A 63,630-nucleotide genomic window follows, 5' to 3' on the forward strand; every position below is an offset into this window, starting at 1 on the left:
AAATGATGCTGTGGGTCAGCTGGGATAATTAATGAGTGTTGTCTGGTGCTTGTCATGGAAGGTGACACGTTCCGGGGATTTACATACATATTTCCAAAGCTGTTCCAGGAAAAAAAAGAAAAGAACATTGGGTCCAGGAGAGAGTTCCTAGTATCCATACCTTAAAAATGTGATACTAAGCAAGCAAACTGAAAACCAGGTACTTCTTACCTCAAGCGTTTCTGCTCGCTGGGGACAGAGCGAGAGCTGCAAATGCAGAATGAGTCAACACTTAAGGAAATATGATAATAACAGTAATAGCAATAATAATAGTAGTAAAAATAGCAATAAGAAGAATATAGTAGTAGTGTACTTTTTAAGGGTTAGGGCAAAATATTTTAATCAGACATTCTCTAAGCAAATCTGAAATGTCCTGTTGAGTGATCCATCCTAATGAGGCTCCACATGGGTTTCCAAATCAGCTCCTGCCTTGGTTTCCCAGGAAGGCCAGTGAATTAAAGGCCTGTGAGGAGAGCAGGAGCATCCTGCTGCCTGGACAGCTTCACTGCCAGTGTAACCTGGGCAATTGTGCTAGAGCCTGGCCTCCCGAGCCTGGCAGAAGCCTCCTATTTGCCTCAAATCCTGAAATGTTAATTTTCATCTCTGATTAAGCTGAAGACCAGTCAAGGCTCCTTTTATTAAGTCAGGCAGACTCCTACCTGCTTCCCGAGGGCTAAATTTGGCTGGGAAAGCCATTGTAATATTGTGTAATTAATTTGCCAGTCAAATAATTTCTGCAGGGCTCTAATTTACTTATCTGTCTGCAGCACTAATGAATCTCCCAGCTCAGTACTTTAATCATGTTTTCTGCCTTTTTATCTCCTTTTTTAACTCAAACTTTCCTAATTGTTTACTATGGGCTCATCTGTAACCTGTATTTCGGGGATGCTTTTGTTCTCACAACAAAGCCCAGCCAAGCATGTGGACTCTGTAGTCCTCCTTCATGACTGGGAGCTGCTGAAAGCCTTCCTTGCTCTCTTCCTCAGTTTCAACAAACAAGAGAGCTGAGTCAATAAACATCGAAGATGTAAAAATCCAGGAGAAAAAGCCATTTGTATTTGGAGGAGTTAAGGTGGTAACCTCATTCCAGCTCAGTGTAACCTACGTGCAGACCTTCCTAAAGGTCATTCTGAGCACTGTGTTCCCTGATTAGTGGCAGTAGGGAAATCTGTTTCAAAGAACGTGGATACCTGAGGACACCATTCAATGGTGGCCATGGTGGTGGTGGGTTGATGGTTGGACTCCATGATCTGAAAGCTCTTTTCCAACCTTAACAATTCTTTGATTCCTTGAAATGTACCACTGACAGGATTTTTAGTTGTTTAACTTTGCAAATGACATATCTGTAGTATTTTTTTGCTTTTCTAATGCATTACCTAAAATGCTTCACTAAGTGGCACATTTCTGTAGTGTTATGTACCGAAGTGTCCTTCCAACACACTAACTCTGGTATTTGTCACTTTGCAGTTTTCCTAATCTCTAATGGCAATTCTGCACCCCCTCATTTGGATACTCAAACAAATGGATGATATGGCCACATGACAGAGGAAAAATAAGTTTATGTATTTAAGTATAAATGGCTGGTGCCACTGCCATGGGCTCAGGTGTGACACGGAGCTGTCAGACACACCTGGGAGCCCAGACCCGCAGCTCTGTTGTTGCTCCAGGGTAGGATCCACCACATGAACCCTCTTCATTTGTTTCACACCACTGGGCTTTGCTGCTGGATTCTACTGAATGAGAGCATTGGTTTTAAGAAGGAATTTTGAGTGTAAACATTTAATCCTGGGAATAAGTGCCGTGGTAGGAAACGGTACTAGAAGGAAACACAGTCTTGCCCATCTGTCTCTTCAGAACCCTGCTGTGATCCCTGTTCCCATGCAGTCCAGGGACTTCGAAACAGAGCTCTTGTCAGGCTCTACCAGCCTGGAGAAGAGCTGCTGTGGAAAACAGCGAGTGAGTTTACGCGTGTATCTGACGAGAATTGACGAAAAACGCAGAAACTTGAGTAGATCAAAGAAAAGCCGTCCCCAGGGCCAGGGGAGGCCTCCCTGAAAGGCGTGAGGTTCCCGAGGTACCAGGAATGAGTTAATCCCACCAAGGAATGCGGAGGAGCTGCCAGATAACAGAGTGACATTGTTTTTCCCTGATGTCAGCACAGAAACCCAAACACAAAGAGGTGAATGTAGTCCTTGGAGGCAGCTGAATGTGGAGCTTGTGCCGGCATCCAGCAGCATTGAAACAAGATGACAAAGTGTTTCCTGGAAGCAGGGGCCGGCTCCGGCCATCTGGGCCGGCAGCGGCCGTGGTGGGGAGGATCAGGGATGTGCCACGGTGGGAAGGATCAGGGATGTGCCACGGTGGGAAGGATCAGGGATGTGCGTGTGCTGGGAGCAGGACAGGGCCCCATCCTGCTCCCTCCTGTTCACAAACACGCAGCTTTGGTTGGGCTGGGGCTTCCAGCCCGTAATTCATAGCCATCCATGGGCATTTTATTTTCCTTTAAGGCATCTTATTTTCTCCCGTAGCATCCTCATGCTGGGTCTTGCCTGAATAACTCAATTTATCCTGTGTTTGGTAGGTGATGGTCTAGAGGATATTCAGACCAGGCTGGAAGAGAAGCCTTGTTTCACTCTAATATAGGCAGCACTTGTATTGCTTCCACAGGGACAGTAATTAAATGCTTGCTGATAGGCTTTGGATGTGGAGCTGCACTTCTCAGCAGCTGGAATGTGCTCTGCCTCCATCCACCTCCCAAATGGGAAGTTTCACAATTGGGTGACTGTCCATCACAGCTGAGAAATCCATAACAGCATAGTAATATCTGTATTATTAATTTTTGGCTATTCTGAAGTCTACAGGAAGGTAAACAAAAGGAGAAAAACCCGAAGAGAACGCTTTAAATTGCTTTGTGTTTTTATTGCAGGGTTGGAATTAACCTTCCCAGCACCCTTGGCTTGGCCTGGTGAGGAGCCATGGCTACTCTGCACCTTGGGTTACACACAAACCAGAGTTTAGGTGTTGATTAGGAAAATCAGATCCAGTAACTCGCAGAAAGCAGCTTCTTAAAATTTAGTTGGAAGAAAGTCAAGCTGTAAGTGCTGTTTTCTGACAGGATGGAAAAACCTGAGTGGCCAAGGTTATGGATGTCGAAATGGGAATGGCTGGGTGGGGAAAGGTCCTGTGGGATCGGTATGGCGTCTTGTGGGAGTGGAAATTAAATATGTTCTGCTAGTATCCACTGTTCTTCCCTGTGAGGGTGGGGAGGCCCTGGCACAAGAGCAGCTGTGGCTGCCCCTGGATCCCTGGAGGTGTCCCAGGCCGGGTCAGACGGGGCTCGGAGCAGCCTGGGGCAGTGGGAGGTGTCCCTGCCCGTGGCAGGGGTGGGATGGGATGGGCTTTAGGGTTTCGAGCCATTGGCAGGCTCTGTGACGCTGTGGGACAGCTCAGCCGCACACCGAGGGCGCCCAGCGCTGCCACGGGGACGGCGCTTGGGTTCTGAAAACAGCGGCACCGGGCAGCTCCTGTAAAGCCAATGGACGCTGCTGGTTTTGCTGGGAATACAGCACGGAAAGAATGTGCCTGGGCTCCTCTCCGTCAGTATCAGGGCTCCAAACCTGCCGGGTCCTGACCCCGGCTGCGGACCCCCGGGGGGGATCAGCACCGCGGGCTGCCCCAGGCCCCGAGGCTCTCCCTGCTGGTCCCCGCACACGGACGGGGCGGTGCCGCCCCGGGATCCGTGCCCGCGTCCCGCTGCCGGCCGGGGATCCGTGCCCGTGTCCCGCCGGCGGCCGAGCGCGGTGCTGCCCCGGGGATCCGTGCCCGTGTCCCGCCGGCGGCCGAGCGCGGTGCCGGCAGAGGGAGTTGTGTGGGGACGGGACGGGGCAGGCCCCGGGACAGGCCGCGGCCCGCCCTCCATTTGCGGCGACCGGCGCGAGCCGTCTACAGCCGGGGATGTAGCTCAGTGGTAGAGCGCGCGCTTCGCATGTGTGAGGTCCCGGGTTCAATCCCCGGCATCTCCAGGCGGTTACTTTTTTTCTTTATTATTATTTACTTTCTTTTTTTTTTTCCCGTCTGCCCGCGCGGCCGCTGGTTCCGCCGGACCAGGCCAACACCGCGCCGCCGGCACGACCCGGGCCGGCAGGCCCGGCAGGCCCGGCGCCGCTTCCTCCCGCCCGGGAACCCCGCGGGGAAAATCAAAGCACTGTGGCCTCAAAACGCAACGGCTCCTCCGCCGCCAAAAAGCAGCTGCATTGGCCGGGAATCGAACCCGGGCCTCCCGCGTGGCAGGCGAGAATTCTACCACTGAACCACCAATGCGGGCTTGGGAGCCGTTTCCCGCCCCTGGCTGAAGCACCTCAGCCCAGGTCACCGAACCCACCGCGTCCGTTCTGCTTCTCAGCCCCACGCAGCACTTTTGAGCCATCGTTTCCAGGGAAAAAAAGGTTTTTTAAAAGTTAGCAATGCCTGTTATACATTATTCCTCTAGAGGATTAAAAAATCCTGGAAAAGTGTATAATGCACCCATCACACACCTCACAGAGTCTGGCCTGTTGGTTTTGGTCTTGTTCATCTCTCACAGATGCAAGATTTCACTAATCATTATTTCAGTAATCATTTTTAAAACTTTTTTTTCTCAGCGTATTCTTTGAAAACTTCTTTCTTTTCTAAGCATTCTGTTTGTATCAGGGATAAACAAATATCATTCCTTGAATAAGCAAGGAGTGATTTAATGGAAGAACTTCAGGAGATTACAGGTGAAGGCTTTCAAGATTCCATACACCTAAAGCTATGGTTGGAGCCTATCCTAAAGATCTTCTCCAACCTAAATGGTTCTATGATAATTCTTTACATTTAAAATCTTTCAGACCAAGTCACAAATGTGTATTTTTGTTCCTTTTCCGTCCTGGAAGGACTTTGCCAGGGAGGCCAACGTTTAAGGGCTCAGCTCAGAGGCTCAGCTGATCCACAAAGGAATCATCAGAATATGCTCACAATGGTCTCTGTGATTTGCCAGGTGATGACATTTCAGCACACTGTGCCTGTGTGTGGTGATGTCAATAGTGAGTCCTTGCTTGTGCTGTGATGTAGCCATGCCATGTCCCAAAATAAATGATGCACACTCCTGATGCTCAGTTTGTCTTGGACATGCTCCCAGGAAGAGCCACACATGAGCCAGAGTCCAAGGAAAAGCTGCAACAAGCGCTTCATGTCAAGGGAACATCAATTTAGGTACAAAACTTATGTACAAAAGTGCTTGAGAACAGCGCCAGGGCAGGAGGAACAGCTACCACCACCCACCTCTGCAAAGGTAGGAAGCAGGTGTTTTCTGGTTCAGCCAACAGCACTCTGGCACTGCAGGTCACGTTCCAGTGTCCTGTGTTTGGATGTGCATGAACTCCACAATTTAACAACCCAGCACAGCTCCCTTTCCTTCTCAGCTTCCGATGGCAGAAGGTGACATAATAAAAACTGTAAGTAATAATTATTATTTAGGCTGTTGGTTATGGTTGGATTAGTCAGCCTAGAAAAACTGTTTTCTCAGACAAGCCCAGGACCGAAAACCCCCACGCACTTAGGCAAAAGATATTCATATTGAGAAGCCCCTAATTCTCCATTTTACTGTGTCTGGAAGTTAGTCATGAGGAGGTTTCCCCCTACTTTTGTTCTCTCATCTCCTCTCATTCCTGCTGAGCTGAGGCTCTGCCAGGTAGGGGACATCTGGCAACATCTGTGCACAGCCACACGGGACCCAGAAGTGTGTCCTCAGAGAGAGTCACGGAATCAAAGAATCATGGGCTGGCTGAGGTTGGAAAAGCCCTCTGAGGTCACTGAGTCCAATGGGTAACTCAGCCAAGGGCACCTCTGAACCCTGTCCCCAGGTGCCCTGCTGCTCTCTGGGCAGGTCAGGGCAGAGCAGAACACGCTGCTTGCGCCACTCCTTGGAGAATTATTGCACAGAGGGTCACCACTGTGATGGACTCTGCACTACTCGCTCCCAGAGCAGAAATGAAACCCATCCTTGCACTCGTAGTTAATAACTCAGAGAACAGTTTCTCATGTCCATTAGACTGTGTTTTGCATCTGCTCAGAACATCTGGGGGTGTTGGCTGATGTCTTGCAGGGAACTTTGTCAACCAGGAGGAGTTTGGCAACTCACAGGCCTCCCTAGGGCCCAAATGTCACTCCAGAACATGGCCTGGGAGCCCTTTCCCAAGCAGTGCGACCCAGGCTCCCACTTGGCTTCCCTCAGAACTGACTGTGAGTAGGAGGGTGCTGAACGGGGAAGAAATCGAGTCCTGCAATGTTAGAAATGGTGGTCCAGAGCCTTGGAACTGGCGAAAATCTCCCAGGATCAGTTCCGCTGAGTGAGAATCAGAATCCTACTCCAGCAAAACAAGGAGTCCTAAGGGGTTCCTCATCTTAGCCATCACAATGGCTGGGAGAACGTTCCCTGCCAACCTTCAGTGCAGATGGGTTTGTTCTGTGTGCCCCCAAGGGACGTGGCACTGTTGCAGCAAGTCCAGGAGAGGTTACAAAGTTGGTAAGGGGACTGGAGCACCTCTCCTATGAGCCTGAGACAGTGGGGCCTGTTCAGCCTGGAGAGGAGAAGGCTCTGGGGAGACCTCACAGACCTTCCAGTATCTGAAGGGGCGTACAGAGAAGCCAGAGAGGGACTCTTCATCAGGAGTGGTAGCAAGAGGGCAAGGGGGAATAGCTTCACACTGACAGAGGGGAAATCTAGGTTGGATATGTGGAAGAAATCCTTCCCTGGGAGGGCGGGCAGGCCCCGGCACAGGGTGCCCAGAGCAGCTGTGGCTGTCCCTGGATCCCTGGCAGTGTCCAAGGCCAGGCTGGACAGGGCTTGGAGCAGCCTGGGACAGTGGGAGGTGTCCCTGCTTCTGGCTGAGGCTTGACAGAGCAGAGCCCAGGAGCTTCAGGTGTTTCTGCTGACTCTGCTGTGACCCTCTGAGGAGGAGAATGCTGCTCAGGGCCACCTGCAGCCTCTCTCCCCAACTTCAGCTGGCACACTGTGATAGCAACAAGGTAGGGTTGATAGGCTGCAGTAAATCCGCTCAAATCAAGCTTCAAAATGCAGGTGTGGCTTACCCAGGGTGTGGCCAGTGGGTATCATTCCTTCCCTCCTGCCTGCTGGCATGGACACGCGTTCCCATGTCACGTGGTGGGATTGTGGCTGTGCAGTCACCCCATATAAAATGGGTGCTGCCTCAATCTTTGTCCTGGCACATAAAAATGGGAACGTGTGATGGGACAGCTGTACCTGATCAGAGCCGCTGGCTCTGATCCACGTCCCATGTGGAGCTGTATTAAATCATGCACGTCCTACATGGAGCAGCTCAGGGAGCTGGGAAGGGGCTCAGCCTGGGGAAAAGGAGGCTCAGGGGGCACCTTGTGGCTCTGCACAAGTCCCTGACAGGAGGGGGCAGCCGGGGGGGTCGGGCTCTGCTCCCAGGGAACAGGGACAGGAGGAGAGGGAACGGCCTCAGGCTGGGCCAGGGGAGGGGCAGGTCGAAATTTTTAGAAATTCAGAAAGAATTTCTTCCCAGAAGAGTGGTCAGGCATTGGAAGGAGCTGCCCAGGGAGGTTTGGAGTCCCCACCCCACAGGGTGTCCAAGGAATTCCTGGATGTGGCACTCAGTGCTCTGGGCTGGGACAAGGTGGGGATTGGTCAGAGGGTGGACTTGATGGTCTTGGAGACTTTGTCCAACCTCAGTGATCCTGTGATTCTGTCAATGGAGATCTTAGAAATAAAGCCTAAGGAGTAACTCAGAGCACCCAGCAAGACAGCAAACTTCTGTGTAAGAACCAACTGGTGTTTCACTAACACGTATGTAACACTTTGTATCACCAGGGAGGTCCAGTCAAGACTTCCAAAGCACTGAAGAAAACAAGAGGCCTTTCAAAATGGCTTCTCAAAGCTTCTCCACAAAGGCTTCCCAAGCATGTTCCTGTCTCTTCTTCCAGAGTGCAGAGAAATTGCTCCATCCCCGGCGAGTTCTCCACTGAGTGGAGCACACGCACATCAACTCGATTTTAACAGGTCACGGAATAAGCCGGGCATTTAAAAATATCCACCTGCCCAAAAGGACAAATGAATCCGTATTGTGGAGCCTTCAGCAAAGATGGTTGGAACAAAACAAACAAAACAATCGTGGTAATCTCTTAGGGAAGACTTATAATGTAGAACAACTTGTCAGTGTGGGTTAAAGTTTTAAGGCCTAGCAATTTTGACAGCATCCCTTTGAGCACAGCGAGCGCGCGGGGACGAGCAGGACAGCAAAAGGTCACTTGGTCACACATATCTGCTGCCTCTCTGAAGTTTAGCTCAAGACCCACTAGGCACGTCCCAATTAATTATTTAAATCTTCAGGGAGAAATACTTCTGTAGATGAAAAGGCATAATCTGAAATTCCGGGGAAGGTACAGCATGGCTGGCATGGTCAAAATGGTGCTGAGGGAAGATGGGGTGAGATATCCCCACCAGGGCCTTCAGACACGGAGAGAAGCCACTCACATCCAGGAATGTTGATTGTTCCAGGTATCAGCAAAGTAGAAACTCTGGGATCTTCCCATATCCTTTTTTTTTGTTCAATGGAACAGTTCTGGATCACAAAAGGTCACTGGAACCAAATTGACAATGATATATGTGGCTATTTAAAATAACTTTTCCCAGCACAATTATTGATGATGTTGCTGGCAATCTGTAAGTTTCTTATAAATGCACAGACACCCAGAAAATTATCATTCCAGGTACTGTCTAAAGTGTCCCAAAAGAAAGCCATCAGGCAGGCGATGCCAGGGAAATGGGCATCGGAAGCAAAGAGGACACTCCAATCCTGGATTTATTCATTACGGATACTGGGAATTTCAAATTCATTGTATATGTCTTTGAACAGGTTTTCCAAGCTTTTCCTAATCAATTCAATGGAGAAAATACCTGGATAAACAGCAGACGTGCATTCACCAGGGCTGGTTTTCATCTGTCAGTGTCTGAGAGAAAAAAATAATACAGCACAAATTCCAAAGAGCCTTTTGCCTTGCATCTGCTGAATACAGTCTCTCACTCCAGCACACGTAGAGGAAATAAATTTAATTTTTTTTTTCATCTTTCCTGCCACAGCAAAGCTTCTTAAACACTGAAAGAGAAAATAACTACTCTTGACTAGTCCAAGCAGTCTCGCTTTCTAAGAGATACTGTCCTTCTTTTCTTTACCAACGAAATTCATGTTGTCCGTCAGGCCTAGCTCGGCTGTTTGCCCCAGGAAAGCACGGACACTCCACATCGCTTCCTCCCATTCCCTCCTGTGCTGCCATTGCAGGGAGAGGCCAATTAATTATGGTGTTTGTTCTGCTACAAATAACATGACCCGTGACCTTACGCTTTTAAAACTGCAATTTTTGCCTTTGTTTCTGCTGCTCAGCCCTGATGTGGGATCTCGATGAGACAGCGAACAATCAGACATGATTAGGAGGATAGCACATCGTAATACAAAAATGAGCCACTTTCTCAGACACATGAACACAGCCATGGATTTATCTGCTGCAGTGCAGGGGAAATACCTGAACACCAGCAACACATCCTGGTCCCGTGGTAAACGGAGCATCCCATGGGAAGCCACAGGGTTGTACTTGGAGTGATACCTGACACCCACAGCCCGAGCTGGGACCCATTTAAATGTCTAATCACAGCCACAACTAAGCACTTGGATTTTCACACCAGAGGACTTACCATGGATCCTGCTAGAAAAATCCCAGCAGAGAAATTCTGCATCTGTTTCTGTCCCTTTGTCTCAGCTCTCCTGCAACTGTCACCACCCTTGCTGCTCACAAAGACATTTTCCTGAAGACAGATTAGGAGAAAACATATTTGTGAACGTATGAACAGATTTTCTTCTTATGATACATAACTTTGGCATGCAGTCAGGAAATGATGATAATCTTTTTCCCCATCTTCCCTTGCTAATGAAGAGAAACTGCCTCTGGGGTTGAGGACAAAAGGTGAACTCTCCCTGCACACAATTTACACCTGCTGAGCACATGATTTCGGCCATCTAAAATTCCTGTCTTGGCAGGTGTCCCGGGGACCAAGACACACGCACGGAGACTTTGGAGGTAATATTTTCATCCAGGCATTAAATAAAAAACAGACTTGAAAGGGATGAATTTTGCAATACTTTCAGGCATCTCATTTTTTTGCTTAACCTTGTAAAACTCTTTTACTCTTCAAACTTATGAAGCCCAGTCTTAAACAATCAGTAACTAAGATAAAAAGACAGTGGTAGTTGAGTTGAACGGAAGCCTAAAGGAGGGAAGAGAACTGCCCATCCCTGTTTATTGGTAGCTGCACCATGCAGGTGTGGAGAACCTCTCCTGGAAAGTGAGATTGCTTGGGAAATGTGATCCTTATGAAGTTTTCACTTTCTCTTTATGAGGAGAGTAGTACAATGTTCTCATTTTCTACCCCCTTCAAGACTTCGCAGGTTGGAAAAAGCTGATGAGACACAGCAGTGCTGGCGTGCAGAAAATGTTCACTTGGAAACTGGATATAGATCCATTTTGCACTCATAAACTGTCGTGTATTCATCAAAATGTATCATACATTAATACTGACAGTGCAGCTACATCTGGGTAGACAACGACCTTGAGGGGTGGGAGGACAGGGAACTCTCCAATTTCTAACAACTATTTGTTAGAGATGGATGAAATGACAACATCTAGTGCCATGTTAGAACACATACATGGGGTAGGCATTCACATCCAGAACTTGTGTGTTGGGTCATGCTGAAATTATTCACCACAAACTGCATTTAAATCCCATTTTTTCCCTATCCCAATTATTCGTCTTCCGTTCTCACCCTCTCCAAAAACACACACCCTAAAACCATATCCTTAGAAAATGAATAATTTTCTGTTCTTTTTCCTTTTATTTTCACTTCTTTCCCTTCAGTTGACGGCTTCAAAGCCAGAGTATCTACTAATTCCAGCTGCCACTCGAGATCTTACCACCTTTTAAGGGCACCAATATGCCTGGGATAAACACTGCTCCCATCACCAGTGACTGAATATCACTGACTTTGCAGAACTAATGAAATCCAATCCTTGCAGTTGTTTACTGACTTGAAATGACACCCAGACAGCTGAAGACCACGATCAGCTGCGCGGGCGGTGGAGCCGGGCTCCACGCGTGGGCCGGAGGCCTCCGGTACCGCCTCCGGTACCGCCACCGGCGCAGCCCCGGGGAGGGGCCGCCATGGGCGGCGACCCCCATCACGCAAGCCCGGGGATGAGGAGGCCGCACTGGGCCCTTCCCCGCGGGTCCAGGCCGCACCGGCGGGGCTCCCGCGGCCTTCGGCGGGGCAGCCGCGGTCCCGGGCGGAGGGCAGGGCGGGGAGGTGCGGGCGGTGTTCGAGGCGGAGCTCGGGGGAGCCTGGCTGGCTGCTGCAGGCGGAGGGCGGGCAGGGAGAGAGCCGCCCTCCCCTCTTCTCCTCCCGCCGGCCGGCGAGCAGCCCGCAGAGGGACGCGGGCTCCCGCAGTAAGTGCCTTTCGGGGTTTCTGTCTGCACGGGGGGTTCGGAGCCGCGGCGGCGGCGCGGGCGGGATGGAGGGAGCGGGGCCGGCCCGGACACGCGGGTGGAGCCGCGCGTTAAAGCCTGGGGTCGCCTACTGTTATAAATGTATATCAAACGCATCCTGGCTGCCTCTCCTCCACATCCTACCCTGTTGCCCAGAGAAGCTGCCCCGTCCCTGGGAGTGTTCCAGGCCAAGCTGGATGGGGCTTGGAGCAACCCGGTCCAGTGGAACGCGTCCCTGCCCATGGCAGAGGTGGGACTGGAGCATCTTTAAGGTCTCTTCCCACCCAAACCATTCTGGGATTTTATCATTCCATGTGTAAGGCTCAAGAACAGCACGGGTAGATGGGATATTGGGAAGAAATCCTTCCCTGCGAGAGTGGTGAGGCCCTGGCACAGGGTACCCGGATCCCTGGCAGTGCCCAAGGCCAGGCTGGACATTGGGGCTTGGAGCAGCCTGGGACAGTGGGAGGTGTCCCTGCCATGGCAGGGGTGGGATTGGGATGGGCTTTAAGGTCCCTTCCAACCCAAACCATTCCATGATTCTATGGTTTTATACAGCAGCTTTCACTACCAAGTGCTCCCAGCCTCCTCCCCCTGCTTTATTTAAGCTTTTCGATGGAGAAAAAAAAAAAGATCAAAGAAAAGGTGGCAGTTTTATGGAAGTGGTGCAGAGCCCCTGGCAGCTGTCCTGTGTGCGGGTTGTCCCTGTGCTCCCTGAGAATGTCCCACAAGGAGCGGTCCAGCCCCAGTGTCTCTCTGTCCAGGACAGCTGCTTGTGTGCCTGTAGGTATCTATATATAATAAATAAGGAGGTTGCAGAGCTTGTGAACTATATTTTTTATCTGCAATGGAGCCAATAGAAACAGTATCTCCCATTATTAAAAAAAAGAAAAGAATTATTGGTAAAAAATAGCATAGCTGTAGTTACACTGAACTTTGTAAAATGAAAGTAAGTTATAACTTCTACTGAATGTACTCGTGGGACCATTGCTTGGTGTCCTCAACTTCTCTGAATTCTTTCCTCTGTTAAGCAATCAGTAAACGTTTGTAAGCCTAATTCTACAGGAAAAGATGTAAATGTGTGTATGGAGACCTTTGGTTTAAAACCAGCCAGATTGATGCCCTGCTTGACTTCCTCTAGTGTTTACTGTGAACAGGTAGTACAGGTGTGCTGGAAGCAGCTCCTTTCACCTGCTGCTGGGAAGCAGGGGCTCTCCTCTGCTCCAAAGGAGTTGCATTCTCTTCTCTTCTCTTCTCTTCTCTTCTCTTCTCTTCTCTTCTCTTCTCTTCTCTTCTCTTCTCTTCTCTTCTCTTCTCTTCTCTTCTCTTCTCTTCTCTTCTCTTCTCCCTTCTACCCTTTTCTTTTCCTTACTTATTCATGTTACATTCAGGAATTTTCCATGATAAGCAGTGACTGATTAGCCAGTAAAGACTTGGTCAGATATTTCAGGATCTTTCAGTGTTAATATGTAAAGCAAAGTCCAGTATTGCCCCTTCAATAGCAGTAACCAGAATATTATTCATTTTAACATTAGGCAATTATCAGTTTACTTAGTCTGAAGTTGGATGGAAGTTTTGAGTAGGCACAAGTGTGCATGAAAAATGATTCACACCCCTTGTATCTAATTTGTAGCATTACTTTGGTTGTATGTATATGGACTTACATTTTGTTTTGCTTAATTATGTGTGTGCACAGGAGCACAGTAATAATAACAGTTTTGCGAACTAGACCTTGCTGCATAATATAATATAATATTTTCTCTAGAGATCCATTTCCACCTGCTGACTGTCCCTGACAGGAATTTAGGAAGCTGGCGGGATGTGGTCAGTGCAGAGGCCATTCATGCAGAGCAGTTTTCCAGAGGACAGCTCCTACAGGTTCCTTGCTGCTGCCTGCTTTGTTTCCACACAGGTCTCTGCAAGCTTTAGCAAATATTTAGAAGAAATGTGCATTTTCTGCTGTCAGTTTGCAGTTGTGACTTTCACCTTCCACTCATAGTTGATGGTTTCAAAACAGGGCTTGGCATTTCCAAGTAGCTCAGTTAAGCAACATCTTCCTTGTACCCTGGTGCTTTTTTATGTGCTGGCACACAAAAGTTTGGGACCTGGGGAGTTGTTTTCCCTTTTTATGGGCTATGTGTCTTCAACCACAGCTCTGACAGTCTGGTTGTATAGCTTAACTAAGCTACTGTACGTTCTTGGCCTCCTGGTTGTAGCTGGAACCTGTGGTTTTCCAGGGATTAGCTGTGTCATCGTGGGTGTGCTCCTGCAGCCGATGGGAGCGCAGAACGTGAGCACGAGGGTGCTGATCCCTGTCCCTGCCGCCCACCTGGGACCCGCTGGGCGCTGTCTCGCTGGGCGCGCTCGGGAGAGTGGGAGAGGTGGCCAGGGTGGGAAACGGGAACAGGCTGGGCTCTGCTCCCAGGGAACAGGGGCAGAACGAGGGGAAACAGCCTTGAGCTGTGCCAGGGGAGGGTCAGGTTGGACATCAGCAGGAATTTCCTCATGGAAAGGGTGCTCAGGCCGTGGAAGGGGCTGTCCAGGGAGGTTTGGAGTGCTCACCCCTGGAGGTGCCTAAGGAATTCCTGGACGTGGCACTCAGTGCTCTGGGCTGGGGACAAGGTGGGGATGGGGCACAGCTTGGACTCCATGGGCTTGGAGGGTTTTTCCAACCTCAGTGTTTCTGGGGTTCTGTGAAATAAAAATTAAAGGCTAGGAAAAGCAAGCTGAAGCAAGTGGGACAGAAGTGGAAGATTACCCTTTAAGGAAGGAAGGATTCCTGCACTGCCACTGCTCCATGGGTGTTTGTGGCTCAGACTGGAGCCACTTGGGGTAAACACAGCAGAGCACAGAGACCACAGAGCTGTTTGCAGCAGCTGTTGGGCTCTAGGGCTCCACTAATTAGCTCTTGGTGATGTGGATGCAGCCTATTTCTTCCAAAAAGCTTCACTTTAGGAAACAGCTTTTATTACGTAACGAACAGACAGTTTGTAATCAGACCTCTTCCACAACATCACAGTATTGATTTTGGAAGCATTCCATATCCCTGAATGGTTCTTTCTGAGTCAGGTTCCCAAGTGAACTTGTAGCTCTCTCTCCAAGGGGTTTCCAGGTGAACTTGCCCCAAATCACAACCAGATCCTGTGGATGGAGTCCAAAGCCTTGGACTGGGTTGTTTTTATTTGCTTTGCAAAGCTTCTCAAACCAAGCGTGTATTCTGATTTCAGAGTGATTCTGAACGCAGGCCCCTCCTCCAGGATTAGATTTGCATGTGCTATCAGGTCTCAATCTGTATCCCAGGATATAAAACTAGGCTACTTCCTTGCCACACCTAAGTATTCACCTAATTTGTAGCTATTTTTTTGAGCAGGTTCCTGTTTGTGTGTGCAGGTATATGTCCAGTCTTGCAAAAAGCAAAACACCTTGTTTTCTGATCCCTGCCCCTTGAGTGTTTGACTAGGGAGGGGAAGGAAAACCAGGGATAAAATGCCAGCATTAGGATCAAGCTGAACAGGTAGACTGTCTATTCAAATATCTGCATTAAAAATTAGGGGAATGAAGAATATCAAAACAATGGGCAACAGCTATAAATTAACTGTATCTAACAAGAACATTTCTTTCTAATGACAGTAACTGGCTTACAGTTTTTGTATTGTGTGTGTGGTTTGTGGCCCATATTAACCCCCACCAACAGTGAAAGCGAGAATGATTATTGGAACTGTTTAAGTTAAAACAACATTGGCACAAGAACACAGAAGTATGGAAATCGTCCTGCACACATTAGTCAGTGATCAGGCTGGAGACCAGGCTTCCCACTCCTTCCAGTAGGACAGGAGGGAATTGAAATACTTTCATCTGGGTAAATATATTGTGATGTTTGTATGGTAGGAAAGCTCAAAATACCTATTGTTGTTGGTGTTTCTTTGTATTTTCCTGTTAGTCCTTAGGTACAGACCTTGGGATTACAGCCATCCCTGTCTGTAGTGTTGCTTCATTCCCAGAAACACGCTACTGTCTCTGGCAAGACTATTGCTATTGAAACCCCAAACAGGATTTACACATCGGACTTTTTCCCCTCATCATCTGTAAGATTTTTTTTGTTTGTGGGAGGGTAATGAAACAGAAGGAAAAGAAGTGGTTAGGCTAAAATGCAGACACTCGAAAGAGGAGCCAAAAAGTTTGTTCCTTGTAGGACAGAGTTTACAGCAGTTGCTCTGTCATCTAATGCCGGGTGGGAATATCTTGGTGTCTGAGTACAGAAGGCAGATGAAGTAGTTGGAAGCAGCGGGACCAAGAGGAGGAATGAGGATAGGATACCTATTTTCTGCTTTGTTTCTCCTTTATTTTTGTGCCTGACAAGTGCTACAACCACTTTTGGGCATGAGAGCCGAGCTGGTTGCCTGTACTGGAGCGTGGGAAGGACTTTCCCCATATGGTAAAGTGCTGCTTGGCTTCCACTTACCGGCACAGGGTGGCCTGGGGGGATTGGGAGTTTAAATTCTGTCTGCAGGACCTTACAGATCTGTGGGGTGGCGCTGGCTGAGGGGACCCGTGACTGTGAGCTGCCTGGATGTCGCAGGTGATGTTCCTGTGCTTGGTTGGAGAGGTGGTCTTGGATGATGACTTTAATTGCAGTGTCCTAACTTGTGTTTGAGAACCCAGAGTGGCCATGGGAGGCTCTAGGAGAGGATCTGGAGGATGGACGTGTCTGTGCTGTGTCAGCCGTGTTGGGACCCTCTGGAACCCTTCTTTGGGGTGTGTTGTTCCTCACCAGAGATCTGCCTTGCAGGGGAAGCATCTCCAGTTTGGGCTGGTTTAAGCTTTAATCAGTTCCTTTTCAGCTACTTCAGTTATTCTGGCCTGACATCCTGTGTAACATTAACCACTCCCGGCTGCTCAAAGGCAATCGAGAGACAGCTGGTAGACGACCTGGTTAAGAGAGTCCTAATGGGGCTATTTTCTGGTTACATCCCCTTTTTCTTGTTAGTTGGCCACTTCCTGCATTGACACACCCTGAAAATGCCAGTAACAGAACAGTACAGCTTTAAAGGCTGAAAGTACCCTCAGTCAGAACTTAACTGTGGCCTTGCTGCTGCTGCTGTCACCGTGGCCACCTTCTAAGTAGCCCTGCCAGAGGGATGAGAGCTGGATTAGAGGGAGCTGAGCGTAGGAATGCAGCTGTTTGGAGAGGCAGGAGCAGTGCAGGACTCTCAGCTCAGCCCGGAGGGACATCAGTCTGCACCTCTCATCATCCCAGACTTACCTGAGGAGCTTTGGGAAGGAAGGAATTAGACAATGCTCCTGCGCCAATGGCAAGTTATGCAAACTGTAGTGGAGATGATTATAAGTTTTCTATTTTTAAGCCTTGCATTGAATGACTCACTTTATTAGATGTGTTCGTTTGCGATGGAATGCGAAGCACCCGGATTCCATGGTAATGGCCTCGTAAAGCACACAGATATGCAACATAACAGATTGGGTTTCTCCTCCCAATTTACCGGGTTCTGCGTCTCAGCCGTGTCTGATGGCAGCGCGGGGCGGCTCACGCTGCTGCGGCGCAGCTCTGCAGCCTCGATCCATCTGTCCCCACACTTCTGCTGGAATACTCATCCTGCTTTGCTCTCTAGCTCATGGCTCTGGGGCTCAATTCCCCCCCATTCCCCTTCCTTCATTCCTTTCATTCTTTCCCCCAACTCTGGCCATGGGTTGCTCAGATCCAGCCCCATATCTTTGTAATTATAAAGTACCTGCGTAGAGAAATGCTGGCGATTGTGGCACTTCCCCTTCGGTCACCTGCTTCCTCGGGTGGGAGTGGGTTGCACAACTCCAAAGAACATCCAGACAATAGTCTGGCAGCTGGCTGGGCTGGGCATTACGGGAAGTAAAGGAGGCAAGTCACTCCAGGAGCTGTGTCAGCCTCATGGGGACTGCGGGTGGCAGAGGTTTGTCGTGTGCAACGCGCTGTTCAGAAGCATCCACTGAGGACGGGTGTTGACATCCCTTCTTTAAAAAACCAGGGTGTAAGTGGTGCTGTGTAGGTTTTTGGGTTTGAAACATGGGGTTGAAAGTGAAGCAGTGTAAGCAGTGCATTAATTGCTGAAGTGGAGCCCAGGGTGGACACAGCAGGCCCAGGGTCTGATACCTGGGGAGGGTCACCTGGGGACTTCGCTGAGGCAGGGAGCTGGCCACCAGCCTGGGTCTGGAGTGGGAGACTCCTCTGGGAGTGACTATTACACGTTGCTGCAGTCCACGTGAGTGTGACTGAGCTGCTGGTTGAGGAAGGCACCAAGGAGGGAGCAGTTCCTACTGTGACTAGGGTTTGTATTAACTTTTGGAAACTGAAAGCAGGAACTTGCGCTGATAAATCTTTTACGTAGTTTCCATTTTGTGTAGACTACTCTCCCCGCCCCTTTGTGTCCTTTCAAGTTTAAAGCCTGTTTCTTCTTATCATGAATCCTTTAATAGCAGTTTGAGCTAATGTCCCTCTGAATCTTTACCAGTGCTCAGCTGTTCCCTGGGGTTATTGAACTTCTTGGACAGATCACTCTATGCAATAGCTACTCCTCGTGACATGCTCCTGGCTCTTCCCATGCCAGTCCAGGGCTCCTGCTCCTGCCACAGTTTGTTCTAGAGCCTGGCAGGGACCTCAGCCCACCCTTCTGGTGAGGCCGTGGGTCCAAAGGTGCCATTTATGGCTTCTGTTGAAACCAAGGGTAAGGCTTAATGTGCAGGTTTACTGTGTCAGATGGCACTGACAGCACTAAAACACTCTGAGCCGCTTTTAAAGGTGACTCAGAATATTTGTGTGATGGAAAGATGACATATTTCTGACTGCAGTGCTTCTCATGCTGGTTGCTATTATAATTTTCATTAAAATAAAATTCCGCTTCTGTCACAAGCTATTGATCTCAGCTTGGAAGAGAGGCAGGTTTCAGTTACCTGCTCACGGAAGAGGAGGGGTTTGTAAGCGTGGGCTCTTCCCTGGTACAGCCTTCGTGGGACGCACATGGGCTGCATTGCATCCCCTTTCACCCGCACTCGGGTGTATCCCGCTCGGAGCCGCAGCAGCCGGCTGGGGCAGATCTGGGGCAAAAACCCGCGGCTGTCTGCTCGGAGCCTCTGAGTTCTCTCCGGCTTTGGGGCCACCGAGGCAGCGTTCAAATCGTCCTCCGGTCCAGAGGTGACCTCGTGTGCCGTTTCCTGCGTGCCGTGCCGCTCCTGTGGGGCAGAAGCCGGGATGTGCCGTGCCCTGGCAGAGCCCGGGGCAGCCTGGCACGGCGGTGCTCGGGCTCTGCCCGCCTGCAGCCCCTGCCGTGCCCGCAGCTCACCCAGCCTCACCCAAAGACATCTTCTCACACATCACAAACGGGGGCTCGCGGTTCCCGGGATGCAACTGGGCTGTTCCAGGTGTGAAAGCACCGTCTGCCGGGCTGGAATGCCTGTCTGGCTTTGTGCTGGAGTGGCTTATGCTAAGCCCTGTTTTCCTTTCTCTCCTGAATAAGCTTCTCTTAGGGATGGTGAGCAAGATTGATGTGGCAATTTGAGCAGCTGGTCTCCTGGGAGAGTTCCTTTCTCGGGAGAATTGCCTGTAATCGGCTCTCAGCTCCGAGGAGAGCTAATGCCACACACCCCGGGGCTGGCAAGGAGCGGGGAGCCCTGCGCCCAGAAATCCTCCTGTACAGGGGCACCAAGCCCCTTCCTGGGTGTTAGAGATGCTACCTGCATGAGGAAAGTGAGAAAGCTGTTCCCTGTGGCACATCTAATGTCCCTTCAGCGTGGCTGGAACAGCTGTACCCACAGTGAGACAGGGTCAGCTCCTGCTGGGAGCGATCCTGACCCTATTCCCTGTGTGCCTGCACCTTTGTGCCCACCGCAGTCATGCCTGGCGCTCACCACTGCTGTCCCTGACTTACTGTGAACAGGAATTAATGAGCTGCTGAAGTCTGGCTGTTCTTTATTTATCTACATAGAGGAATATTTATGGCCTGAACTGGTAGAGGAGCTTATAGGGCTCCCAGCAGCTCTGTGTGACAGGAGAGTGCATCCAGGTGGGGTCAGGCCCTGCTCCCAGGGAACAAGGGACAGGACAGGAGGGAATGGCCTCAAGCGGATGCAGTAATGGTTTTGTAATCCCAAACTAAAGACATAAATGACAAATAGCTACATTATTTCTTCAGTTTTTAAAATGCAGGGGAGTGTTGGATTTGGGGACTTTTTTTTTACAAGTATTGATAAAATTCATGTTTAAAAGGCCTCCTAGAACTTACAGTCTTAAGATCATGATTTTCTTCCTTGAAAAACAAAAATAAATTACTTTCAGAGCTGTCTGGGAAACCATTTTTAAAGCAAGCTGGTGTAGGTGACAATCATTGAGCTTCTTAGTGGTTTGTGTGCCTTGTGCTCGAATTCCATGAAAAGGAATGGTGTAACTCTGGCAGGTGTGTCCCTGGTGTCCAAAAGGAAGCCTCAGGAGAGGTCTAAGCCAGGGGACAAGAAGCAGGGATGAGTGTTGGCTGTGCTTACAGGAACCCTGGCTCCAAACAGGAATGGACAGGGATTGTGCTTCAGCCATCACCCTTCTTCCTGAGCTCATACAGCAAGGAAAGGGCACACTTCCCTTTGTTTTCCTGCAAGGCAGCATCTCTGCAGACGTGTGAGATGGCTCCTTGGAAGATGCTAGTTTAGTCCTTTTCAGCTCCCTGGATTGTTGTGTTTCAGCACAGGCCCTTGGAGGGTTTCAGGCTCTCGAAGCGACTCCTTTGCTGCTGCGCGAGGGGTGTGAAACTACTCTGGTACTGCCACCAACCTCTCCTCAGAGAGCAGAGCTGTCATTCCTGACTCCTGGAAGCGTTGGGTAGAGGGGTGTGTGTGTCCCACAGTGCTGGCTGGTGCGTGTGCAGTACTCCTGTCTCCGTCCGTATCGCGTGGCTGCAGGCAGGATGGGAGCGATGCTCATTGTCTGAGCTCCTCCAGTGCAGCAGGAATGTTCCAGCTCTCTTTTACTTCCTGTGCTGTCCTGGATTCCATCTTGTGGTACAACTTTGTGACTATCCCTAGCCTTCCTCCCTGTTTTCACGGAGGTGCTGTAGCCTTTGAGGCCAGGCCTCCACAGTAGCTTTCCTCCCAGGAGCTTTCCTTGCTGGGGTTTTGTCTGTCACCTTTCCCTTTCCCTCCTCTCTGTCACGGCACAAAGGAAAGACGAAGTTGATCTTTTTGCGACCATAGTAAGAAGTAAATGGAAAATGTAATACAAGAAAGACTGTCATGGTGGGAATCTCCTAGAGCATAAATGCCCCTCTTTGGAAAAACTCGTGGGAAGCTGCAAGTCTTGGCCTTCTGTACACGATCCCTTACATAAAGTTTGTACACACAACAGCTCTGCATCGAATGCCTGTGCCAGAAATGTGTGGGGAATTTCCGCCATGCTGAGGGTGCTGCAGGCAAAGTGCTCAGGGAATGAGGTCAAGGTTTGGATTGGGAGGGACTTTAAAAACTCATCTTGTTCCATGGACAGGGACACCTTCCACTTTCCCAGGTTGCTCCAAGCCCTGTCCAACCTGGCCTGGGACACTTCCAGGGATCCAGGGGCAGCTACAGCTGCTCTGGGCACCCTGCGCCAGGGCCTGCCCACCCTCACAGGGAGGAATTTCTTCCTTTGAGGCATTCCAGCCTGGGAACACGTCTCTGTGTACGGCATGTGCAGGTACACGAGCAGTTGAGTGAAGTGCCCTGGTTGTGTGTTTGTGTCCTGACAAATGTCAGGGGAGACTGCCAGGGCCATTCCTGCCCAGCCTGGGATGGGGAGCTGCCCTGGCTCCCTGCTCCTGGCCCCGGGGCTGCTCCCCATGCATGGGAAGTCCACTGGTGCTCCAGTCTTGGCATAGGGCTGCACACATTGTCTGCCTCTGCTTTAAGCTTTATTGGTGCTAAATCAGTTGTCTGGAGGCTGCTGGGGAACGTGTGGCCTGGACAGGGGTGTCCCCGTGTGCGGAGGGCCCGGAGCGCTGGTGGGATCCCCAGGCGGGATGGATGCTGTCCCTAACGCGGCTCGAGCCCCCACGGGCTGGGAAGATGGACTGGGCTGTGCCTGCTTAAGATTCAGGTCAGTCCCATGCAAATTGGTCATTCAGGATCCGAACACTGGGTCTATTAAGAATTTGCCTGACCCACATAGGGCTGGTTTCAAGCCCTCAGGAGCTGGGTGATAAAGTGCCACCCTGCTTTCGAGCCGCTTAATCCCATCCCTGTCTGTGCTGCTGCTTCTCGCTGAGGGCCCTGCTCCTGCCTGCACGGCGTCGCTCCGCTACCATCCCAGGGTAGGGCAGGCTGGACAATTCCTGCCTGGAAGGCAGGAGGGAGTGCTGTTAAGCTGCTGGGATTGTAGCAGTAGTTTGATGGGACGGGTGGGGAGCTGAAGGAGACGTTGAGGAGCAGATCTGATGTGGTGTTGGGATAAGGATTTGGTGGCCCTGTGACTGGGGACAGGCTGCTCCTGGTCTGCCTTTGCCATGGGGTTGGCAGTACCTGTCACGTACTCAAGGGTCGCTGTGGAGGGTGTGTATCTACTCAGATCTACATACTCTTTCCTCCTTCAGCTTTCTCAGCAAACACCAGAGCACTCCGGCTTGCTCTGTCTAGACTTTGTTTAGAAGTTATTAATATTGCAGTGAAAGTCTCTAATTAAGACATTGCTACCCTAAATTTCAACTTGTCACAACATTGTCATTAGTTTATTCAAATGGTCTATTCTGTGTGTACCAGATCCTGACATGGTAAAACTGCCAATTAATTTTTATCTCCTTTTCTTCCAGTAAAAAATGGCATTTCAGAAGGCAGTGAAAGGAACTGCTCTCATTGGAGGAGGTGCCATAGCAACAGTTTTTGGCCTCTCTCAATTTTCTCAGTATAGAAACAAACACGTAAGTATTAATTATGATTTCTGATAAAATAGGAAACTTAAAATCTGTCAGAGCATATGTCAGGCTTGTACAAATAGTTTTTAAAAATGACCTTTGGGTGCCACTGTGGGCTTTACTTAGTTGTAGGAGGAATGGAAGGACCTGATTGAAGTAAAAGCACTGTCTGGACAGTATTTTCAAGCTTAGAAGCTGGAAGTGAAACCACCAGTGCTACCTCTGAACATCTCAGCTTCAAAACAGTCCTGGTGCCAGCTCCTGTTGGGTTCCTAGGGCTGGGGACAGGATCAGTGCCAAGGAGGTCGTTGGGCAGGCTCCTGTTGCCTCTGGTGGGCACAGCCCAGCCCCGGTGAGCCGGGCTCACTCCAGGCAGTGCTCCAGGTGAGGGTGCATGGACAGAGGCAGTTCCCCCAGCAGCCAAGGGCGATGTTGGATAGAGAAGGAGGTGCAGCACATCCCAGCCTCAGTTTGTGTGTTGGATCCTGCTGCTGGAGAAAACAGATTTCCCTGGCATATCTGCTCCTCCCAGCAGGGTTGGAGTGGCTGTGCTCTTGAACTCCCTTCTCGATCATTGCACCAGGGACTTGTTTGGGTTGGAAAATTCTTCCAAGACTCCAAGTCCAACCATTCCCCCACACTAAGGCCACCATGATCCATGTCCCCAAGTGCCACATCCACAACGGCTTTTAAATCCCTTTTCTGGCCGTTTCTGTGGGGAGGAGGAGGAGGAGCAGCTGGGAATGAGATGAGTCATTTCTGGGGAGCCAAGCTGGGAAGTGGGTAAGCCAGGATTCTTATGGCTTCAGATACTGTTGCAGAAAATAAACCCCAGCATTTCAAGTGAGCTCCCCATCGGGCTGTCTGCCTTGCTCCAAGCTGATAATGCTCTCTCCAGAGTCTTTATCCCAGGGTTTCACAGCCTGGCTTCATACTGTCAAAAATGGCAGCTGCAACTTTTAGGACTGTTAAATAAGAGGAGCTGGAAGGGAAGAGTCACCTGGAGAGCTCACTTGTTGCATATTGTCTGCAGTATTCCAGAATTTAGGGAGTTCCCATTTTTCTGGGGATGGATGGCCGCTATGAACTTCCAGAGACAGATCAAACCCCAGGATTTTACAGAGTGTGGTCATGGTGTCAGAACGACACAACCACTTGTTCTTTTATCCCAACTAATTTTTCTGTTCACACACATTTTGAATCACATTTATGCAGCTGAAATTGAATCATTGAATCACAGAACAGTATGGATTGGAAGGACCCTTAAAGCTCATATCATTCCACCCCTGCCCTATCCCTGGAAGTGTCCCAGGCCAGGCTGGCAGGGCTTGGAGCAGCCTGGGAAGTGGAAGGTGTGGAACATGACAGGGGGTGGAAGAGGATGATCTTTAAGGTCCCTTCCAACCCAAACCAGTCTGGCATTCTGTGATGTGGCCTCGAACACCCAGACACCTGCATGGCCCAGGTGGGGCAGTGAGCCTTTGCTGGCCATTTCACCAGCACTTTCTGCGCTAGTGGGGACAGAAAATTGGAGATACCAGATCCTCCTGCTTCCTGACTGAATTGCTGCATTCTGGTTTTTTGGGCCTTTCTTTAATGCATCAACCTAAGCAGGCTGGTGCCAGGTGTGAGATGGGGTGTTATGTTTGGATATGCCAGGTTGAACTGGAGACCACTGCTGGCTTTTCTTCCCCCTCTGCCCTCGTGATCACTAAGGGGAAAGGCCATGCTTTGGTTTGGAGTTGAAGATTCTGCTGTCCTTTCCCAATCCTGCTCTTCCTGGTGTAAGTGCGTTGCTGGTCAGTAGAAATGGCTCAGCAAGGTGGATCCAACAGTGTGATAATATGATAATGCAGGGTCTGCTTTGGGGAGTTTTAATTACTGTATTTTTTTGTTAAATGAATAAGGATGATGAATTTGACTCTGCAAACCTACCTGGAGATTTACAGTAGCAAATTAATGAGAGCACTGGCTTATGGATTACTAGATCGCTTTATAACTTGATGATTAAATTCGAACTGCCAAACTAAATTCCTCTCACTAAGAGCGTAATCAAAACCATTCAGGGAACTCTTGCCTGAGAAATTGTAGATATAAACAGCAATTGCTTATTTCAGTAAACACACTTGTTCACTGCCAAACTAATCACGTTACTGCAGATGGAATCCCTGTGTGCAGCTTTTCTTCACTCCCCCATTTAATTGACAGCAAGATGCATCATATCTATATCAATTCCTGGTACTAATCACTCTGCTTATATTCCAGGGCTAATCTCCACACTCTGGCTATACCAGGGGCTGGATGCTGGGGACTCTGCTCTGGGCTCTGCTAGGAGCCATTTGTTGTAGATAATGGGTTTAAGAACAAACCGAAACATGGAGTCAAACCCACCTGATGCCAGTATTTCATGAACTCCAAATCTGGCTTTTCTGGTGTTCTGTTATTCTCCTGAAGTTAAGTAGTATGCTATGAAAATTGTCTGGAAGTGCAGTGCAAAGTGAATTGGGAGGTGGGGATTTTCCTTCTCTAGAGCTTATGGAAGCTGAGCACGTGTGGCTGAGCTTGATCACCCAAAACACGTGCAAGACAGAGCCACGGGTGTTTTTAGTGTTCCCAATTTCCTTGTGACTGCTGTCTGGGAGCGGCAGGGTGGTGCTTTGGGAAGCTGGCAGCAGCTGCTGTGTGCTGTGGCTGGGATGACCCTGCAGTGCTGAAGCAGCAGCTCCACGAGGGGAAGCAGGAGCCGCTGACCCTGGCCCTGCAGCCCCGGCTGCTGCAGCCCTGTCGGTGCTGGGTGTTCCAGGGAAAGTCTCGGATGTGCTGCATTCCCATCCCCTTCTGGGAGGGAGAGCTGGGAGCCATGGTTGGAGCACTGGCAGAGCGATGTGTCACAGCCACCGTGGAGCAAGTGGGGACAGAAACAGCTCGATCCTCTCACTGTCTCCCTTCTTGGGTCCATCACTCCCTGGAAAAACGTGTTCTGGAACTGCATCAGTGTTCCATTCTTTATAGAGGTTGTGGCTGTCCCATCCCTGGCAGTGTCCCAGGCCAGGTGTGGTGTGGCTTGGAGCACCCTGGGATAGTGGAAGGTGTCCTTGCCCGTGGCAGGGGGTGGAATGAGGTGGCCTTTAAGGTCCTTTCCAACCCAAACCATTCTGGGATTCTATGACACGTTTCTATTATACTTCAGGGATATAAAAGCTTTATAGCTTTAGTGGTAGAGGTGAGAGGGCCAGTGAGAGAGCAGAGCAAGAGGCAGGAGGATGTGGGAATGGACAGAATTCCATGGCCAGAAGAATAACATGGAATTTCTTTGAAGTGCCCAAACTTTGTCCCTCCTCCAGTGATCTTTGCCAGCAGCCACACGTTAATGTGTAAACACGAGGCTCATCAGGATTCACCTCTCTGCTTCCCAGCTCTGTGTGTGCCTCGGGAGCTGTGGGCTCTGTTTGAGGGCTGCTCTGCCTGTAAACACCAGGTAATGAGCAGACCTTTGTTGCAGCGTTTGCAGCCGGGGCTGAGCTGGGCACAGTTGGGCGAGTGCTCAGTGCAGCTCCTGGGTGCCCCACATGGGCTGGGGAGATAGAGCTGATCCCACAGGGATCACCACACTTGGGAAAACCAGTGGTCGTGCTAGGATTTGTTCCAAATCTTAATTTTTCTTGTCCCCAGTCCCTCTCCAGCTCTCCTGGGGCCCCTTCAGGCCCTGCCAGGGGCTCGGAGCTCTCCCTGTGTCCTTCCCTTCTCCAGGGGAACCTTCCCAGCTCTCCCAGCCTGGCTCCAGAGCAGAGGGGCTCCAGCCCTGGAGCAGCTCTGGGGTCTCCTCTGGGCTCGTTAGATCCTCACTGTGAAGTGAAGGACTCTGTCTCCAGCCCGACTTTCCCCATGGATTGAATTGTACCACACATGCAGAGAGTGTTGCTGCTGTCCTAAGTGGTTTTCATGAGCTGCTTGCATTAGAGTCAATATCATCCCTGATTGCAGAGTGGACCTGGTCAGTGGTTACCTTTGGAACGTGCACTTCCTTGAGTCATGGCTGCTAGTTACTAGATTTTATTTTCAGCTCTACAGTAGTGAGAGGGACCCAGAACTGATGCATTTAAATCATGATACTGCTGAGGAATGAGCAAATAATTCTGAACAAAAATATTTAGGCTGCATGCACCATATAATCTGAACTGAGGCTTTTTGTGCTTGGCTGGAAAGGAGTTTCTGTGGTTTGTCACTTGAATTTTTATTAGTTTGCTCTTTCCTGTCTGGGAGATCTGGACAGAAGCTATTCTGCATAGTTAAGTCTGCCATTTGGCCTGGAGACTGGGCCATGCTCAGACCTTAAATTAGGTCCTAAATTAGGGTTAAACAGGTTTTTCTGGTGTTCAAAGTGTTTATAATTTTCAAGAAAGTCTGGAAATGTTTAGAATTCAGCTTAAGTTGATGTTAACAGCAGAGAGCCTTCAGAGACTGCTCAAACCCTTCACACTTAAACCATGGTCCCTGGTAGGTGACTGAGCATTAGCCCTTCTCTCCACAGTCACTGCACAGACAGCAGCACGGGCTCTGGGAATATCAGCCCAAAGAGATTCCCAGGGCTGTTCCAGGAAGGTGTGAACTTGCCTGGAAACTGCCACATCATTAGGCTTTGTCACTTTCAAGTTGTATTTTAACGTGCTGTAGGACGTTATAACAAATAAACTGCATTGCTTAGAAGTGTCTCAAAAAGGATGTGAAATTAGAGTTTCCTTGGTGTTTCAGTGCCCTACATTTGACAATCACATCACTCCTGAACTTCATCAAACCTGAGCTTGGGTTAATGCCACTGTATGAGATGTAAAATGTACACTCAGCTCTGTGTCCTTTGCTGTGGTTGGTTTTTGTAGAGAGTCAAGAGCCCAACTGTGGCTGTTTATTAAAATGCTTCCTTTATAATGTTTATTAAAGTAACAACAGCATCCTGTAACATTTGAGTGTTCCTAGGAGTAATTAATACAGGTAGTAGCACTTGAGTGCAGCATTACATTGAGGTGGGCAAGGTGAAGTAAGCGTGTAGTAACACTTCATGGTTTTAGTAGTTTGCTCCTCAGTGTTTAATACAATATTATTATTAAATATGGCTGGGAATATGTGAGTTTACCTTTCTGGTTCTAGAAAAGGCTGTGTTTTGGGGGGTGTCTGTCCCCCATATGTGTGTGTATGCAAAACAAAGCCAGGGCCTCACGGGCTGCGTTCAACCTTTGCAGGGTGCCTTGGTGCAGGTTCAAGCTGCAGAAGGTGCTCCAGTAAGGAAGGACCATCTCCCCACAAGAGAGCAGCAGATTCTGGCTCTGCAAACCAGCGGTGAATTCGATGTCCTTGTCATCGGCGGGGGAGCCACGGGCTGTGGCTGCGCTCTGGATGCGGCCACCAGAGGTAAAGGCCTGGAGGTTCAGCTGCAGGCTCCCTCTTGGGTCACCTGGCTTGTAAGAAACTTCTCAGGCTGGCTTTTCAGGAGTACTCGAAGGTAGAGGAGGGGTTGTCCTGATTAGGAAACCTCTGCTCTCAGAAGGCAAAAGGACCCTGAAGAAGGTCACTCAGCAGGTCCGTGCTCCCGTTGCCTCCCTTTGGGGGATTGGCCAGAGTAGAGAGCCCTGAAGTTCTCAGGTTCTTTAACCTGGACACGTGCCTCAGAAACAGAGGCAAAACTGACCCCAGGAGTGTTTTGCAGGTGGAGCTGGAAAACACCTGTCTAGGAGGTGTGGTAATATGAAATGGATCGAGCAGTAAGGTCTGACCGTAGGGAGATGAGTCCAAACTCCAGCCTGGTTGTTACATTTAATAACACGGGACAAAGAACAACTTGGGATCTCTTCACTTCTGCCTCTGCTGGGCTTTGGCAGAAAGTGCAGTTGTAAAGCAGGCAGAAATTATCACAGTTTATCTCTGTTTATCCTTTTCTTGGAGATACTGGTTATATCAGTAGGTTTCTGAGGTGTGAAATATTCACGGGCATTTGGTTAATGAGTTGTGTCTCAATGCTGTTCATTCATGGAACTTGCTCTTTTATCGTGTTTGCTTCACTTAACAACAAATTTTGCTTTTCGTGTGTTTGATAAATCTTCACCAAATTATTTCTGATTGTGTCCATTAATCTTCAGTCACATTCGACAAAAATAAATTGCTCTGATCTTTGTAAGTTACCAGTAATAATTAGGTTTTTTTGAGGACATAAAAGTTTTGGGAGACCAAGAGATGTTAAAATCTCTGTGCTGGCACTGCTGAGGCCCCTCGAGTGCTGTGTCCAGTTCTGGGTCCCTCATGACAAGGACACTGAAGGGCCGGAGTGTGGTTGGACTCAGTGATCCTGGGGGGTCTTTTCCACCCAAGGGATTCAGTGGTTAAGGCTGATTAGACTCTTTCCTGTGTGTGTCAGAATTCCAAGTGTGCCCCACGCTCTCTGGCTCTGCCCTGGTTTTGGGCACCTCTGAAGCAAACTCCAAGTAAGCAGAGCTGCCAGTTGTCTCCCTCTCTGGAATGCCACTTAAATTGTTAGTGCAAGAGGTTTAGAGCTCTCTGCTGCAAAGGGTTAAAAGTGTCCATGAAGCCCCTCTGTTCCTGCCATGCATCCAAGCTCTCATTTGCTTGCGGGAGCGTGGCCCCCGTAATGTGCCGTAATGCCTTGCCATTGTGAAATATCCAGCTTTTAATGTGCTTCTGTTTAAGTTCTGCTTTGGCTTTTCCCTCAGGAAGAAGGCTAAAATTTTTCATTACAATATAGACAGTGCGCTACACTTTGAATACAAATTTATCCATGTACAGAGTAATTTTTCTTGTGATTGTCTCTACCCTAGAGAAGTGTCTTTAATGAATTACATACAAATTGTGTAATTTAAGAAGTTAATTTGGTTTTCTGGTAACACAGGACTAAAAACAGCCCTTCTAGAAAGAGATGATTTCTCATCGGGGACCAGCAGCAGGAGCACTAAATTGATCCATGGTGGAGTGAGGTACCTCCAGAAGGCCATCATGAAGTTGGATTTCGAGCAGGTAATTGTTTGTGCTGGTTGTTAAGCAAAAATTGCTGGTAGACACTTCACTGTCCCAGTTAGACCTGAGTCTCCTTTTGAGCTTTTCAGTGTTGTATTGCACAGCCACTGTGCATGGGAAGTGTCTTCTCTGGGGGAGCTCTCCAGGCTCGGGAAGGCAGTGCTTTGGTGGGCAGTGCCAGTGCCATGCCAAGTAGGCTGTGGGTTTTGGGAAAGGCAGGCAGAGACAGGGCTGATCTGAGAATAAAAAGAGCTTAAAATAAAATGAGATGGGTAAGGTCATGAACTGGGGGGAGTGAGTGGCTGTCCTGCTCTGGAACGGGGAGAGAAAAGATCGTAAATGAGTGATTTAATTTGGAATGGGGGAAAAATATTGTAAATGAGCGACTTATTTTGGAATAGGGAAAAGAAGATGGTAAATGAGTGATTTATTTTGGCATGGAGCAAGAAAATACAGTAAATGAGTGATAGTGTATAAATGCTTTTGTGTGTTCTTGTGTGGGTGGAAGCCTGAGGTCCCTGTTTTGAGGAATCACATTGTCCTCCCATTGGAACCTCTCAAAGTGTGTTTCAGTGGTTGTAACGCTGCTGCAGAAAAGGTGACTTTTCAGGGGGAAATATCCAAGCCCTGCAGTTACCCACCTATAGAAACCCACCTTTTTTGCCAAAGAACAACTCCACATTGATGAACATTGATTGGTTTGGAGAAGAACCCTTCCACATTTGCAGCTTGGAGTTAGGGTGGGATTGAACTGTGGGAATTGGCATGGAAGCTGTGCTGTGGGATGAGTCCTAGCCCTCCTGAAGTGCCTCCTGCCCCTCGTTAGGGCAACGTGCTTGTTGTGCTTTACATTCAAATGAAAAATTACACAATTGAGCTGCCAAGGCACCAAGATGAAACTATTGAAACTTAATTTTATTGGGGATCCTTTTTCTTAACCTCTGAGTTTTTCAGCAGATCACAGTGTGTTTTTGAAATCCCAGTATCAATGGTGTGAGGTGTTGATACTTGAATAAAGTCTCTTGTTGAGCATTTCCACTGGCACCAAGGGCGGGTGGTGTGGGACTGACCATGGCTGGTGTTCTGCAGTACAGGAGGGTGAGGGAGGCTCTGGAGGAGGGTGGATGGTGTGGGACTGACCATGGCTGGTGTTCTGCAGTACAGGAGGGTGAGGGAGGCTCTGGAGGAGGGTGGATGGTGTGGGACTGACCATGGCTGGTGTTCTGCAGTACAGGATGGTGAAGGAGGCTCTGGAGGAGCGTGCACACCTGCTGCAGAGCGCGCCCCACCTCTCGGCCCCACTGCCCATCATGCTCCCCATCTACAAGTAAGCTCTGCTGTGCTTTCTCTCCTTTCACTTGGCTTCTCACAAGCAAGTCCTGGCCTGGGAGAGATTTCTTAAAGCTGTCCCAGGCTCTGTCCTCTGGCAGTGGGGGGAAGCTGCTGGGCTGCAGAAGCACAAAGTTCTCTTGTGCCTCAGCCAGCAGTCGCTGCTTTGGGGGGCACACCCTGGGGTGCAGCTCTTCAATGCCCTCCCAGCACCCAAACTGGAAAGAGCTCTCATTCCCAGGATGTATTTGCTATTCTTTCAGTGCACCCTTGTCCTCAACACACGCCCTCCCAGTGTTCCCAGCAAGGTGCTGTTCTGTCCATACGAGCACAGGGCAGTTGGGTACGGGCAGAACAGGTTCCTCCTCCTCTGAGGAAGGCACTCAGTGCTTTGGGTTAGGTTTTCAGTCTGTAAGAGCAATTACTCACTGGAACAAGCTGCTTAGAGCAGGGAGGTTTTGCAGAAGGAACTTAATTTTATTGTGACCATTCCTGTCTTTATTATTCCTGTCTTAGTGGGAGGGGCTTGTGAGGGCTGGAGCTTGTGTAGGTCAGTGGTTGCCTGCGTTTATCATGGTCCTGTTTGTGCAGGAGGCCTTAGACAGTGCCTTGGGAGAGTGCTCTCAGCTTGCACACGCAGCTTCAGTAGCTCACACAGAGACACAAAAGCCCTGTTTAGATCCTGATTCTAGAGCAAATAAAGCCTTGAATCTGCTTGACTCACTGCAGGGAGTAGCTCAGCTGAAAACAGTAGCAAACAACACCTAAGTCTGGAGTATTTACATTGTCTTGTTACCATGAGCTTGTGTGCTGTCCAAGGTAAAACTGCTGTAAGAACATTCTGTGTTCCTCACCGTGTTCTGTATTACAATGACAGCACGTGCATGCACTTCTGAATGCTTCATTTGTATTTTTTTTTCCCCTCCATGGTACTTCTTTCCCCTCAGGTGGTGGCAGCTGCCGTACTACTGGGTTGGGATAAAGCTGTATGACCTGGTGGCAGGCAGCCAGTGCCTGAAGAGCAGCTATGTCCTCACCAAGTCCCGGGCCCTGGAGCTGTTCCCCATGCTGCGCAAGGACAAGCTGGTCGGAGCCATTGTCTACTACGACGGTGCGTTGTCTCTCTGCCTGTTCCGTGTCCACGTGGTTTGGGTTTGGGGTTAAAATGATGCCATAAAGATTTTTTGCCTTTTCTTTTATACCCCTGTTACACCTTTTTACAACTTCTGTATTCTCAGTGCTTTTTGCCTACATTCTTGGACTTGTTTGTCAAGCTGAGAGACTCAACATCTCAGAAGCTTCGTAGCTGGGGATCAGTGTGCCCCAGAGCCCAAGGTCCTCTCCAGAACATATTCTGTAAACTGAGATAGAACCATCCAGGGAAGGTTCCCTGGGGAGAGGGGCTCACTTGAGCCTCTCACTGGGGAATCTTTGATAGATCTGCTAATTAGTAACATCTCTAATGTGATACCAGATCTTTTGGGGATAGACTGGGCAGGGTGCATTTTGGTGCATATGACCTGGACATGTGCACCTAAGGATCCTTAAAATAAATACCAAGGTAAAATCCCTTTTTCCCTTCTAACCATGTCTGACTCTTGATTTTAAGACCGGGAAAAGGCATCAAAAACACAAGTGTGAGGCTGGAGATTGTACACTGGGGGTCTCTACAGGAAAGAATAGCTTGTAGGATTCAACTTGCCTCTTAAGCATTGATTTGGGAGATAAATAACATTTTCATGACAGCAACTTACTGGATGTAGGAGCAAATACAGTAGTTTTCTTGGCTAGTGGGTGCAGAGCTGTGTGGAAATGTTCTGGTGGAGATGTGGTTTCTGACCTTTTGGCAGCAGAAAGGTCTTCACACAAGGTGGATTATAAAGGGAATTCTTTTCCCTCTGTGGAACTGCATTTACACAATTCATCAGCTCATCAAAGGGGTTCTGGACTGGGAAGGACTCTGGAAACACACTGGGCTTCAATGGGGTTTATGGGGCTTCTGGCTAAAGCTTGTGTTGGTAATTGCAGGTGTCTCAGAGCACAGCAGCGTGAAAAAACAATTAAAAATTCATATATATGTGTTGGAATATGTATATGCAGGTTCTTGTTTGGGACTAGGATGGGATTTAAAGGATTCACTTGGTTTTTACTTGATTTTACTACTGATGGAGGCTGCATCTTATCTTATTTTTAAGATCTAGAGAAAAAAAGAGGTTATTTAGGAAAATTTGTGCTGGGATTATGTGGTGGTTTTTGTACCCAGTACCAGGACCTGCTGTAGACAGCATACAGAGAAGGAATTCAGATTTATTTTTTCCATATCCTGAGCTATTCCTTGGCTTGTTTTAAGGGATCCCAGGAGCCTGCCAGAAGAACGAAGTGGTTCTCTTAAATGTAATTACACTTCTCATAAGAGCACTATAGCTTGAAATCTATTTATAATCTAGTGAAGTTTTTTCTGATTAAATAAATAATTTGGCTGTATCGTGGCTATTTACTACTCCAGCATTCCGAAGATACACCTTTCAGGATAGCCTGAAAATTGGTCTTCATGTTTCTTACATGAATAATTATTTTAAATAGTGTTGTAAATCTAAAGATTCAGCACCAAGAGGCCACGTGGGCTTTGATGGCAAACACAGGCAGGGCTCTGAGTGTCTGAGAGATGTCTCTGGAGGTTTTGGTGCCATCCCAACAGAGGGAAACAAACACACACTGAATATTGGAAAGGAAGAGTAAAATAGGGGGGGAAAAAAGGGAAAAAAAATCTATGTCTTGCCTTATTTTGCTTTCTTTATAAGATACAGCTTAGTTATCCTCATTTTTAGGCAGAATGTAGAGAAACGGTGTTTGGAATTAAAATTAAAAAAGCTCTCCAAGCTCCACCGAACCTCAGTTTCCCTGAAGAATGAAGTGGGTTTGAGGGACTCAAGGATGGAATTTGTGAGTTGATAATACACATCTGAGTGTTTTGAGGCTGCTCCTAGTGCAGAATAAAGACTGTCCAACTCCAGTGTTAAATCAGTTGGTAACAGGCCGTGTTTCAGCTCAGTGTTGTCTGAGGTGCCTCCTCTGTGGGGTGGCCTGTGGGGCAGGTGGGCTCCCGTGGGGCTGTAGCACATGAACTGTTTTGTCCTGAGCAATTAACCCGTGTTCTGGCCACAGGAAATGGGGTTTAAGTCATAACATTTCAGCAAGCTCCCTTCAGGTCATGTAAATTATTATACTTGAATTTTAATGATGTACTGTCACACCCTAAATCCAGAGGAACGGAGCACAAAGGGAAAGGAAATGGAACTGAAAGTAGAGGAGGGGGTCATAAGATGGAATTAAACTCATTTTAGCCTTTCAGAAGGATTAGTCATAAAACAGAGTATTAAAAAATGGCAAAGAAAAATACAAATCTTAAGGTAGGTGATATCCTTCCCTTCTCTGTCCATCCCTTCTGTCTCCCCTAAAGAACGAATGGATAAACTGGCCTTTTAAGGATGGAGTGCCTTAACTGTAAGTGCAGTTAAATGCAGGTTTATCCCGTTTCCTTGCTTTCCTTTATTCCTTGTCCCTGTAATTGTTGATAACAGAGCTGTTAATGATCACAGATGTCCATCCCCGCCACCAAAGGGAAGAGGTAAAACCGTTCCACGTCTAAGTTAATTTTTTGTGCGCTAAAGCCGTGCCCAGCGGTGCCCCGGTGGTGGCCGTGCCCCTTTGCAGGGCAGCCCGGGGCCGCTCTTTGTGCGGCCGTGAGCGCTGCCGGCGGCACGTCCAGCCATCCATAATTCATGAGGACGTTGTGTTCCCAACCGGCGCCGGGGTCGTCTTCATTACATTCTTTAAATTGTTTATACAGGCACAAAAAAATGGTACATTATAAATGTTGGAAGTACCAGCAAGAGCAAATCACAGCCTTGTCCAGAGGCTATTCTTGCTCTGCCTGAGCATCGGGAAGCCAAAGCATATGTTGGATGTTAGCCGGGGTGTACACAACGTGTCCTATTTATTCAAGGTTTGCTTTGAAGCCACAACTTACAAGTTTGTTTCTTAGGGGGACATGTCAGACTGCATTTAGCATTTGTTGGTATTAGGATACTCCTGAATAGCAAAAAGGCAACATTTTGGGGGGAGAAGGCGGCTGCTATCTGAGCAGGGATCTGTCAGATCCACTTAGGGGCTCGGGGAGAACTGGAGAGGAGGCACAGGGAGAGGCTGGGCTGAGCTCAGGATCTCAGGCAGGATTGTTCTAAAGCACTTTAAATGGAAGAATTAATCTCCATTTAAATTATATAGAGTTCATTATGGTAAGAACTAGGAAAACCATTAAAGCAGGGATCCAGCTGGCCAGAGTGTGTCAATGTAAAGTGTTCAGCAATTCCAAGTGGCACGGTTCTCTTTAAGATACATTATTTTTCTGTCTCTAGATGCTTGCAGGCTTTTTTAACATATTTTGCCTTGCAAGATGAGCCCTTAGATGTGTAAGGAAAATCTGTGTTCTGGAATCAGTCCTGAATTTAAGGTTTTAGAACTCTGCTGACCATGCTGTCTGAATTGCTGTTATTTCCTGAAAGAAGGAATTAACATATGCTGTGTCTGGGACTCTCCTGCCACATCAAGGTATTGGATTGTTTAATGTCTTGTTCTGCAAATCTCCAGTATGTTTATTGCAATGGAAGTAGTTGGTTTTTTGCTTTTTGCATTCTCAGTAGTTTTGCATACATGCTCTGCTGAAATATTTTAATGTGGAGGTTATTTAAAAGTAGAAAAAGCCTTGGCAGAGGATTTCGCTTTCCCTGTTTACAGCAAACCCCCTGAGAAATCCTTCCCAGGCACACGTGCACACACAGACACACACACAAAAATCAATGCAAAAGAGTAGGGCATTCATTAAGCTGTCAAAAACAGAATAAATGCTTTTTTTTATTTGGGCTCTTGTAGCTATTTTTCCTAGGATTTGAGTGTGTCCTGAATTATGAAATGTTATGGCTTTATAATTCATGTTTGACAAATGGATATTTGGAGATGTTGAGCTGTAATAGGGGTATTACAGACAGCTCTGTGGCTGTTTTTCCTTCCCTGGGTATAAAAACTCTGATGGTTTGTCACTGGAAAGACTTTCCATAGGTGATTTTAAATACACAGCTTCTCATATTCCTCGGTGTTTCCGGCCTGAGGCTGGGGGGTGAGAGAAGCCTTGCAGGCACGCTCGCCATGGGTATGGCTGGGACACGCTCTGTGTGCTCCCTACCCGTGCTGTTCCCGTGCCGTGTGTCCCGTGTTCTGCGTAACAGAGCTGCCCAGGAAGCGGGGACTGGAAAGGGTGATGCTGGTGGGATGCAGGCACAGTGAGCCCGGGGCTGAGCCCCCAGCAGTGGAGCAGTCTCCTGCTGGTGCTGGCACGAGCAGTGTGGGGATCCGCAGCAGCCGGGGCTGCCCGGGTCCCTGGCACAGTCCGTGCGGCTCCGCTCGCTCGAGTCCCGCCGTGCCTTGCCCGTCAGAGCGCTTTTATCATTTTCAGAAGGGATAAAATCAATGGCCTGAACCAGCTGCATCTTTAACCCAGTTTTGCCTCTGTCAGAGGTGCGGGCTCAGCCACGTCGCTGCAGGAGCAGCCCTTTGCTCCCGACAGAAGGGCCGCGCATCCGCGCGCTGCCGCAGGCGCCCTTCCCAAAAGCACGCGGATGATAACTGCATCTCTGCTGTACCTGTAACAATTTAATCGTGTGAGTCAGCCCAGTCAAGCATCCCCAGCTCATGACTGGGAGACATGAAATTCATTGTCATTATTGTCCCTGTCATTTTGGATCATTATATCCTGCTGCAGAATTTTCCTCACTCCAGTGCTTTCTTACCTCCAGGAAGCTGGGATTATGGCTGAGGTTGGGGTGGGGGCAGGACTGTGAACTACATTTACCTCAGGGGAGCCACAGATTAAATTGGCTTTGCTTTCTGACTTGCCAGATTCGTCTGTTTGTACGCTCTGGGTTTAAGGTTGGAAATGATGAATATTCCAGTGAATTCGGGGCCTCTCTCTTTTCTTTTTTTTAATGCTTGTATAAGCAAAGGATGGGGTTTGTGTCCCTTAAGAAGTGAATGGGGAATAATTCTTCAGATTGTGTTACCAAAAAGATTTAAGATTATTCCTGAACAAAATGACATTATTTGTTCATTGTGGCACAAACATCTGAGTGGTCCCGGTGTGCTGTGGCTTTCAGGGGAAAGGATGGAGCTCTGCTGTGATCCAGGGGTGTGTTCCATGGGAGCTGCAGTGGCTCACTGGGTAACAGGTGCACTGCTCCCAGGGAACAAGAGACAGGAGGAGAGGAAACAGCCTCAAGATGTGCAGGGGAGGGCCAGAGTAGGTATTAGAAAAAACTTTTCACTGAAAGAGAGGTCAGGCATTGGAATAAGTTGTCTATGGACGCAGTGGAGTCCCCATCCCTGGAAGTGTTCAAGAGGCATCTGGATGTGGCACTTGGGACGTGGTTATGGGGAGGTTATGGTGGTGCTGGGTTGGCAGGTGGGCTGGGTGATCTGAAGGTCTCTTCCAACCTTGATCCTGTGGGTTCTGTGATCTGTGGGAGCAGTGCTGCCTCTCTCCACTCTGGCATGGCACTCTGTCCCTCCAGGCACTCCATCGTTCCCAGGCAGGGCTCTCCTGGATGGCACGGCAGCAGCTGGCCAAGCACAGTGCACAGTGGCTGATAAACCCATCACTGCTTTGTTTAGAGTTAAAAACCAGCACAGTTGGCCCCGGTGGGAGCTGACCCCGTGGGGTTTTTCCCCCTGGAGGCCGCTGGGGCCGCAGGAAGCTGTGGTGCCATGGGCACGGCCCTGCCTGGCGCGGTGGCACGGCCGCAGCAGCCCCGCCGTGACGGCTGTGCACGGTGACATTTTAGCGCCGTTTCCATAAACTGACAGTGACAATGTTTAGTTTCATTTTAACACGGTGCTTTTCCTGCCACTGACACGCCAGTCGCAGTGTAGTGACAAGTTGAAGGCTGATACAAAAGAAGTGGGAAACAACGTAATTATAAAGCAGTCACACAGAGCCAGAATTCCAAATTTTGTCTGTCACTGGATGTGGTGGATATTGTGGCTTATTTTTGCTTTCTGGGATCTTAGTTTCAGTAGGAGTTTTAGCTCCTGTGCTGTAACTTGGCAGCAGACTCGATCAGATAGACATTTGCAGGATATTGGGATTTCTTCTGTAAAAATATTTTATGGGTTTTCTGCCTCTTGCTTGTGATTCTGCTTTGTTTATAACTACAGAATTTGGAACAAATCATAGTAGAACAGGGCCATTGGTTTTAAATTGACACAGGGCAGAAGTAGATGGGAGATCAGGGGGAAATCCTTCCCTATGAGGGTGGGGAGGCCCTGGCACAGGGTGCCCAGAGAAGCTGTGGCTGCCCCTGGATCCCTGGAAGTGTCCAAGGCCAGGTTGGCTGGGATAGTGGAAGGTGCCCCTGGCAGGGGGGTGGAATGGGATGAGCTTGAAGCTCCCTTCCAACCCAAACCATTCTGTGATTCCAAGACTAGGGAGGTTTATCCTCATCATTATTATTATTACTGTGGTCTGAGGTGGTGCTAAATGGAGGAGGTCAGAAATTAAGGTGACTACTGCTGGTTTATTTAAACTGGATGTGTCAAATCTGAGTTTGAACCTGTTGGAATCAATTTACCTGAGAGAAGCCTTGAGGCTTCCCTTTCCATGAAAGTTCACACCTTAGGGCAGATGTTAAAGAGCTAAAGTGTGGGGTGTGTGGTTATTTCCAGGGCATGTTTAGTTGTCCACCATCCCTCCCACCTGCTTGGGCCTTACTTCAGCAGCACTGGTGGCCCAGGGCACAGCAGAGCTGGGGCTCTCCTGCACTGGGTGTGCTGTCACTGTGCTGCTGGGTGGGATAGAGCTGGTGGAGCCAAGTCAGAGCTCATCCCCCTGGAGCAGGACAGGAACAAGGACATGAGTGCTGTGTATCCTAGAAAGTCTGGGAGTTTGCAGCAAATTCTGCTTCAGTTTCATGTGATTCAGAGAGCTGGAGAGAGTTCAGGTCTGAGGGCATTGTACTGACTTGTGACTCACAAGTCAAAGGGGACATTTCCCCTGAACTCACCCTGCTTGTGTTTGGGGAGAACTTGTTGAGTTCTCTCTCAGAGAAGTCTGGAACGATTTTGAGTCACTCCAGCTGATTCATCGTGCCTAACTGGGATCTAACCCTTTCCATATGCACAACAGCTCCTGGGTTCCGCTTAATGCCTGTAATGAAACTGCTTGTGCCGTTAAGTACTTCTTTAAAATTACAGGAGAGGGACAGTCTTGGTGACTGAGTGAAGTGTAATTGTATATATCTAATGCACATGTATAATTATGTAATCACTCACCAGCCTTAAATTTGGTGAGGTTTGGGTAAGGTTTGTATGCACACAATGAGAAAACTTTGAACATGAGAGGATTTGGTTTCCTGTGCTGCTTTGTCGTGTGCCTGCAGTTATCTGGTGCAAAGCTGCAGTAAGGAATACACCTTTAGGTACAGAATTACACGTGCTTCAGCATAATTTCTACACTATCAGTGTTTTTGGGGAGCTCACTGGTATCATTAAAGGAATAACATACAGGTTATTTTGCAAGTATTTATTTTACTTTTATTCCCTCAGCTTTTTAGAAGAAACATAAAAAACCCAAATGCTCCTTATTTTTGTGGCTGCAGTAGGTAGGGATCTGGATGTGTGACTGTACTGAGGGCCTGGTTGTCTGATTCAGGCACTTGTTTTCAGGTGTTTTTCCTTTGCGAAGCAGCCTGGCAGGTGGTTCTGGGGGGGATTTTCTCTAGGATTGGTGCCCAGCTCCTTGCATGGCCGCCTTCAGCTCCGCGGCACTGACGGGCTGTGCCAAGTCAGGGACAGCTGTGAAGGGGGAATAGGAGAGAAGGGCTCTGTCTTTGCTGCAGGGACCAAGCTGTTCCTTACAGCTGGGAGTTTGCAAGCCCGGGTGTCACAGCTGTGCCGAAGCGTGTTGGGGGCAGTTGCTGCCACGCCTGCGTGCGTCCTGACGCGGTTCATCGTCATGCAGCAGGCACACCCTGACCAGGTGGGAGTTCTTGGCCCAGAAAGGCTGACATGAGCATTGAAAGCATTCCAGCTTCTTAAAAAAATACAACTGCAGTCACTGGGTGCTGTTTGTCTGAGCTGAAGAGAGTTGCAGAGGAGAAATCAGGAACTGGAACAACGTGGGCTAGTGGAAGGTGTCCCTGCCCAAGGCAGGGGCTGGCACCAGGTGAGCTTCAAGGTCCCTCTCATCCCATGCCATTCTGGGGCTCTGTGATTCTGTGAATTGGTGTAACAGGTGTAGTTGTCAGAGTGACACAGGACAGAACATACCAGAACTGGCAGAGTGCCTCATTAACGCTCTGGTTTTCACACAACGCTCCTGAATCAGTCCCAAACAAATCTCTCCGGTCTGTGGGCTTTGTTACCACTCCCTGCTGGCTGGGGCTCAGCTCTGATAAAAATAAAATTGAACGTACACTGTGTGCACTCTGGGGGAGGATCCTGTGAGTGCCAACGGAAACATTGTCTGTTCAGATGTGAAGAAATACAGCATTTGCTACTAAGGAGTGAAAATAGAATTTTCCCAAATTACACAAAAAGAAGAAATTATAAACCAAATGGCATCACTCTTGGGCTTAGCGTGATGTGGGATAGACTTACTCAAACTATCTTTGCACACTAAATGTCCTCAGCAGTGTGGTTTCTAGGATTGAGGGGTTTTTTTAGAGGGTTCAGTGTTAATTTGATGAAAGCACTTAGGCCAGTGTTTTGGGAAAAGCTGGGTTGACTGCCCTTAATAAAAATGAAAGTGTTCTTTGTTGTCACCATATTACAGCAGGTGAGGACAACAAATAAGGGGAGGGATGATTCTTTCAGTTTTCCTCTCTAGAAAGAGCATCCTCCTGTTTTGAAGAGGCTCTACACAAGGGGTTGCAAAGAGAACTCAGCATGTTCCACCAGTTGGCTCTGGGAGGCCTCTCCCGAGGTGCTGAGCTGTGACTGCCTTCTGTGGGGATGCTGCAGGTGACAACTGGCATCATGCAAGGGGCGAGTGCTCTCAAACCCAGCCCTGGAGCAGCAGAGTCCTCTCCAGGTGGGGCGTTGGTGCACACCTGTTCTTGGGGAATGTCATGGTTACCATTTCCCTATGTTGCCTACACTTAGGAGATTTAGGAGATCTCCAGGAGCATACTCACCTATGGAGAAGGATGCCAAATTAAGTTGGTTTAGCCACTGTTGTTAGAAAATAACTTTTTGGCTGAAGTATTTGGAAGACCCCAAAGTATCACCGAGGGGTCACCTCTGGTAGCAAGGGGGGGGGATCGTTGTTTTGTTTGCTTGCAGCCCCAGGGGCTACTGTACAGGACAAGGACACAGAGCTGGCTCTGGTGGGTAATCCAGGGCCTCCCCTGGAAGCTCGGGGTTCCCTTGCCCTTGATCACACACCTCGGGTTTCTGGGAGTGGAATCACTGAACAGGCATCTTGGGAACACACAATGGTGCTCGTGTTGAGAGAGCTTTACATGTCTGGGCTGGAGGAGCTTAAGCTTGGAGGTGCTTTTCTCTTGTGCCTGGGGCATCTCTGTGTCTGGGGAGAATGGCATTTGATTGCAAGGTCAGAAAGGTTGAGATGCAAAACCTTTGCTTTGCTTTATCCTTCCCTTTCTCTCTAGAGTGTTAAGGATCATCATTGTGGTCTGGAGCTCCTTCCCAAGGGGCAGCTCTGACTCTCTGCTCTCTGTGACCAGTGACAGGACCAACAGCTGGAGCTGTGTCAGGAGGGGTTTAGGCTGGATATCAGGAAAAGGTGCTTCCCCTTTGGGTGAGGGGTGGTGAGGCACTGGACAGGCTCCCCAGGCTGCCAGAGCTCCAGGAGCGTTTGGACAACACTCACAGGGACAGGGTGGGATTGTTGCAGTGTCTGTGCAGGGCCAGGGGTTGGACTGGATGGTCCCTGTGCGCCCCTCCCAGTTCAGAATATTCTGATTCTCTGTTCGAGTGCAGGATTTTAATGTAATTATCTAGGGGAGAACACACACATGCCAGTTGGCAGGCCTTAAAAAAAAAAAAAAAAAGGCAAAACCCAGCTGTTCCTGGGTATAAAACCACTATCCTGTGACCCCATCTCTCCTAAACTGTTGCACTGTTGTTCTCCACAGATGATAAATTCCCAGGGTGGGAAGTCAGTCTTTACTTCTTTCAAATCCAGACCTCTCCAGATCTCTGCTGTTTATGCCATGAAATACTCAAGGACTCCGCACTGTAGGTCACATCAATCTGAAGCCAGTGGGTTTTTCTACCAGTGTAGTTAATCAGGAACTGGTTATTTCCCAGTCCTCTGCCTGCAAATGCATTCCATGGGCACTCAGTTGCTGTTGGACTGCTGAGGAGTGAGTAATAGCATGGGGGTTCCTGCGTCAGAATAACGATGAGGGGAAAATGGATGAGAGGTTCAGAGAAAGCAGGAAAATGTTGTTTTGAACACAGTGGTTCAAATCCTGGAGTGTGCTGAGTGTCCTGAGCTCACTCTGACTTTAGGAGCATTGGGGGCTTAACAAAACGCCGAGCAGCCTTTGGATTTGGGGCTTGCTAAACAATTGGAAGTTTGGTTTTATAGAAATTACCCATTTCCACATTATTTATTCTGCTGATTGGCTTCTCCGGATTGCTTTTGCTCTGGTCAAATAAGTGACAAATCTGGGAAGAGGCAAACTTGCCAAATTTAAACAGTCAAGAGTTCCATAGACCAAAGCTAATATTGGCTGACGTGGGGTCGTGCTGCCGTGTGATGAATCCCCACACCAGGGCAGCCACAGGAGAGTGGGGTTTGTGTCGGTGCCACCTGGGGCACTGCTGGCAGGAGCAGACTGCGGGGGGGTCTGAACCCCCTGGCCCCAGGGTCCTGCTAAGGAGGGAACAAATCCCCCTTGTGCCGATGGCACAGCAGGGTTTGGGTTTTGGTGGCCGCTCTCTGAGGGGGTGCTGCTGCGTGGCCTGGGGCAGCTGAGTCCTGCGGTGCTGTGGGTCAGGCTGGCCCCAATTCCAACACCAGGATAAAGGGGGTATCTCCAGAGTAATGAGAGCCCTTGGCTTCAGGCTAGAGGAGCGTTTCCTGGATTACAGAATCACTGAAGCATTTATGTTGGAAAAGCCCTCCAAGAGCATCCAGCCTAAGCTGTGCTCTCACCTCATCAACCAGCCCAGAACACTGAGTGCCCGTCCAGTTGTTCCTTGAACACTGGGTTCCTTTGGAATTCCTGCTGTTATGTGGGAGCAGCTGCTGTACCACAGCATGGCGCTGTCCTTTGTCCCTTTTTCGCCCAGTGCTCCCTCTCCACACGAGCTGTACCTTCTCTCAACCCTGCCTGAAACTGGGAAGGTTTGAGGTGAACCTCGTAAGGTCATTTATCCCTCCCTGCCACAGCAGCAGCAGCAGTGCCCATGCATTTACTGAATGCTTTGCCTGCCAGCTCTGACCGATGGTTGTTCCCTCTCGTGCATCTCGTGTGATGGAGCATCCCCAACTTTTCCTGACATCTTGCTCAGTTGTTTTGCCGTTCTTCAGTTGTTGCAGCTGATTCCGGGCATTGTTTGCTGAGTGGAATTGGAGTTACTGTTTGTTTCTTCATCGGTGCTTTATCATGCTGCCGTTTCTGTACACTTTGTGTAACTTTTTTTTCTCACAGCTGAAGACGGATTGCACTGCACAGCCTGGGCTGGGTTGGAATGAGGGGTTTGGGGAGGGGAGGTGGTGCCTGCGAGGCCATTGATCCCATCTTTATAACTTTGCCCTTTTAGCTGGGAACAGATGATTTGCGCAGGGGTTGGAGATCTGCGCAGGCAGAATCCGAAGGACCAAACTTTACATAAACCATTTATACTAAATGTTGGGAATGCTGGCAACATAAATCACCTACAGTATCTATTACAAATTTATCACTTTATCAGTATCATCTGTGATAGGAGTGGTCCAAACAGGTGGGGAAGCGAACCATACCTCAGGAAGTTTAGCCTGCTTGGAAATTAATTATTCAGGACACACAGAGCCTGGCCCCTTCAATGTATAGTAATTCTTTCCAGCCAGCATCCAGGCCTCCAACTTCAGTGCAATAATAAATAGGAAAAGTCTCAGGTGAAGCCAGTATTTCAGAGTAATTAATCATCTTCCCCTCACGGTCCCTCCACCTCTCTCTTGGTTTTCTTTAACGAGGGAATTTCAGTAATAAATCTTTAATGATACATGTTAAGAATCCTTCATTAATTCTTGTCCACTTATTTCTCTTTTTTGGGTGCTTTTATGTTGTATGTTGAGAAGTTCAAAGGGATATACAAAAAACCCCTCCGTTAAATTTGGCACAGCCTCTAAAGGGATGTTTTGGACGTCGAGTGTCGCATGTTCACTCGGTAATCGGACTTGTTGGTTAATACCAGTTGGATTGTCCAAATCCTGGACACAGGGACCGAGTTACCGCAGGATTACAAAGGAAAAGGGAGAGATGGTTTTTCTGCCGCCCGGTCCGGGGCAGCGGTGCAGCCCCTCAGCGTGGGGCTCGGTGCGGGGCAGGCAGAGGCCCGTGGGGCGCGGCCGGACGCGGCGCTGCCCACGCGGCCCCGGCCCTGTGCGCGTGCAAAGGCCGGCAGCGAGCAGCCGTCAGCGCTATGCGATGTGACAGGGACAGCCGTGACAGATCCCTTCTGACACGCTTCCGTAGCGCCGGCCGTGGCTGCGGGTGACGGGTGTCCTTCCCTGCAGGACAGCACAACGACGCGCGGATGAACCTGGCCATCGCCCTGACCGCCGCCCGCTACGGCGCTGCCACCGCCAATTACGCCGAGGTGCGGCACCTGCTCAAGACCACGGACACGGGCAGCGGGCGGCAGCGCGTCTGCGGGGTGCGCTGCAGGGACGTGCTCACGGGTGAGTGGGGTCTGTGGGGTGCGCTGCAGGGACGTGCTCACGGGTGAGTGGGGTCTGTGGGGTCTGCGGGGTGCGCTGCAGGGATGTGCTCACAGGTGAGTGGGATGTGTGGGGTGCGCTGCAGGGATGTGCTCACAGGTGAGTGGGATGTGTGGGGTGCGCTGCAGGGACGTGCTCACAGGTGAGTGGGATGTGTGGGGTGCACTGTAGGGATGTGCTCACGGGTGAGTGGGGTCTGTGGGGTGCGCTGCAGGGACGTGCTCACAGGTGAGTGGGATGTGTGGGGTGCGCTGCAGGGACGTGCTCACAGGTGAGTGGGATGTGTGGGGTGCGCTGCAGGGACATGCTCACGGGTGAGTGGGGTCTGCGGGGTCTGCAGGGTGCGCTGCAGGGACGTGCTCATGGGTGAGTGGGGTCTGCAGGGTGCGCTGCAGGGGCGTGCTCACGGGTGAGTGGGATGTATGGGGTGCACTGCAGGGATGTGCTCACAGGTGAGTGGGATGTATGGGGTGCACTGCAGGGATGTGCTCACAGGTGAGTGGGATGTGTGGGGTGCGCTGCAGGGACGTGCTCACAGGTGAGTGGGATGTGTGGGGTGCGCTGCAGGGATGTGCTCACAGGTGAGTGGGATGTGTGGGGTGCACTGCAGGGATGTGCTCACAGGTGAGTGGGATGTATGGGGTGCACTGCAGGGATGTGCTCACAGGTGAGTGGGATGTGTGGGGTGCGCTGCAGGGATGTGCTCACAGGTGAGTGGGATGTGTGGGGTGCGCTGCAGGGATGTGCTCACAGGTGAGTGGGATGTATGGGGTGCGCTGCAGGGATGTGCTCACGGGTGAGTGGGGACAGCAGCACCCTGGGATAAGGCGGGAGGGAGGAGCAGGGCCGCTGCCGTCTGCGAACAGCCCTGAACAGGCACAGGAGCCATCTTCCCGGGCCGTGCCATTAGTGTCACTCAGCTTCCACTTGTGTCACATTTCTCACTCAAACCCCAGTGTTTTGGCAGGCCAGACTGAGCTTTCCACCCCAGCCCTTCTGTCAAGCAAAGACGACATTGTAGAAGGCTGCATGCTGTACAGTAGTAATCCCATTTACCGAGTCTGTGGGCTGAGACTGAAATCTCTCTTCTTGAGAGGCAGATTTCAGCTGAGCAACTTCCACCCCGCCTGCCTCTCTTCTGCCCTTACAAATAAGCTGGAATTCCACTCCAAAACATTTTCTCTCAAATCTGGTGTTGGGTGAACACATAGTTAATTTTTAGAACCCATCCCAGCTGTTGTGTTCAAACACGCGGGGTACACTTTACAGTAGGTTGAGTTCATAGAGGGATGAATAACAAAGAGCATCAATGAGCAGGAAACAAATGGTGTCTGTGATTGATACTGTTTTCTTTCACAGGGAAGGAATTTGATGTCAGAGCCAAGTGTGTTATCAATGCTACGGGACCTTTCACAGACTCGGTGCGCAAAATGGATGATCAGAAAGTGCCCAACATCTGTCAGCCCAGCGCAGGCGTGCACATCGTGATGCCTGGTTATTACAGGTAAGGCACGGGAGCCTGCTGCGTGTGTAGCACCATTTGTAATCTCTGCTGCTGCTGAATCAATCAGCCGGGAGATGCACCGGGGGCTTTACAGCAGTTCAGAGTGCACAGTTTGATTCTGATTTTCATTTGCGTTTTTTAAAGAGGATCCTGGCGCTGTGCCGGTGAGAAGACCAATTTCATCTATTCAGAACAGGCTGAAGCCATGTAGTTTTTAGTTAGAGCTCCCCAAGGCAGGACTCCTGCTGAAGCAGAAGGCGTTTAGGCAGCGTGTCCCCAGGCTTGTGAAAGCACCTGTTTCAGTGATGCCTTTGAGCTCAGTGTGCTGCTGCTTGGTCACCCCCTCAGGAAAGCCTGTAAAACCTTCCAGAGAGGTTGCACCTCTGTACAGAATCTCCTGTCCTGTTAAATCATGGAATCACAGAGTGGTCTGGGTTGGAAGGGGCTTTAAAGATCATCTCGTTCCACCGCCTGCCTTTACATATGAAACTCCCTGTGCAGTGACTCTGCCGTGATGTGGCTCTGCTCAGAGAAAACAGGAGTGCAGAAGCACAGAATAAGTGATAGGATGGGCAGTATAATCAGTAATAATAATTACTGTCACAGGCAGTAGAAGTAGCTCAGAGTAACACAACCACATTTGCTGTGGCCTCAAGCCAACCCACCCACCCGTGGGGTTTTGGTGGACAGGACGTGCCCCTCCTTGTTCCAGGAGAGGTTCCTGTGGCACTCTGCTCTCTGCAGTCTCCTGCTCCTTTCCCTGTTTGCTGTGCAAAGCCAAATCCCCTTCTCCCGAGCCAGCCTTGTCAGTCGGAACTCAAATATTACCTTTGGTTCCTGAAGTCATTAGCATCCTAATGGAAATTCCCCTTTATGGACTTAGCCCAGTTGTGTTGATACAGTGCCCTTGCAGTAATGCCTTCCACAGCCCCGCTCAGAATGGGAATTCAGCCTTCCCGTGCACCACGGGGTGTTTCTGCTGGAGCTGTCCCAACAGGACATGACCAGAGACTGTAAAATTGAGGCATTTTTGGCCTAGTGTAAAATCATCCTGCATTCTCTTCTGGTTTTTTTTTTTCTTCATTTTTCTATCTTTCTCCATGAAAAATTGTAAAATGACCTGATAACTGCTTTAAAGTACTAAAAATGTGGAGAAATAGGCTGTTATCCCAGTTTCCTCATATGCCAGGAGAAGGATGTGTGTGATTAGCTTTACGGCCCTACACAAAAACATGGAAAGCTTTAAAACCTGGACTCACTTGGTAAATTCAAAGTAGAACATGGCTGGATACGCTTGAGAGCTCTGATTTATTTATTCTGTAATAACCCAATAATTTTAATTGGAAATGTGAAGAATTCTTGTTCTCCATGTTCCCCGGTATGTCAGCATGTGGGCATTACTTTCCTTGGAAAATAGTATCTGCCCACACACTGCCTCCACAGCACAGCTGATAAGATAAAACTGCACTGAATTTCCTCGGAGTGGGATAGCTGAAAGCAGGGAACTGTCTGCTAAATAGAAAACACTCGTGGGATTTAATCTTGGTTGTATCAGGCCTTCCTTCTCCTGGTGCCAAGGAACACTGCTCAGCACAGGAAGGTTGGCATTTCACCGTGGCCACGTGTGCCGTGTGAATGTGTTACAGAATTTTGGCCCACAGTCGCACAAATGATATTTTTTTTTAACATCTAGAGGGTTTTAGTTATAAATATAGTCAAGATTTTGTAAAACTAATGTTAACCTAATGCATTCGCTCCCCATGGGTTTCTTACTCATTGATGTCCTTCATTAATAGTCCCAGAATTCCTCCCCTCATTAATTAGGCTTCCTGCCTGGAATGTGTCTGTGAAGGCAAGGCTTTCTCCTCTCCCTTCTGACCAATTTCAGATGTTTTCTCTCTTTCTGGAATTTTCCTCTCTGCTCTTCATTCCACATTCCAGGTAAACTTGCCTGTTGAACCTTACTTCTTCTCTATGGAAAGTCACTTTTTATCCTTCTTTAACTGCATTTGTGGTGCTTTGGTCAAATGCTTCTTCTGCTGGAGATCTTCCGTGGATCCAAGCCCTTCCATGGATCTCCCAGACCTTTTACCTCTACGTTTCTCTGTAGAGGCATTGCTTTATGCTTCATATTAGGGTTTCCGGTCCTGAATTTGCCCATTTTAGCCATCTTTAAAGAGAAGTCTCACCACGGCTGGCATGGCTCATACCGCCTTCTCCCATCCATGCTGGAATCGTAGGAATTCCTGCCTCATAAAACCGTGTTGTTTCAGAAGTATTCCTGGTGTGCAGCAGCATGACTCCAGAGGCCTCAGGAAGGCCAGTATTTGGGTGTTAAGATGCTTCTTTCTGATGCAAAACACCTTATTTTGCATTTGTTTGGGTGGCTCTTTAGTTATGTAAATAAGCTGGAACAAGCGTGGCAAAGGGCATGGAGAGAGAGCTTCCCAGGATAGCTGGTATCAGTGGTTCAGTAAATAATTGGCATATGGAAAACTGTTTCAGCTTTTCTCAGCACTTGCTGTGCAATCTAAAACACTTCAGAGGTGCTGTGGGGAAACTTAGTTGGAAGTCTTTGCTTGGTTCTCTTCCTTGTTTTTAACAGTTTTTATGAAATCACATTAAAAAAATTTCATACTTGGAAGAGAATGTCTATAAAGTTTCTGAATTCTGACGCTGTATATTAAACCTCTGATTTCCTCTGTCTCTAAATCAACAGCTTTTTCATTTTAAAAAGTAATCATTTGTCTGAGGTGATTTACCTTTCCCAAACCTGTGTTGACTTCCCCTATTAGATTGCACCTCTCCCACCGTATGCCTAAGCTGTCTATAAATATCAGCTAAAATGGGTCTAATATACATGCTAGCTATGAAATTCTCAACCTCTCTCCCAGCCTTGCCAGATATTGCCAACTTCCCTTCAGTAATCACTTAAGACTTCCTAAAAATGCAATACTCAGTGATTCAGCTTGAATAGGTAAATCCCACCCAAGCAGGTCTTTGCCTTCAGACACTGCCTTAGGAGTTGTGTCCATTGAATTATTCCCCTCTAAAGTCCACAACTGCCACCAAAATCTGCACCTCCTGCCCTCCTTCCATGTGCTCCCTGTATCTCAGGAGCAGGGGCACAGCCTGGAGAGCCCTAACCTGACTGCAGGTGTTTCCACAGGGGGTAAACCTTAAATGAAAATCAGCATCAGTCCTTTAAGTAGAAATGATTGAAAAAAGGAGCCGTTCAATGTTTTCCTACATAAAAGCTGTTTACTTGGAAGTGTTTATAAAAGTCTTTTGTTTTCTGAAATACAAGCAGAGCTTTTCAATAAGCCACGAGGCAGCAGTGGGTTTGTACCTGTGGATATCTTTCTTACATTACACCAGAGAAACCTGATACATGAATTAAAATCTCCTGTCCAAAGAACTACAGTTTTTTCATCCCTGTACTGAATCATTCCGTTGCAGCACTGGCAGAAGTAATGAAAAATGCCTGAGCAGCAGCATCTACTGAGCGTCTCTTTTTCCTCTTTTCCTCAAAGCACAGTTCTCATTCAGGGCCACAGAGCTGGAAGCACTCAGAGCACATTCCTTGGTCCAAATCCCTCGGGAGTCTGTGGGTGTTCCTTCCTGCCAAAGTGTCAGGTGGTGACAAACTCAGTCACTGGAAGTGTATTCCTTAAATGTCCTCATTTCTCTTCTTTTCTCTCCTTTTTCTCCCAGTCACTGCCCCTCACCCCTCCTGCTCCACCTTTACTGTGGAGGCAAATTGGAGGAATCACTGGGATTTTATGTCATAAAAACATCCAAGGGCCTTGTTTCCCCAAATTCCTGGGACATCTGTTTAAAGCCATGTCTTGGCCACACATGAAATCCATTATTTCTTCATTTATTGACTGCTTTACCTGAGAACAGCTGTTACCTGAGAACACCCTACTGGGGTGCAGGGACAGACCCCAGGTGCTGCCCACCCTGTTCCTGTTCTGAGCCAGGTCCCTCCTCTCTTTCAGCCCTGACAACATGGGGCTGCTGGACCCGGCCACCAGCGATGGCAGAGTGATCTTCTTCCTGCCCTGGGAGAAGATGACGATCGCAGGGACCACGGACAGCCCCACAGATGTCACCTCACACCCCATCCCCACCGAGGAGGACATCAACTTCATCCTGAGCGAAGTGCGCAACTACCTGGGCGCAGACGTGGAAGGTAACCCCGGGGGAATCCTGCCCTGGGCAGGGCTGGGGAGTCCAGGCGCCCCAGCCTGGGGAAACGCTGCTCCTGAGGTTCCTGTGTGCCTGACAGCTGTGGTTCTTGGGAAACCCGTGGGCTGAGGTGTCGGCAGGGGCTGTGCAGTGATGCTGCTCCACGTCATCGAGTCCAGCCATCAGCCAGCACCACCACCATGGTCACCACTAACCCATCTCCCCAAGTGCCACATCCACGTGTTTTGGGTACCTCCAGGGAGGGTGACTCCACCACTGCCCTGGGCAGTCATCTTTCCTCCAGAGTGAGGGCTTGGTTTATTTCAATTAATCTCTGAAAGCATTTGTACTGCTGCGTTTCTGCTGCAGCATTAAAATAAACCTGAAAAGCACTCAGGCAGGAACATTGTAATGTCCTTAGGTTTAGAAAAACCTGCTGTCTGGAGATGGGAAATGCTGGATCCCTTGTTTCCTGAAGTGCAGAATTGATGTCTGCATGTTGTATGAAGTTCTGAAAGAGTGCCCAGGGAAGGTCCTGTTGAGTGTCTGCAGCAGCAGTTGGTGTTGGAAGTGCAGGAGAGCAGGGAGGAAGGTGGGAATGTGATCAGGACAGAGATTAGATGGGATATTGGGAAGAAATCCTTCCCTGCGAGGGTGGGCAGGCCCTGGCACAGGGTGCCCAGAGCAGCTGGGGCTGCCCCTGGATCCCTGGCAGTGCCCAAGGCCAGGCTGGACATTGGGGCTGGAGCAGCCTGGGACAGTGGGAGGTGTCCCTGCCCACGGCAGGGCTGGGATGGGATGGGATGGGATAGGATGGGCTTTAAGGTCTGTCCCAAGCCAGGCCATTCTGTGACTTCCCACGTATTTTCCAGCAACACACTGGGAAGTGTTCAGTCCCTGTGGCTCAGCCCAGCTGGGCCCGTGCTGGTTTTCCTGTGCAATTACTGCTTATAGATGGCTGGAGCTGAAATAACAACGGCACTGCCCGTATCAACTCTCGACAGCCCTGCCTGTGCTGCCAGAGCCAGTGCCAGGGTTATCAACTTCCACAGGCTTGGACACCTTCCAGCTGCTTAATTACAGCGTCACGCGTGCTGCTTTCTGTAGTTTCATTAGTTTATAAACCTAGTACGGGATCTTGTGTCTGTGATTAACACTTCATTTTGGCAGGTTAAACACGCTGGCAGAGCACCATTGATTTCAGAAATCTATTCTGTGTTCTTTGGGGGATGTTTTTTACACCCTTTTAGTGATTTTTCAATTATCAGTTATTTGAAAGTTGTATTAAAAACATGTTCCAAAGACTTCAGTATAAAGCAAATTGGTAACTGCACTTAGGGGGAAGGCTGTGGATAAAGATGACTTGTCAAGAGGAAATCTTAAAAAAAAAAACCTACAAGCTAGAGGAAAAGCTTGGAAGTTATGAAAGGAAATGTTACACTCATGGAACAAACTTTATTTTGGTTTATAAAATGTAGTGTAAGGACTGTCCTGTAAGCACAAGCAGATAAGGAGAGGACTTGATGTTAGGGGGTGCTGGGTTTGGCAGGGTTTGGTCTTTGGGATTGGGATTTTTGTGAGCTGGTGGATGAGTTTGACAGCTGAACTCTCTTGGCTGATCCCCTCCCAGGATATCTCTGTTCTACTGGATTTTTAATGAGGATGAAAACAGACCTCTCTGTCTGACTTAGCTTTGGGCTGAAAATTATTGCTGATCCCAATTGGAGCAGTGCTGGTTTTGATTCAGCCTGGAGCAAAGGAGGCTCAGGGGGGCCCTTGTGGCTCTGCACAAGTCCCTGACAGGAGGGGGCAGCCGGGGGGGTCGGGCTCTGCTCGCAGGGAACAGGGACAGGAGGAGAGGGAACGGCCTCAGGCTGGGCCAGGGCAGGCTCATTGGGAAGAATTTCCCCATGGAAAGGGTGGTCAGGCTGGAGCTGCCCAAGGAGGCTTGGAGTGCCCATCCCTGGAGCTGTCTGGGGAACACCTGGAGGTGGCACTCAGTGCTCTGGGCTGGGGACAAAGTGGGGATCGGTGCAGGTTCGACTCCATGGGCTGGGAGGGCTTTTCCAGCCTCAGTGATTCTGTGATTCCACAGCCCAGCCCATCCCCTGACTCTGGGGGCTCTCCCCAGCTCTGGGGTTGCTCAGGGCTGAGCTGGGTGTGGAGCAGCCCTTGGCAGTGCCCGGAGGGTGGGAGCTGGGCACCCCTGGGCTCGAGGCAGGCCCTGCCTCAGTCTGGCTCTGCACAGTGAGAAGAGGCGATGTGCTGGCAGCCTGGAGTGGCATCCGGCCCCTGGTCACCAACCCCGACTCCAAGGACACCCAGTCCATATCCCGGAACCACGTCGTGACCGTCAGCGACAGCGGCCTCATCACCATTGCAGGTACTGGAGTTCTCTCAAACCATGGCTTTGCTGGGCTTCTCCAGGGTATTTCATGCAAAAATCTTGTTCCGTGGTAATTCTTCAGCTCCTATAACCAGAAACTGCTCTGTTAGTGGCAGCAGGACTGGCTTGGAGAAAGCCTGGCACCACTCATGTGATGTATAAAATATACAGATGTGTATAGAGTATGTAACAACTTCGTGTTCTGCCTGCTTTCCCCAAATAACAAGTGAACCTGTGCTCCCCCAGGTGGGAAGTGGACAACCTACCGTGCCATGGCACGGGACACCATCGATGCAGCCATCCAGGAGCACAACCTGAAGGCAGGCTCCTGTAAAACCATGGGGCTGCAGCTGGAGGGGGCTCAGGACTGGAGCCCCACGCTCTACATCAGACTGGTGCAAGACTACGGGCTGGAAAGCGAGGTGAGTCCTGGGTTCCCATGTTGGAGGGGTTTGGCTTTCCCCTAAATCAAACACCAGCATAACTTGGACAAAGGTCTGGTGAGCCCGATCAGAGCTTGTTGTCTGGCTGGGGCAGAGATAGTTCTAACAGAAATAAATTCTAGTAATTGTTCTTCATCTTCCCCTTTTTCCTTCCTCCTAATCTCGACTGTTTCCTGCTTAAAAACACTGACTTGCTGGAATCTGTCATCCCTGGAGCCCCCCACGAGCTGTGCATCAGCTGTGATCACGGCACAGCAGGAGAGCTGGGGTGTCAGTCCCAGTGGCACAGACACAGAGGGGCAGTGCTGGTCCAACCTCCCACAACACAGTTTCCCCCACACTGTCACAATCCAACACCCTTGGCAGCCTGTTTGTTACTGGGGATGAGGGAATGGTCAGGGAAAGTGTGTATTTGACGTGCTTTTAAAGGAGGCTGGATTTGTTTTCCTCTCCACAGGTGGCTCAGCACCTGGCTTCCACCTATGGGGACAAGGCTTTTGAGGTGGCCAAAATAGCCCAGGTGACAGGGAAGAGGTGGCCTATTGTTGGGAAACGTCTGGTGTCTGAATTTCCTTACATCGAAGCTGAGGTATGTTGGGAGAACCTTGTCACCTTCTGTGACTGTCCTTGGGGTGAGCAGGCTCTCCAGAGCAGGTCAGGGGCTCTGTGGAACATCTCCTTGAGCCCTTTCCTGTGGAGAGGCCAAGATTTTTTTCTGTGCCTGTTTCTCTCCTTCCCCGGAGCACACTTTATGTTTATGTATCGATATATACCCATATTAATATATTTATGTGTAATTAAATATTCACATAGTGTCTACTTTTTACTTCATATACAAACAAACATTCACTCCCAGGTGTACTCTGTAAAACGTTCCAAGGAAAAGGGAGCTTCCCCAGCCCTTTCCTTGGGGTCTGGGGTGCTAGGGGTGCTTTCTCCTGATTGCTGTCCCTGTCTGACCCGCGCTTCCCCTCCCCTCCGTGCCGCCCCAGGTCGTGTACGGGGTGAAGGAGTACGCGCGCACCGCCGTGGACATGATCTCCCGGCGCACCCGCCTGGCCTTCCTGAACGTGCAGGCTGCCGAGGAGGCCCTGCCCAGGATCGTGGACATCATGGCCAAGGAGCTCAACTGGTGTGAGCAGAAGAAGAAGGTACAAAGGGCCTTTTCCAGCTGAGGCTGGTTTGTTTTGCTTGAGGAGTTTCCATGTTAACGGTTCCAAGCCGGTTGAATAGAAAACCACAAGTGATGTTTTATTCCCGGGAGAATGAGTCACTTGGTGCATTTCATGCTGAAGACTTTATCAAATAGCTGTGAAGTGAGTTGGGATTGGCTGGGGAGGGTGGAGGGAAGGGAAAGATCTGTATCCTATTGCTCCCCAGCCTTAGAAATGAAAGCAGCCTTGGCATTGCTGTCCTGTTCCTGTCAGTTGTTCTGCTTTACTGACACTTTTCAGCAGCTCTGCCTCAGCAAAGGAGGCTCCTGTAACCTGTGTCACCCCATTCTGTCCACTGTGTCCTTTGAGGAGGGATGAGACTGAGATTGCACCAATCTCGAGCCTCAGTGAGTGTTTAAGGTCGTTGTTGGCTCCCCTTGCCCTCAGTGGCTCCGTGCTCAGACTCGGTGTGTGACTGTGGGGCTGGGAGCAGGAGTAGGTATCCCACTGACAGGAATCCTGCTCCTGAGCTGCCACACCAGGAAGTTACCAGATGGCACTTGTCGCTGCTGTTCCAGAAAGAGGCGTGCCCAGAGGAGTGGAGACACTTGAACACTGTCCTGAGTGTGGGGGAGGAACAGCAGGAGAGGAGGGACACGGGCTCTGGGACCGCTTTTGCTTAGAAGGAAGCAGAGCCTTTGAACACTCACCCAGCACTTCCATCCCAGAGTTCTCCTTGGATTGCTCATGAAATCTTTTAGCCAGTCAGAAGTTTGGCCTGTTCTGGAAGGAGCTCACTTGAGCCCTCCTAGCCAGGGACCTGCAGTGATCCTAAAGCCTGAGCACAGGAGTGCACAAGGAAGGGGATCCCGTCCTGTGCCAGGTGTGGGTGTGCTGCTTGGCGTGTGTATGACGGGCAGCCTCCTGCTCAGAGGAATTCAGCTGGGTTAGAGGTGCCTCACCCTTACCCCGTGAGATTTGCTCATGGAATCATTTTCCAGGTTGAGCAACACTACACCAGTTCTCCCCTCAGAACAGCTTAGCCAGTGGGAAGCAGCCCAGGCAAGGAGTTTGGTGGTTAGGGGTGCATGGACAGGCTCAACACAGCCCGTGTGGGGAGCTGGGCACTCTTCCCACCCTCACCTGCAGGGAGGAAAATGGACAAGGAATTCCAGAGCCATCCCTGGCTCATGGGAGCTCATGAATGCCAGCGAGGCATCTCTGCATCCCCTGGGTGTCCTCTGGGCTGTGCTCTGGAACAGGACCCATCATTGTAGAGAGAACTCTGTTCTGTGGTGCTTTATGTATGCCAGGGGTTTATCACTTAGTAAAACTTGGCCAGGGAAGACCTTGCACTGAACTTTCAGGTAATAAAGTAATTTTACTACTGTCAGAAAACTAGTTTAAACCATAAAGAACCTGCCTGGTGCTGCGCTCCCTGATTTTTTTTCTGATTTTGGACAGCTGGGTGAAACATTGCACTAAGATATCAACTGAGGGAGAAATGACATATTGTAGGCCTGGCCCAAAAGGGCCATTTCTTCCTGAAAGGGACAGGCAGACTGTGTGTGACTGAAGGTGTGGGATGGTCCTGAAAGCATTTGCACAGAAATTAGAAGTCTCTACTAGCTTGGATACCTCTTTCCAAGAGTAGAAGTGTCTTAAGTTTAACTTTTTGATACTTTTCAGCTGCCATCTGCTTAATTTTGGGACCTTAGAAAAATACTGGTTAAATGGAAGAACCTAATAATAAAGTACAAATAACAAATAAATACTTGTGGAAGAACTTGCTATTGCTCAGATACCCAAGTGTTGTGTTTTCGTTGTAGGAACAGCTTGAAACCGCTAAAACATTTCTGTATTATGAAATGGGCTACAAAGTCAAAACAGATCAATTAACAGACAGGTCTGAGATCAGTCTAGTGCCTTCAGACATTGAGAGGTGAGTGAAGCAGGAGAGCTGCCTGTGTGTGCTGCTGGGGTGAGCCCAGGGCTGCCCCTGCAGCCCCCGGTGCCAGCCGTGGGTGCCAGCCCCTCTCTCGCAGGTACAAGAAGCGGTTCCGCATGTTTGACAAGGACAAGAAGGGCTTCATAACGATCCTGGACGTGCAGCGTGTGCTGGAGGTGAGGCTGCCCTGTGCTCCTGACTGCCTCTGGGAGCAGCCTGTGTGACCTGAGGGAGGCCCAGGCAGTGCTGAGCCCCCTCCTGTGCTTGTTCTGTGCAGAGCATCAGCGTGCAGATGGACGAGAACACCCTCCACGAGATCCTCAACGAGGTGGATCTCAACAAAAACGGGCAGGTGGAGCTCAACGAGTTCCTGCAGGTACGTGGTTCAGCTGCTTCCAGGAAAGGCTGTTTCCTTAAACCACAAAGGCACAGAGAGGGAATGTTTTCCCCGTGGCTTAGGGCTGAGTTGGACACCAGGGCAGGGCTGGCACAAGGAGCACACACAGCCATCCTCAAGCAGCTTGGAAATTCAGGGATTTTTTTTCCCAGTCAGATTCAAAGTACAGGTCCAATTTACAAAGTATGCCCCAGTCCAGACCTGAATTTGGCATTTTAAGCCCAGAAATGCTGTTTAAATATATTTAAAATGATACAGGTGGAAGGTGCGTGGCACAGGTGTGCACACTGACATTATCTGCAGCTGTTCAGGGATGTTACAAAGATGATTAAACTAAGTAATATAATAATAACCTAAATAACCAAATATTTATAATAATAAATAGTAATATAACTATAATAATAATCAACTAAATAACTAAATAATAAACTGAATATTATAAAGAATGAGCTTGTAGTTAGAGTCCATCTAGGCTCTATAACCCATTTTAACTCCTGGGTTGGCTATATTGTCCCAGTCTCTATGAAAAAAATGATATGCATCTGCTTTTCAGGGGGCTTTCAAGCAAACCCAAGGGTGTTCCCTTTGCATATGCAGTTTGTCAGCTGGGTTGGTGCTTGAGGAGACTTTTTTGGGGTGGTATTTCAGAGTCTGCCATGTCTCCCCTGCCCGGTGGCAATGATGAATGCCAAACAGGAGAGAAATTAATGCTGGGGATTTTGGTCAATGTCAGCCCTTTCTTCACTGTGTCAAGTTAAACAAACAAGATCAAGGCAAAGGAAATGGTAATTGTCTCTCTGGAGATGAGCTGGGGATAAGAGCAGCATTGTTGAATCTAAATGCAGAAAATTTTCACAGGTTGTGTCCAGCATTAGGAAAAAGGAGTATTTATTTGCCTAAAATGCAGCAATTGAGCTGAGGAGCTGCAGTGAACTTGGGGGAAGGGGAAAAACCAAACCCAACAAACCGGGGGGAAGGAGAACCAATGGCTTTGGGAGCTGATGCTGATCCACTCAAATGGGAGGGGAAATTCCAGCTGGGCTCTGGCTGCTGGAAAGGGACACCCTTGTACCTCCACTGGAAACCTTTTGTTGGGGCACCCACCCCTTTCTGCAGGGCTGAGTTAGCTGGAGTCTGGTTGGGTTGGGTACATTGGTTAAGGAGTTGAAACAACCAGTAATTGTTGTTCTGTGGGGTTTGGGGGTGTTCTGGGGTTTTTTGCTGGGCTGACCAGTCTCACCAGGGGTTGCCAGCCCTGTACAATGCAAAGGCCAGGCACTGCTCTGGAGTAGTTTCACAACTGTTTGTGCAAACCTGAGTCACCCTGTGGCTCCTGCACAACTCCCAGAGCAACCTGGGAATGGAGCAGCAGTGATGGCACTGCAGGGCTGAGCCCTCTCCTGGGCCTTCCACCTGCTCCAGGGAAGCTCTCAGTGGCACTGAAATGAACTGGGGTTGCCATGGAAGGAGCAAAATACATTAAATGTTTGTTTAATTTTTTAATGGATCTGTTAAGTCAGTGCCCAGTACTGGGGTGTTTGCTTTCTGAAAACTTTCAAGTAATTGCGTTTCAGCGCAGAGCTTGTGCAAGCCCTGGGTAAATATTTGTGGAGGTTTGTGTTCGAAAATAGAGCAGGTTGTACCTGGGGGCTGCCTGGCTCTCTGGGTGGGAGCAGGGCAGGGCTGGCCTCGGCCACCTGCACGGTGCTGGGGGAGCTGCAGTGACGGGCTGACGGTGAGTGGCCCTGGCAGCCCCTGGTGCTCGCCAGTGCCCATGGAGCGATGGGGCAAACAGGGCTGCCCGAGGCTGGCACTGAGCCCAGGGACACAGGAGCTGCCCGAGGCAGGGCTGGATTCCTGGAGAGTCAGCTGCTGGCAGTGGTGCTTGAGGAAGGAGAGGGAGCCTTGGGACCCGGTGTTGGGATGTAAAGGCAACCCCCCACGTTAAATCAGGAGGAATCACAGAATGCCGGAATGGTTTGAGTGGGAAGGGACCTTAAAGCCCATCCCATTGCACTAAACCACATTGCCCCGAGCCCTGGCAGGCTGGGGGCCTGGGAGGGTGACTGGGCAGGAGGGCAGTGCCTCTGCTCCAGGGAGATCCCTGTCTGTGTGCAGGGATTGCTCTGGAATTGGGAGGGGGTCAGGGAGAAGGCCACACTGCGTTTGCACAGGTGCAGCTGCAGGTGTAATGAGCAGATTTTCCTATGGAGGAGAAGGAATCTGAAGGATTCCTGCAGTCAATGGGAGTAAGAAATTGCATTTGGCAAGTGCCAATTGCTTCCCCAGCGCTCTCTGCAGAGCTGGCTGCAGGTAATTTCAGCTCTAATGCTGGCTTTATCCATGGGATAAAAAAGAATTAACTGAAATCTTAGCACTAGTGTGCTTTCATTGGGAGAGAGCAGAGTCCAGCTTCCAGGACTTAAAGGCAAATTAGTTTTAAAAGTCTATAAAGGAATTTGGATTTGAAAGAATTGTGGAAGTCAAGTACGATGTCTCTCCAGAGAAAGGCATGGGGGTGGAAAAGGGCAGGTCTGGGATCAATGGTGGATCAGGAATCATGGAATCCCAGTGTGATGTGGGTTGGGAGGGACCCTAAAGCTCATCTTTAAGCCAGGGGCAGGGACACCTTCCACTAGATCAGGTTATGCCACTGACCTTGGAAACTTCCAGGGATCCAGGGGCAGCCCCAGCTTCTCTGGGCACCCTGTGCCAGGGCCTTCCCACCTTCCCAGCCAAGAATTTCTTCCTAAATGGAAAAAAATCCTGAATGGTGCTCTTCTGTGAGCTGCATCCTTCAGATACTCCAAATCTGTGCAACTGCTGGCTTATCCCACACTCTGAAATTTATGGAAAAAACCCCCTTGGTGATGGCAGTCTGCACTGGTGTTGTCTGCACTGCTTCCCAGTGGATCATGGTTGGTACTTCCACTCTTGCTGCCACCCATGCCTGTCCAAAGCAGTCTCTGATATTCCTGGGAAGTGCCAATGGGCCTGGAGTGAGGCTCTGCAGCCGCAGTTTGGGTTTGCCCTGGAGAATCCAGGTGTGTGGGTTCATTAATGGGGCTCTGGGCCCAAGCAGCGACCGCTGGCAGCCCGGGGCCCGTGAGTGACGCTGTCCCTCGTGCCCCTCGTGTCCCTCGTGCCCCCAGCTGATGAGTGCCATCCAGAAGGGCCGCGTGTCGGGCAGCAGGCTGGCCGTGCTGATGAAGAGCGCCGAGGAGAACCTGCGGCGCCGCGAGGCCATCCCGGTGGATCGGAGCGGAGGGGGGCTCTGAGCTCACACCACGGGGCTGCCAGAACATTCCAGGGCTTCTGATCCTCCTGGCCCGGCCCGGGGCACGGCACCTGGCCCTCGCTGCAGCTCCCACAAAAGACATTGGTGCGTTTGTGTTGTCATTAATGATTTCCTTACTACTCCGGTACGTGGCCTTGGGGTGGGGGTCCTGCAGTCCCAGGGTGTCCTCGCAAGAGTTCAGGAATGCAGGCTGGGAGGGTTTGGGTGCACACTCAGGCACGTCCTGCCTTGGCCATTAATGTTTGCATCACCTTTACCTTTAGAGCACACGATGCTCAAAGTGAATCCTGCCCTTAAACACGTTGAGTTCTGCAAATATAAAATCTCAAAGCTGCTTCTGCCTCTTCAGCAAGGAGCAAGAGAGGGAAAGCTGGTGTTCTGGAGTGGAGATACCATCCCCGAGGAACAAACCCGGCACTTCCTGGGGGGGTGGTGGTGGAGACCTGTCCTGAGCCTTCTGTGGGTGATAGGTTTGCCCTGTTATTCCACTGGTGCCAATACTTGGCCACTCGAAAATTCCAGCTGGAAAACAAGACACTTGGATTAATCACCCGAGGAATAATGTAGCTGAAAGCTGGGAACAGCTTCCCTTCTCTGCTGTTAACACAAATAAACTGCCTCTAATAAATGGCATTGTCTGCAGGTGGTGCTTTGTGCTGTGAAATAAAGGCAAAAGGTGTTTGTGCTGAAAAGTGCTTCAAGTTTGGGGCAAACGCTGATGCTGTGTAGGATGGGGCAGGTTTTGGTAGCACAACAGTCTTAAATGTTAATTTAAAAATGCTCAAACACAGTGGCAAAAATGAAGCATGTCTTGCATCCTACTAACTTTTCTAGGAAAAAAGGGCTGTTTTTCAGCAGGTTAAATGGAAAAACCAAAGCATGGAGCCCTCACTGGAGCTGTTTCCAGCGCTGCTGTACCTGCCTGTTGTCCTCCTGCTGCTGGATTGGGCTGAGATCAGGTGGGAGATTTCTGCCTGATGTAGAACAAGGCAGGAAAAACCTGGTTTACTGCTGGATTTGGCATCTGCTGTATTCCCTGAGCAGAGCAATTTCCACCTCACACTAAGCTTCACTTCCCAGGGGTCTGAATTTCTGCTGAAGTAAAATTTCATGTATTTAACTGGTATTACCACATTCACTGATGGAAAATTAACGGGGCAGGAGTGAACAGCAAGGATTCCTTGGATATTTTAACAGGGAAAATGGTTCCAGGTACAAATGGAGATGCTGAGGAGTGGTGGGATGTGGCACAGTGAGTGCAGATGTTGTGTTTGGCTGGAGAAGCAGAGCCCTTGAAAAAAAAAAACATTCAGGTGTTGAAAAATAGTAGATACAAAAGAAAAAGAAAAGGGCAAGACTCACCTAAAATGAGTTCCTAACATGGTTCAGATGTTTTTTGCATGTTCAGCTCATTTTTTGATGCAGATGTTGCTCAGGTTCTGCTTTGTGCTTGGAGCAGGGGCTGAGGGAGGGGGAGTTGGCAGATCTGACACCACAAGGATGTTTTAATGAACAAAGGGGTTTGTTCCTGTGCTCCTGGAGACTTTCCCTTTTGAGCTGTGTTCCAGAATGTTCAGGTGAAGGATGGAATGTCTGTGTTTCCAAACCCACAGTAACAGACTTCACATACCCTGCAGAGTGGAGGGAAATGAATGTAAAACACGCAGTAATTTTGGCTCAGTGAGCAAGGGAAGGGGTTCAGGATTCCACTATTAATGGAAGTTTAAGGGGAGAAAAAACAAAGCAAAAGTCATGAGACCTTTTCCAGGCCGTGTGAAGAAAAAATATTTCCAATATTGGACAGGTTTTTTGTAAGGGAAAAATATTTTCAGTATTGAACAGCTTTTGTATAGTTTAAAGAGAAATTCTCCTCCACTCCTCTCTAACTGGCACTGTTCAATTAAAAGCAGGATTTCGTGCCGTACCCAAAGTATACTCTTTGTTCTCTTGTTTTGCTAATCTTGCATCTGGAATGTGACTTTGGGGTTCTCCTGGCTGTGTGTGTCCCTGCACATGGATTTGCTTTGCGTCTCAGGCACTTTATGTCGCCTCCTGCTCCCCTGCACGGCGCAGCCAGGCCTGCAGTGACAGGGACAATTGCATGTGTTCCCCCAGCAGCTGAATCTGTACATGGAAAGCTCCCAAGTGTTTATTTATCCCCTCATTCTGTCTGCAGGAATGTTCGCTTTGTTGTTTGGGGGTTTTTATGTGAATGTGCTGTGGGAAGAGTTGTACGATGTCACTGCCTTGCTGTGCTGATCTGGGATGGAACAGCAGGAATGGGATTCTTTTTTGTTTTTTCTTTTCTTTTTTCTTTTTTCTTTTTTTTTTTTTTTTTTTTTTTTTTTTTGGTGAGGTGAAAGATTTCTGGACTTTCTGTGGGTGTTTTGTGTTTTAAATAACCTGCCCATGTGGGGGGGATCCATGCAGTGTCTCATGTGTGTAAATACATGTATAGATGCACTGCGGGTTTACACGTGGTACTTGGGTCTGTTGTCAGGTTCCTGTTGCAGCCTGGGCTGTTCAATGCTGTGTTTGAGGCTGGGTTGTCATTTTTATAACTGTCCTGGTGTTTTCCTGCCATTATTTATTACCTTTGATATCTGGAATGAGCCGCATGCGTTTATTGAGCAATAAGAGGATGTATTTAATGTGCCTTGTTTTTAACTGAGTAAGGACTGAAAGCATGAATCAATAAAACTGGTTAAAAACGCTCCTTTCGCTGGCAGTTTGTTGTGGCAGGTGCAGAAAGAACTCGGAGTCGCCCTGAAGAAGTTTCTTTGGGAAGGAGGAACGTGGGGATGGATGTGTTTGGTAAACAGAACCCAGGTTTTTCCACGCTTTCCCATCCTAGCTCAGAATTCAGTGCTCCGTAGTTTAACAGCGAAAGTGAGGAGTCGGTGCAGCCCTTGGCACTCCCGGGAGGTGACAGGGCGAGGAATCCTGCACTGCCCTCTCAGGCTGGAGTGGCAGCAGGCACCTGGATTCTGGGGGGGGGATGTGCCAGCCAGGAGCAGTCCCACACACTGATGAGTTTGATCCTGACTCAAATCAATACCAGTGAACGGGAGAGATTTCCTAATCCATTTGGATCGTGTTCCATGTCAGGTGAGCCCGGGTTGCCACGTGTTGATGAATGTTCCAACAGAACAGATCCATTTTCCCTGTCACGGAATCAGCAGCGCTGTTACCAGTGTGAGCACAATCTTTATAATCTCCAGATTATTTCATGGGTTTAATTTAAGCTTGTAACAGGGATATGGCACAGCTGCCACGGAGCTGTGCTGATGCAGGCGTTGTGTACAACCAGCTCCCTCCACGTGGGAATGAACCAGACTGGAGGGGAACTACAGAGATTATGGATTTTCCCCTAATCCATGGTGTGTAAGTGATAAGACAAGGAATGTTGCTGT

The 63,630-nt window shown here is 49.3% G+C and overlaps 1 protein-coding gene across 1 annotated transcript; it reads left to right on the top strand.

Moving 5' to 3' along the window:
- The first annotated feature begins 11,464 nt into the window (after positions 1 to 11,464).
- On the top strand, positions 11,465 to 60,206 carry GPD2 (glycerol-3-phosphate dehydrogenase 2). The gene is made up of 17 exons (XM_082284754.1): positions 11,465 to 11,593; positions 22,444 to 22,551; positions 27,783 to 27,951; positions 29,441 to 29,565; positions 30,795 to 30,892; positions 31,842 to 32,005; positions 44,693 to 44,857; positions 46,256 to 46,400; positions 50,402 to 50,595; positions 52,840 to 52,974; positions 53,224 to 53,399; positions 53,878 to 54,009; positions 54,413 to 54,571; positions 56,404 to 56,516; positions 56,620 to 56,698; positions 56,800 to 56,898; positions 60,072 to 60,206. The coding sequence occupies exons 2-17, from the start codon at positions 22,450 to 22,452 to the stop codon at positions 60,195 to 60,197; spliced, it is 2,181 nt and encodes a 726-aa protein (XP_082140880.1). The 5' UTR covers positions 11,465 to 11,593; positions 22,444 to 22,449; the 3' UTR covers positions 60,198 to 60,206.
- Positions 60,207 to 63,630: the final 3,424 nt, after the last annotated feature.

This window comes from Coloeus monedula (genome assembly GCF_965178545.1).
Source record: "Coloeus monedula genome assembly, chromosome: 7".
NCBI classification, from domain to species: domain Eukaryota; kingdom Metazoa; phylum Chordata; class Aves; order Passeriformes; family Corvidae; genus Coloeus; species Coloeus monedula.

What these genes read in the sequence shown, in the direction of transcription:
- GPD2 (XM_082284754.1), top strand. Translation starts at nt 22,450, where the DNA reads ATGGCATTTCAGAAGGCAGTGAAAGGAACTGCTCTCATTGGAGGAGGT. An exon ending in CTGCAGGGACGTGCTCACGG is followed by an intron (nt 44,858 to 46,255) that starts GTGAGTGGGGTC and finishes TTTCTTTCACAG; the next exon opens with GGAAGGAATTTGATGTCAGA. An exon ending in TTCCTTACATCGAAGCTGAG is followed by an intron (nt 54,010 to 54,412) that starts GTATGTTGGGAG and finishes GTGCCGCCCCAG; the next exon opens with GTCGTGTACGGGGTGAAGGA.